This window comes from Lucilia cuprina, chromosome X (genome assembly GCF_022045245.1).
Source record: "Lucilia cuprina isolate Lc7/37 chromosome X, ASM2204524v1, whole genome shotgun sequence".
In the NCBI taxonomy this organism is placed as follows: domain Eukaryota; kingdom Metazoa; phylum Arthropoda; class Insecta; order Diptera; family Calliphoridae; genus Lucilia; species Lucilia cuprina.
Window position 1 is genome coordinate 7852501 of NC_060949.1, and position 72089 is coordinate 7924589.

At 31.5% G+C, this 72089-nt stretch overlaps 2 protein-coding genes and 2 long non-coding RNA genes across 5 annotated transcripts; 3 read left to right on the plus strand and 1 right to left on the minus strand.

Annotated features, from left to right (window-relative positions):
• Window positions 1-2084: 2084 nt before the first annotated feature.
• LOC124420309 lies at window positions 2085-4316 on the plus strand. The gene has a single exon (XM_046952685.1). The coding sequence runs from the start codon at window positions 2085-2087 to the stop codon at window positions 4314-4316; it is 2232 nt and encodes a 743-aa protein (XP_046808641.1).
• Window positions 4317-22831: 18515 nt separating this feature from the next.
• Window positions 22832-36118, minus strand: LOC111687538 (apolipophorins). The gene is made up of 9 exons (XM_023449978.2): window positions 35931-36118; window positions 35654-35759; window positions 33654-33683; window positions 32102-33213; window positions 26028-32021; window positions 25741-25958; window positions 23541-25644; window positions 23355-23475; window positions 22832-23288 (listed from the first exon to the last, which is right to left on the minus strand). The coding sequence occupies exons 2-9, from the start codon at window positions 35745-35747 to the stop codon at window positions 22969-22971; spliced, it is 9993 nt and encodes a 3330-aa protein (XP_023305746.2). The 5' UTR covers window positions 35748-35759; window positions 35931-36118; the 3' UTR covers window positions 22832-22968.
• LOC124420706 lies at window positions 35024-48166 on the plus strand. Its single transcript, XR_006941317.1, has 2 exons — window positions 35024-35231; window positions 47979-48166. It is a non-coding gene; the product is annotated as an uncharacterized LOC124420706 (long non-coding RNA).
• Window positions 40012-41436, plus strand: LOC124420700. 2 transcript variants are annotated; one of them, XR_006941309.1, is made up of 4 exons: window positions 40012-40026; window positions 40275-40297; window positions 40416-40792; window positions 40868-41436. It is a non-coding gene; the product is annotated as an uncharacterized LOC124420700 (long non-coding RNA). The 2 variants fall into 2 exon arrangements; XR_006941311.1 differs by having other exon boundaries at window positions 40416-41436.
• Window positions 48167-72089: the final 23923 nt, after the last annotated feature.

The following is a 72089-nucleotide window of genomic DNA, read 5'->3' on the forward strand; positions in this document are numbered from 1 at the left end:
ATTCCTCACAATTTCATCATCATTGAAATATATAACAATAGAAATATATAACAATAATTACATAAGAAAACCAAAAAATTCATATCAATTGCACTCTCTTAAAATAAAATGATCAGAAGGTATATAAAATATACATAAATTGTGTGTGCATTCTCTTAAAGAGGAAAAATAAAATAAAACTTAAGTGACGAGTATAACAGAAAATCTCTTGAGCAGTTGGTTATGTACTCTTTAGCAATTCTTTTTTGTTGCACTTAAACTCTCTTTAGTGGTGCGCAGTTTCAAACTCTATGCCTTTAACTAACATAAAAAATAAAAATTTTCTTATGTGCAAGTATACAAAGAAAAGTGCTCAAAACGCTCTTTGTGCGATTGCAAGTTTTAAGTTAGTGCTCACAAATAAAACAAATTAAAAGGTTGTTTGTGTTGAATTATATACGAAATTAAAAAAAAAAAAAAAAAAATTCCCATACAGTCCACTGCATTGAAAATAAAAACAAAATTATAAAGGTTAATAGCATTTTTTGCCAATTTAATTCCACTGAAATCTCCTTGAGTATTAAGAAAACCCACCCTTAAAATTAGTGAACAACAAAATAAATAAGAGTGTAAAATAAAGAAAATAACTCAAGAGAAAATTAATGCGTATCTTTTAATTGCAAATATGTTCGATGTTGTCTCAAATGATAAAGCGGTTTCAATGTTACACATAGTTTAAAGAAAGGCTGTTTATTTCTCAAAAGAAGTTTATTTGGAAAGTTATTTTAAATTTTGTTTGCAAATTATTGCACAAATAATTAAAGAAGATTAATTTTCCATAACAAAAAAATTAATTAAAATTCTTTTTCAATCAAATTAAAAATTTGTGTTTAATATGCATAATTATTATATATTATATTTGGCAGTTAGATTTAATTTAACTTGACAAATAACATAAAATTTTGCATTTACAACATTGTTACTAAACCTGTCGTTACGAAACCTCTCGTAAACGTTGAGTATTTGACATAAGGGTTACCGAAGTGCATAATTATGATATAGATTGAACACATAGAATATCTTACGAAAAATTTCTTAAAGCTACACACAATTGATAACAAATCAGAATAATTTACACAATTTAGTAAAAATTTTTTTACAATTACTCAACTTTAATCAATATTAAAAAAAAAAAACAAAAATTTAATGTCTCTGAAAATTGTTGGAACAATCCCTTGCTATAATATTATTTACGCGTGTTAGGGTTACCATCAAGCTTATTAACAGAATTCCCAATAATTTAAATTATTGATCGTGAAGAAAAGTATAATCATTCGAAAAATAAACTTTTATTAAAATAAACATTACTACTAACAATTGTAGTATAGAACATTTTTTTTTGTATAACTAACAAAATTTTCTTACGTAAATCAGACTAAAAGCTTATTAAACATTTATCTCTAACCCAAATTTTTAAAATAATTTCAAACATTTAAAGCCCAATTACTTGATTTTGAATTATTCCCTAATTCGATTAAGCAAATAACATTTAGTTACACATTTAATGATTAGAGTGTATAATCATTTCCCTAAACCCCTGATCGGCAAAGAGCTTTGTTAAGAGATTTCTTGTACTCTTAATTTCATACGTTTGCATGCTTACACATGTATAAAAAACGATAAAAACCAGTAAGAGAACTTATATTTTACTCTCTGCCGATGTATGCCCTAAACACTTAATCGACTAGCGTATATAGTCAATCTTCCCGATTTGTCATTAGTGAAAATTTTATACTCTTAAATGATTAGCGTGTATAATCAGTTCTCTCGAATCAGCAGTTTTCACAAAGTTAGATAAATTAAGTAGCGTCATATTGGAAATAAAGATTAGAAATTCTGTATTTTTTCTCTTTCTTTACTAGATCTTTAACGTCTAGTGCTATAACTCAATATAGCCTCTAACTCCACTCTCAGAATATAGAAATAATAATCCTTTATTCCATTCCAATACTCATTTTCGAAACTAAATTACAGAACATAGTAATTTGGTAACAAATCCCTTTCCATAGAATTCTCAGTATAGAAATTTATTGTTTAGCCCCAAAATGAATTCCACAACTCGCAAAGAAACCTCTCCTAAGGAACGGTTTGTGTTTGAATGCGACCATTTGCTTCAATTCTGCCAAAGATTCAACAGTACTGCAGTTGAAGATCAAACTGAGTCACTTTTAGAAGTCAAACTGAAGGACATAGATTCGAGATGGACAAAAGTAGAAGCCTCTTATGAAAATGTAATGTTGGCTCAAGAAGATTTGGTACCACCAGAATTTAAAGAACAGGCTAAAACTAACTTCGATGCATGCGTAGATGCATACTATACGTGCATCTCTCAAATGCTAGACTTACAAAAAGCATTTCGAATAGACGCAGCATCACACATTCAAGGCATCGAAGCAGTCACACGATATTCACTTCCCCCTCAAAATCTCGTTTCAGAAAACCCTAATAACTGCATTAAACTTCCCCCTTGCGATACAGAAGTTTTCAAAGGTAGTTACGAGCAATGGCCCTCATTTCGTGACATGTTCACGGCCGTGTACATTAATCACAGTAAGCTCTCTCCTGTCACAAAACTGTATCACTTGCGAAATAAAACTAAAGGGGAAGCAGGAGATATTGTAAAACGCTATCCCCTATCACATGAAAACTTTGAACTTGCGTGGAATGCACTAAAAACTCGATACGAAAACAAACGTGTTTTGGTTGATAACCAAATTAAAATACTATTTAATATTCCACCCGTAACCAGGGAAGATAGTAACTCGATAAGAAGGATTCAGTCGTCAGTTAATGATTCTTTAGCAACTCTCAGGACTCTTGGAATAGAAGTAGATAGTTGGGACCCTATCCTAATTCGATTAATTTCTACAAAGCTTCCAGATTTCACTCTTTCCCTTTGGGAACAATCTTTATCCTCTCCTCGAGAACTTCCAAAGTGGTCGCAAATGTCCCAATTTCTCGTCGATAGATATGAGGCTGTAGAACGCTTAACAAGTATAAGAACTTCAAAAGATAGTTTTAATATTACAGAAAATCCCCAACAAAATATACAAACATACACATCGCAAGAAAATCTCAACATACCCTTCTGCAAACTCTGCAGTGAAAATCACTCTTTGAGAATATGTCCTAAATTTCGAACTTTCGCGGTGCAACAAAGGGTAGATTATGTATTCAAAAATAAATTTTGCAATACTCAAACTCATCTCAAGGCAAAGTGCAAAAGTAAGAACACTTGCTTAATGTGCAAAAAATCCCACCACACTTTGCTGCACATGAAACAGAAATTCCAAAATGACTCTCAAAGAACTGAAAATTCCCAACCTCACGAAGCGTCAATCGAAAATGTTAGTTTCTCACGTCAATCTGCCTCAAATAAAATCAACTCGGAACAGAATAAAGCTCAAAATGAACTTCCGACAGTCTCGACTCAGGTTCAAGCTAATTTTTCCACTAGCAATGAGAATATTCTCTTACGCACTGCTTTAGTACAAATAGAATATCAAGGCCAACTGTATACTGTGAGAGCGTTAATTGATCCAGGTTCACAACGAACATTTTTAACGGAAAAGATTCGAAATCGCCTACAGCTTCCTTATAACAAATCTCACTTTGAAATCATTGGTATTGGTGGCCAGAAACAATCCGCAAGCAAAGAGTGTGAATTTGTATTATATGCCAAGAGATATAATTTAAGAGTTCCCATTAAAGCCATAATATTACCCAAAGTCACCAAATGGCTCCCTTCACATTCCTTTGAGATCGCAAACTCAAAAGAGCTTGCAGAATTAGATCTCGCAGATCCAACTTTTAATAAAACATCACAAGTGGATCTTATTCTAGGCAATGACTACGAGCATTTTCTTAACATTGAAGGAATTAAAAAGAACATTTGTGGTCAAGCATCCGCATACAACACCGTATTTGGATGGGTACTTAGTGGTCCAATGAAAACAAAGACTATTCAATCTTTTACTACTTCAGTTCTCATGCGTGAATCTTCAGAACTCAATGAAATATTGAAAAAATTTTGGGAGCAGGAAGAAATTCCTACCACTCGACCAGTCTCAGTAGAACATGACTTCTGCGAAAAGTATTATGTCCAAACAACCACTCGAAATGAAGAAGGTAGATACATCGTAAGATTACCTTTCAGAAAAGAGTTCCCCGAAAAAGTCTTCTTAGGTTCGTCCCGCTTTGTCGCCTTAGCTCAGTTTTCCTATCAAGAGACTCTGAACTTCAATCACAATACAAAGCAGTTCTTAATGAATACATAACCTTAGATCACATGGAAGAAACATCTCCCTATGAAATTGTATCCCAAGGTAAATACAGCTCATTTTATTTACCACACCACGCAGTTGTTCGCCCGGAACACAAAACGACAAAAGTAAGAGTCGTGTTCAATGCTTCAAGGAAGTCAAAATCGCAATTTTCGCTAAATGACATCCTTTACGCAGGTCCCACTTTACAGAACGATCTAATAACCATAATACTCAACTGGAGAATGTATCGATACGTATTTAGTGGCGATATACAAAAAATGTATCGTCAAATACTTGTACATCCTTTAGATAGACCCTTTCAAAGGATTTTATTCCAAACTCAAGTTGACAGTCCCGTTAAAGATTACCAATTGAAAACAGTAACTTTTGGAATAAATTGTGCCCCCTTTTTGGCAATTCGCACTCTTCTTCAGCTCGGTTTAGACTCCGAAACCACATACCCAAAAGCAGCCTCGATTCTTCGCTCAGAAACGTATGTAGATGACATTCTTTCTGGAGGTCACACAATTGAAGAAGCTATTTCTGCTCAAACTCAACTGATTAACACATTACAGTCAGCTGGATTTCCCTTAAAGAAAATAACAGCAAATGATCCAAGATTGCTATTTCATATACCCAAAGATGATCTGTACGATCTAGATTTTCTTCGGTTCCACGAATCAAGTAATACAAAAACACTTGGAATCAGTTGGAATGCACTTACGGATGCATTTACGTATACATTTACACCCATTAATCAAGCCTCAAAGATGACTAAACGTCAGATTCTCTCGTCAGTAGCAAAACTCTTTGACCCAGCTGGATGGTTAGCACCCATAGTTATCAGAGCAAAAATGTTTATGCAACAACTGTGGTTAGAAGGGTTAGGTTGGGATGAAGACATTTCATATGAATCCCTCCAAAGGTGGAATAATCTCGTTCATGATCTCTCCCAATTAGGTAAAATCTCGATTCCTCGTTGGCTACAATATACTCCTTCAGATATTATCCAAATCCATGGTTTCTCAGACGCTTCTAAGACTGCCTTTTGTGCAACTGTTTACATTACGTGCAAAACTCAAACCCACAATACTTTCTCTAATCTACTAGTAGCAAAATGTAAGGTTGCTCCTATTCAAACAGTCTGTCTTCCCCGATTAGAACTAAATGGAGCGGTACTGCTCGCAAATCTAATAAATTATGTTATGTCAGCCTTAAAATTCAATTCCAAAGAAATATATCTTTGGACCGATTCATCAATTGTGTTAGGTGACCCGTCACATTGGGAAACATATGTTGCGAATAGAATTGCGGAAATTCGTCGATTGACTCCAGACGCTATATGGAAACACGTCCCAACTCATGACAACCCAGCAGATCTTGGGACTCGTGGCTGTAAACCTCAAGATCTTATACACAATAACCTTTGGTGGCATGGACCATCATGGTTAAACAAACCTTCATCAGAATGGCCAAATAAAAATCCTCTAAAACCCTTAAAAAACCCAAAAATAACTCTTGCATTACATACAGAAGTTCAACAATGTGATATTTTGGACAGATTTTCTTCTTATACAAAAGCTCTTCGTGTCATATGTTACGTTTTCAGATTCTTTAAAAAATGTGTTAAGAATATAAGGCAAGATGTTCAGGTTTCCACTCATGAATATTTAACCCAAAAGGAAATGAAATTTGTCAAGAACAGACTCATAATCATTGCTCAAAAAAGCTATTATTTAGAAGAATATGAATGCTGTGCAAAATCCCAAAATATATCAAATAAAAGTGCTCTCAAATCACTAAATCCGCTAATCGACTCCAACTCAGTTCTGCGTGTAAATGGGCGATTAACTCAGTCTCATCTCCCTTATAATGAGCGTTATCCAATAATTCTTCCTGGTAACTCCAAATTTTGCAAACTTTACTTAAAACATTTACACGAATTTCTTTCTCATGCGGAATGTAGCCAAATGTGCCGAATGGTACAAACGGAATTTCATATCTTCAGACTCAAACCTAGAATAAAAAGCATTATACGAAAATGCAAGACATGTATAATCTACAGGCAACAGCCTTGTACCCAAATAATGGCTCCCTTACCACCTGAATGATGTACTCTGTCGGTACCCTTTCAAATAACAGGCATTGACTTTGCAGGTCCCTTTGATCTCAAAACATCTTCCCTACGAAAATCTGTCTCTATCAAAGGATACGTTAGTGTTGTTTGTTTCAGTACGAAAGCGATTCACTTAGAAGCATGTTCAGATCTGTCCTCTGCAGCATTCCAAGCCACATTTGCTCGTTTCGTTGGAAGGCGAGGACTCCCCCAGAGGGTAGTAACTGACAACGGTAGAAATTTTCTAGGCGCAAGTAGAGAACTTCTACGCGAATTCTCTATATTTATAAATACATCTTCCCAAGACATATCTCAAAAGTATATTACACAAGGGTTTGAATGGAAGTTTATTCCCCCACACACACCACACATGGGCGGCCTCTGGGAAGCCGCTGTAAAAAGCTTCAAGTATCATTTAAAACGAATAGCTGGTGCACAAAAGTTCAATTTTGAAGAATTTTCTACCATATTAGCCCGAATTGAAGGTGTTCTTAATTCTCGTCCTATATCAGCCCTCTCTGAAGACCCTTCAGATTTAACGGCATTAACTCCAGGACACTTCTTGAGAGGAGCACCCCTAATGGCTTTTCCCGAACAAACCGTTCAAAATATGTCCCTTATAAATAGGTGGGAAAAGTTAAAAGCAATTCACCATCAATTCGCTATCAGATGGAAAACCGATTATCTTAAGTCACTTCACAAACGTTACAAATGGAAGAATTCCAATCCTAATCTAAAAATTGGCGATCTCGTTGTAGTGATGGACGATCTCCAACCTCCATATGAATGGCGTTTAGGCAGAATTGAAAAGACGTATTTAGGGTCTGACAACAATGCACGCATTGCAGACATACGAATAAGCTCAGGTGTTATAAAAAGACCTATAGTCAAACTTTGTTATCTCCCATTCTTAAACGATGAAAATAATGATTAGACTATTCTACAATTTAGTTACTATCAAATAGTCTACTAACTAAATCTAGCTCTAATATTCGTACTCATCATTCATTCCATCATTCATTCTCATTCTCTTCATAATAACTATCTAATATTTATTCTCCTTTTCTCCACCAGGCCTAATAGAAGATTAACCGTAACTCGCCCACAGCAAGGTCGCAACAGAAACAGTGGTCAGCGTAGGAACAGAGATCCAAAAATATATAAGTGCGCACTGTGCCAGAAACATCACCCGTTAAGAATCTGCAAAAGGTTTCTCAACATGACAATTGGGAATCGATTGGAAATTGTTAAAAGGCACCGCTATTGCCTTAATTGTTTAGCACGTAGCCACAGCTTAAGATCGTGTTCGTCGATGGAGACGTGCAAAAAGTGCGACCACCTCCATCATACGTTGTTGCACCCGTCATCTCAAACGCAAAGTCAAGGAGACCAACAGCCGCCACGACTTCAGCGAAAACCATCGTTAGCCGCTACTGAAAACAAGCTTATTGTTGATGCCATCATTTCATTAGCACGGGTGCTTGGTGCTGCCGACAACAAATCTCAGGTTGCATAACTGCAAGGCGGGCGCCATGTCCAAACTAAGTTGGACACCTACTTTATTATGAATTTATTCTTTAATTTTGCACTAAAATTGTAATAGATTTATCTATATTTTTTCGATACTCTAAGTAAAATGAATTGTCAAATTGTTAAATTTAAGTTTATATAAGAAAAACCGAGGTTTCATGATAGCTAAAAGGGCTTAAAATGATCTTCTTGAATTTTGATCGCACAACGTGAAACATTAAGGTTTCTTCTACTATCTAACAAAAGAATACTTACTTTGAATTTTAAAATTGTCTTACAATAATATAATATAAACGGTGAGCTACACCAAACAATAAACATTGAAAAGAACATTTAAATTCCTTTCTTTTCTTCCTCTCATCAATAATTATAATTTACTTCTCCATAAGTAATTATAATTATAACCTGTGTTGTAGATTTGTGCCAGTTAACAAATAACCCCCTTCTCATCACTCAACTCAATAGAGTTTATAAAACAATTCAGCCAATTATTTTCACCGATGGTTCTTTTTAATATTTTTACGATATTGAACATAGATATTGCAAATTTAAATTGTAGGGATCTTAGCGAATGAGAGTCTACTGAAAGGGACTGTTAGCACTTTTTCATTCATCAAATTATATTTTTTGAATTGGATGATAATAAATGATAATCTATTAGAGGTATTTTATAGTACTTTTCTTCAAATATTACTTTCGAAATTTTCTATAATGTGGAAGCTAAATGAAACTAATAATGCAAGCAAAATCTGCAAAAGCTTAAATATTTTTACCACGACGAGCAAATGCTGACTAAGATATTATTAAAAGTAAACACTGTTATTTTTTATTAATAAAGCATTAAATTTGAACCATCAAGTCCTTTTGTGAAGGGGATTTTATTTCATTACAAAAATCAGTAGTCTTATTAAAGCTTATAAAATCGGCAAAACCTAGTTGTAGGTTTTGCCGATTGTTTCCTTTGCTAGATTTTTTTGTATTTTTATAAAATTTGAGAAACATATATTTTTTATTAATATTTTCCGTAATCTGACGTGATATTCCTAATAAATGTTCTACAACACACAGTGGGGCAGAATGGAAATTTTTTGAAATAAATCTGGCATTTCTAAACGGCTGATCGAGTTTAAGTTTTGAAGATGAACCCCGCAGAAGGGATGCCCAGGGACGGAGCTGTGGCGGCTTAAAGTAGGGTACCTACGACATGTAAAATTTTTAAACTCGTGCCATTTTTTGGTTTTTCACCCAAATACAAAGATACTACATACTACTTATCTCTTACAATACCCGAGTTATAGGCATTTAAAAATTTAGTGATACAAAATTTACCATACCTTGGTCCGCCTTTTTTTGAATACCGGGCGTAATTTTGGACCAAATGGTCTCAATTTTTTCTTGTTAGTTAGACAACAAAATTTCCAATAATATACAAAAAATTTTATATCAATATCATTTACAGATCCAAAAATATACGTTTTTTAATTTAAAAATTCAAAAAATTTTAGATTTTTGCCGTTTTTTTGCCCAAAATGTGTCTTAACTCTTTTATTAATAAAATAAAATTTTCTTTAACAACATATAACAATTTTATAGTTTTCTAAAAGGTATCTTTACGCAGAACGCTTTGGCGTAAAAAACTAGTCCTATTTTTTGAAAATGTTGCCAATGCGTCCTTCCGAATATGACCTATTTTTTATCAAAACTTCAACTTTGGGCGACATGTTCTAAAATCCCAAAGCTAGGATCAGAAAACTGAAAGCAGTTTTGGAAACCTCAATATGTTTTCTATTTACTCCAAAAGTATTTTCCCAGCCCTGAAAGAAATGTGGACCCTATGGGCAAAAATGTAAAAAATCCCATTTTTGGGATTTTCATTCCTATTTTTGGGAATTGCGGGATGCCCTTTGACCCTTTCAATTTTTTTTGCATTTTCTTATATGAAATGACAAATTTAACAAGCGTTGAAGATTTCATTGAGTTTCGTTCATAAATAAAGATTTTGTCATATATTACATATTTGTTAAATTTCTAAAACTATGATTTATATCAAAATTTTAAGAGGGTCGCAGATAGCTACAACAATTTAGTCTATATTTATCCCTTAATATCTTTTTTTAGTTAGATATGGAAATTCTCGACCCTTTACAAAAAATTTCAAGCCAATATCTCAATTACATTCAAAAATATGTTCATTTAAACCTGTGTCCTTTAATTTCATCTTTTTATATTTTAGTATTAAGTATGACAGAACATACATTTGGTGTTGAATAAAATACTTGGACAATTTTTAAAAATTATTTAGTTAATTATTTTATTAAAGACTATAACATTGTATATACAATAAAAAAATATAATTTTATTATGAGCCACGCACAACAACACCTAAATCACCCCACACAAACCACCTTTCCCGCCAACAGAAATATAAAACACAATTTAATACAATATCATCAGTTAGTATAATAGCTTTTTTATTTGAACTGTTTATCTTAAACATAATACAATTAATTCTTACAACCTACTTATATAGTTAATTCCTAACACTACTTATTTTCTATAAAATACTCTGTCACATAGGTATACATATCCAGAAGGTAATATAAGTCCTTTGAATCTTCCTCGTTTTGAGATGATAGAGTTTCATAACAAATCGATCTTTTTCGCATATTTGAAAGAACAGGATCAGAAGATAGAAGTAAACTATTAAAAAATCTTCATTCTGTGATTGCCTGGAGCATTTTCTTGAGCTGAAAAGTTGAACATGCTTAAAATCTCGATTCCTCGCTTCCTGGGCTTCTGTTAACTCTCCAAATGGAAGAATATTCAATTCAATTATTATTTGACCATGACACAATACTTTGTGTACTGTTGTTGTTAGTTCCCTCCATGGATACAGAGATACAAGTAATTTAGAAATTTCAGATGTATATTCCCCAAATCGATTTCCATTAATTTTATGTTTACTATGCAGTGCCATTAAAATAGTGTTAATTCTTCGAAGCAACTCCTTGTCGATTCCAGTTATTTTTGAAGTAATTTCAAAATCACGAAAAAACCTTGTCGCCATATTACCGTCGTTTGTACTACCGCATCTTGGAAGTGGTTTGTCGATGTTTAATCCCATCTGAACTTTAAATTCTTCTTGGATTCTGCTTTTTTCCGCAGCTCTCAGTTCTATCAATTCTTCATTATTGTTTGTTGATTTAGTAAGATTCTCTGGCACTAATGATGACATAAATACACTTTTGTAGTCTACTAATGTCCGACTTGTTTGTATTCTGAAGGTTCTGATAAACCGTCACATCCCCACTTACACATTAAGACAACATCACAGTTATGAATTTTCCTTAGTTGGTCTTCTGAAAATTCTGACACAATTCTTGATGCTGTGTTTTAGAGCAAAGATGATATATCAATACAAGCTTCTACATCATTAACAGCAATAGGTGATGGTCGGATAGTTTGTTTTTTTCCTGGATCGCCTTGTATGATGGTAATATATTGTGTCCTTTTTCATGCAGAGCTTTCCTTAATATTTGGTACTTATTTCGACTGAGACCCAGTTCCAACATAAGCGCTATTGCTTCCTCTTCAGTAAAATTTGATTGTGATGTTGGAGTTGGTATACTTTCCACAATTCGCTTAAGTCGTTTTGGTGAACATAAGTCTTCGTATGACTTGCAAGGCGCTCCTGCTGATGTGTTGTAAGTTGAGATTTCCGTAGTAGTTTCCATCCAACTACAAAATTTTAATCAAAATTTCTTTTGATTTCCATCCACAGACTTACTTTTTACATCAAAAAGTTTTAAAAAGTTTTCAATTTTTGATATGCCTGTTTTGTCTACTTTTCTACTATATGTAGTTTTTATATAATTTGAAATGTCTTCAATTCTTTCTGACCCTTTTGAAGATACACTCCATAAAACGGAACACAACTCTTCATACTTTAATGTAAACTTCATTGTAGATTTATTAAATATGGTACATAAAATCTGAGAATTCTACCAATTCTTGTCATTTCCGATACAGGTATTCCAAAGTAAAAAATTACGAACTGTCTACCTATTAACATTTAGGACTATATTACTATAACCTGTAATTCAGTCATTGATATTTCTTATTAATGAATGAATCGAAATTATCATTACCTGTATATTTTTACCTATATGATCATAAACGAAACAGAACGAAATGATCTGTCGAAAAAATTGAGGTAAAAAATAGTTATAAATTTCTGAAAATTTAATCATAATAGGACCTTTCAATTATAAGGATAAGCAAACAAATAGAAAATAGGTAAATATAAGATTTAAACATGTTCTGTCATATTTAATACTAAAATATGAAAAATATGAAATTAAAGGACACAGGTTTAAATGAACATATTTTTGAATGTAATTGAGATATTGGCTTGAAATTTTTTGTAAAGAGTCGAGAATTTCCATATCTAACTAAAAAAAAGATATTAAGGGTCAAATATGGACTAAATTGTTGTAGATATCTGCGACCCTATTAAAATTTTGATATAAATCATAGTTTTAGAAATTTAACAAATATGTAATATATGACAAAATCTTTATTTATGAACAAAACTCAATGAAATCTTCAACGCTTGTTAAATTTGTCAGCCCTGAAAGAAATGTGGACCCCATAGGGTCCACATTTCTTTCAGGGCTGGGAAAATACTTTTGGAGTAAATAGAAAACATATTGAGGTTTCCAAAACTGCTTTCAGTTTTCTGATCCCAGCTTTAGGATTTTAGAACATGTCGCCCAAAGTTGAAGTTTTGATAAAAAATAGGTCATATTCGGAAGGACGCAGTGGCAACATTTTAAAAAAATAGGACAAGTTTTTTACGCCAAAGCGTTCTGCGTAAAGATACCTTTTAGAAAACTATAAAATTGTTATATGTTGTTAAAGAAAATTTTATTTTATTAATAAAAGAGTTAAGACACATTTTGGGCAAAAAAACGGCAAAAATCTAAAATTTTTTGAATTTTTAAATTAAAAAACGTATATTTTTGGATCTGTAAATGATATTGATATAAAATTTTTTGTATATTATTGGAAATTTTGTTGTCTAACTAACAAGAAAAAATTGAGACCATTTGGTCCAAAATTACGCCCGGTATTCAAAAAAAGGCGGACCAAGGTATGGTAAATTTTGTATCACTAAATTTTTAAATGCCTATAACTCGGGTATTGTAAGAGATAAGTAGTATGTAGTATCTTTGTATTTGGGTGAAAAACCAAAAAATGGCACGAGTTTAAAAATTTTACATGTCGTAGGTACCCTACTTTAAGCCGCCACAGCTCCGTCCCTGGGGCATCCCTTCTGCGGGGTTCATCTTCAAAACTTAAACTCGATCAGCCGTTTAGAAATGCCAGATTTATTTCCAAAAAATTTCCATTCTGCCCCACTGTGTGTTGTAGAACATTTATTAGGAATATCACGTCAGATTACGGAAAATATTAATAAAAAATATATGTTTCTCAAATTTTATAAAAATACAAAAAAATCTAGCAAAGGAAACAATCGGCAAAACCTACAACTAGGTTTTGCCGATTTTATAAGCTTTAATAAGACTACTGATTTTTGTAATGAAATAAAATCCCCTTCACAAAAGGACTTGATGGTTCAAATTTAATGCTTTATTAATAAAAAATAACAGTGTTTACTTTTAATAATATCTTAGTCAGCATTTGCTCGTCGTGGTAAAAATATTTAAGCTTTTGCAGATTTTGCTTGCATTATTAGTTTCATTTAGCTTCCACATTATAGAAAATTTCGAAAGTAATATTTGAAGAAAAGTACTATAAAATACCTCTAATAGATTATCATTTATTATCATCCAATTCAAAAAATATAATTTGATGAATGAAAAAGTGCTAACAGTCCCTTTCAGTAGACTCTCATTCGCTAAGATCCCTACAATTTAAATTTGCAATATCTATGTTCAATATCGTAAAAATATTAAAAAGAACCATCGGTGAAAATAATTGGCTGAATTGTTTTATAAACTCTATTGAGTTGAGTGATGAGAAGGGGGTTATTTGTTAACTGGCACAAATCTACAACACAGGTTATAATTATAATTACTTATGGAGAAGTAAATTATAATTATTGATGAGAGGAAGAAAAGAAAGGAATTTAAATGTTCTTTTCAATGTTTATTGTTTGGTGTAGCTCACCGTTTATATTATATTATTGTAAGACAATTTTAAAATTCAAAGTAAGTATTCTTTTGTTAGATAGTAGAAGAAACCTTAATGTTTCACGTTGTGCGATCAAAATTCAAGAAGATCATTTTAAGCCCTTTTAGCTATCATGAAACCTCGGTTTTTCTTATAAAACTCTGTTTTAATTGTGTGGATCCTATGTATATTTTAGGTTTAGGTTCTTAACCAAGGTTCTTGCTCCGACTTATTTATCTTGTGAATAGAACTTATCCTCGGATTTCTACAACTAGATGGCGAATTCCATTCAGAAATTACCGGCTACCAATATATTTCTACTTAGACATACACGGTATTATCTTTCTGTATTACTATCTTTTTCTATAAAATTTGATTATTCTAGTTCCAATTGTGTGTCCTGTGAGATGATATGGCCGTGTATTCGCAGGCTTCTGGAGAATTATCCTAGCTGCTTGGCTTTCTATTTCAGTGGCACAAATTAATTTTTCTTTTATTCTATAAAATTTAAAATTTGTCTTATTATTTTTTAATAATCCAACGTTTTCTCGGTAGCAATTATTTGTTAACTCTCTTGCTTATGATTTTCGTAATCTTGATTTTTCCTTAAAAAGTTCACACAAGAAAAGTAACTGAATTTTTGTGTAAAAAACAAATACTATTAAAAAATAACGTATTTTCTACCAAAAAAAAAAAAAAAATATAATGTACATCAAGAGAGTTTCAGGTCAATGTACTCTCTGCGCAGCCTTGAAAAGTTGCCTTTTTTCTTTAGAGAATATCCTTCTCTTAATTTTTGCTTCTAATTGCGTAGTGATTTTGATTAATCTTGAATCACCCTGTTAGGTTTACATTCCACATTTTAACGTTTATGACAGATAAACAAAACCATGCACATTTAGACATTGAAAGACAAAACATAATGCCAGCCAATAAAAACAATGAACAACAAATCACAGACCATAAGAATTAAATAAAACTACATACAATCAACAAGAAAAAACAAACCTAAGTAAAACAGAAACAAATAAATAAACTGGAAACAAAAAATCTATGCAAGCAAAACAAAGCAAGGATCAACAAAAACGATAGTGCAAAACGAGCCACTACTGCTTGGAACATCCAGGAAGAACATGCCAACTCCCCGCTATCAGACCTGCAATCTCAACAATATTTAACATAATTAATTAATATTGAAACAGTTTCGTAAATGTTGCAATCGAGTTTAGGCAAAGGTTTTGTCATCATATTAGCCACTTGATTTTCTGTTGACACTTAAGAAACATTTAAATGACCGTCATTAACTTTTTCTCTAATGAAAAAATGCTTTAATAGCTTTTTTATTTGAACTGTTTATCTTAAACATAATACAATTAATTCTTACAACCTACTTATATAGTTAATTCCTAACACTACTTATTTTCTATAAAATACTCTGTCACATAGGTATACATATCCAGAAGGTAATATAAGTCCTTTGAATCTTCCTCGTTTTGAGATGATAGAGTTTCATAACAAATCGATCTTTTTCGCATATTTGAAAGAACAGGATCAGAAGATAGAAGTAAACTATTAAAAAATCTTCATTCTGTGATTGCCTGGAGCATTTTCTTGAGCTGAAAAGTTGAACATGCTTAAAATCTCGATTCCTCGCTTCCTGGGCTTCTGTTAACTCTCCAAATGGAAGAATATTCAATTCAATTATTATTTGACCATGACACAATACTTTGTGTACTGTTGTTGTTAGTTCCCTCCATGGATACAGAGATACAAGTAATTTAGAAATTTCAGATGTATATTCCCCAAATCGATTTCCATTAATTTTATGTTTACTATGCAGTGCCATTAAAATAGTGTTAATTCTTCGAAGCAACTCCTTGTCGATTCCAGTTATTTTTGAAGTAATTTCAAAATCACGAAAAAACCTTGTCGCCATATTACCGTCGTTTGTACTACCGCATCTTGGAAGTGGTTTGTCGATGTTTAATCCCATCTGAACTTTAAATTCTTCTTGGATTCTGCTTTTTTCCGCAGCTCTCAGTTCTATCAATTCTTCATTATTGTTTGTTGATTTAGTAAGATTCTCTGGCACTAATGATGACATAAATACACTTTTGTAGTCTACTAATGTCCGACTTGTTTGTATTCTGAAGGTTCTGATAAACCGTCACATCCCCACTTACACATTAAGACAACATCACAGTTATGAATTTTCCTTAGTTGGTCTTCTGAAAATTCTGACACAATTCTTGATGCTGTGTTTTAGAGCAAAGATGATATATCAATACAAGCTTCTACATCATTAACAGCAATAGGTGATGGTCGGATAGTTTGTTTTTTTCCTGGATCGCCTTGTATGATGGTAATATATTGTGTCCTTTTTCATGCAGAGCTTTCCTTAATATTTGGTACTTATTTCGACTGAGACCCAGTTCCAACATAAGCGCTATTGCTTCCTCTTCAGTAAAATTTGATTGTGATGTTGGAGTTGGTATACTTTCCACAATTCGCTTAAGTCGTTTTGGTGAACATAAGTCTTCGTATGACTTGCAAGGCGCTCCTGCTGATGTGTTGTAAGTTGAGATTTCCGTAGTAGTTTCCATCCAACTACAAAATTTTAATCAAAATTTCTTTTGATTTCCATCCACAGACTTACTTTTTACATCAAAAAGTTTTAAAAAGTTTTCAATTTTTGATATGCCTGTTTTGTCTACTTTTCTACTATATGTAGTTTTTATATAATTTGAAATGTCTTCAATTCTTTCTGACCCTTTTGAAGATACACTCCATAAAACGGAACACAACTCTTCATACTTTAATGTAAACTTCATTGTAGATTTATTAAATATGGTACATAAAATCTGAGAATTCTACCAATTCTTGTCATTTCCGATACAGGTATTCCAAAGTAAAAAATTACGAACTGTCTACCTATTAACATTTAGGACTATATTACTATAACCTGTAATTCAGTCATTGATATTTCTTATTAATGAATGAATCGAAATTATCATTACCTGTATATTTTTACCTATATGATCATAAACGAAACAGAACGAAATGATCTGTCGAAAAAATTGAGGTAAAAAATAGTTATAAATTTCTGAAAATTTAATCATAATAGGACCTTTCAATTATAAGGATAAGCAAACAAATAGAAAATAGGTAAATATAAGATTTAAACATGTTCTGTCATATTTAATACTAAAATATGAAAAATATGAAATTAAAGGACACAGGTTTAAATGAACATATTTTTGAATGTAATTGAGATATTGGCTTGAAATTTTTTGTAAAGAGTCGAGAATTTCCATATCTAACTAAAAAAAAGATATTAAGGGTCAAATATGGACTAAATTGTTGTAGATATCTGCGACCCTATTAAAATTTTGATATAATTCATAGTTTTAGAAATTTAACAAATATGTTATATATGACAAAATCTTTATTTATGAACAAAACTCAATGAAATCTTCAACGCTTGTTAAATTTGTCAGCCCTGAAAGAAATGTGGACCCCATAGGGTCCACATTTCTTTCAGGGCTGGGAAAATACTTTTGGAGTAAATAGAAAACATATTGAGGTTTCCAAAACTGCTTTCAGTTTTCTGATCCCAGCTTTAGGATTTTAGAACATGTCGCCCAAAGTTGAAGTATTGATTAAAAATAGGTCATATTTGGAAGGACGCAGTGTCAACATTTTAAAAAAATAGGACAAGTTTTTTTACGCCAAAGCGTTCTGCGTAAAGATACCTTTTAGAAAACTATAAAATTGTTATATGTCGTTAAAGAAAATTTTATTTTATTAAAAAAAGAGTTAAGACACATTTTGGGCAAAAAAGCGGCAAAAATCTAAAATTTTTTGAATTTTTAAATTAAAAAACGTATATTTTTGGATCTGTAAATGATACTGATATGAAATTTTTTGTATATTATTGAAAATTTTGTTGTCTAACTAACAAGATTTGAGTCCATTTGGTCCAAAATTACGCCCGTTATTCAAAAAAAGGCGGACCAAGGTATGATAAATTTCACTAAATTTTTAAATGCCTATAACTCGGATATTGTAAGAGATAAGTAGTATGTCCAAGCATGTTTTTTCAAGATTTTGTCAAGCGCTTTCAGAAAATATAAAAATCTTTGTATTTGGGTGAAAAACAAAAAAATGGCACGAGTTTAAAAATTTTACATGTCGTAAGTATCCTACTTTGAGCCGCCACAGCTCCGTCCCTGGGGCATCCCTTCTGCGGGGTTCATCTTCAAAACTTAAACTCGAATACTCCTTGGCTACGCTCACGCCAAATTTTATCCCGATCAGATCAGCCGTTTAGAAATGCCAGATTTATTTCCAAAAAATTTCCATTCTGCCCCACTGTGCAACATCGATTTCTGAAATGATACAAAATATATTATACAAAATACATAAATTTGAATATTTGTACCTATTATAAATATTGTTCAAATTCAATGAATTTTTTTTAGCTTTATAAGATCACAATAAAACTGCAAGGAGTTTCTTCATAAGGAAACCCTCAGCATTTTTTAAAATATAAATAAGTTTGGGAAACATAAGCAGATGTTTTGGTTTACTTTGACGGGAGAATATTTTTGGTACTGTATTGGTATCTTTATAAATATTGTTCAAAGTCAATGATTTTTTTTTAGCGTTATAAGATCACAATAAAATTGCAAGGAGTTTCTTCATAAGGAAACCTTCAAGGGAGAATACTTAATATGAAATCCCGTTCAACGCCGGGTACAAAAATCTTATAAAAACTTATATTAACACTGTGTTAATAGTTAACTTACCCTAAAATACTTAATACTAATACTTACCTTAATATTGCAAAAAACATAACCTCAGAATTGTGTTAAATATACCATATATACTTACCCTTTATATACTCCAAAAATTTGAATAAATAAAATATTACAACGTTTTTTCTTTTTATCCAATTTCTAATTCCCGCGTAAGTAAACTCATATATCCATCTCCCTCTAATCCCTAAATAAACAAAAGGGTGTGGATATTTGCATATTTATTTAAATTTTTAAATTTAAAAATTAGAATCTGAACTTAAGCGTTCATCACTCACTGAATTATTTAAAGCTAAAAAATTGTTCATAGTTTCATTTGTTGCAATATACTTCTTTATGTCGTTGTTACGGTATTTTTTGTTTATTATATCTCATATTTGTGACTACCGAATCCGGCGACAGTAATAAAACAAGTATGAATGTATAGTCGGGCGTAGCCGACCATATGATACCAGTATGTATGTTAAAAATGGGGATTATTTAAAAAAATAAAGCATTTGGTTTGTTTTTTTAACTTTATTTCGGAATATTTTTACTTTTTTTTGGCAAAAAAAGAGATTTTTTTAAGAGGGCTCAAAGGGGAGTAGGGCAAAATATGGCCCTATCCTTAAAAATGTTGGTAGGGGGAGTTAAGTCTTCTTCAATATTATTTATGTAGAATTTAAAAGTGTTATTAGTGTTTGTAAGTGAATTTTGACCTTTAAGTCATTTTCTGAAGAGAAGTTTGTATGGGAGATAGGGTCAAATGAAGCCCGATCATTACAAAAAACGGTAATGTCATTTAAAGTTCTATAAAACTAAGTTTTGTCGACTTTTGTTAACATAATAGATCATTTAAATTAATTATAAGCCAAAAGGCCCTATTTGGGGGTACGGTTGTATGGGGGCTAGTCGAAATAATGGACCGATTTTAACCATTTTCAATAGGCTTCGTCCTTGGGCCAAAAGAAGCATGTGTACCAATTATCTTGAAAATTGCGACCTGTACCTTGCGCATAAGGTTTACATGGACAGCCAGCCAGACGGACGGACGGACATAGCATAATCGACTGAGAAAATGATTCTAAGCCGATTGGTATACTTTAAGGTGGGTATAGGACGAATATTTTTGTATGTTACAAACATCAGCACAAACCCAATATACCCTCCCCACTAAAGTGGTGTAGGGTATAAAAATCATAAAGGCTTTATTTGGCAAAAATTATCACCTTTTGGGTTCTTTTCTGGAATTCATGGCTTTTACACAATTTTAACAATTTAAAATTGTCACTATTCAGTCCACAAATGTACATTGGAAAATCAGAGCATGAGCCTTAAGAAAAAGTTTCCGCGGCGAATTCTTTAACATTTTCGACGTTTATTCCAAACATAATTAAAACAAGTAACAGTGCTATATTCGGCTGTGCCGAATCTTATATACCCTTCACCATAGTGTATTTTAAACATCTTAGTTTTATAAATTTTAAATTTTTTCCCGACTACAATATTACACCAAAAGCTAAACAAAATGAACAACATAGTTTGATGTACTGATATATGTATATTAGAGTGCTCCTACAGGCCGTCCCCCCACTAGAATTATTCTATGGGTTATAAAAATAAGTCGTGAAAAAATTAGGTCAATAGGATTACGTTAACTGGTGCCGCAACGGCTCTGAAGTTTGAAAATGCATTTACATGGAGAAAATATGCAATTTTTTCAGTTTTCACAAAAGTTTTGTCATTAAACAATTTGTTTTGCATTTTATTGTCAAAGAATCGTAATGTACACAGAATTAGCGTTACAAAAAGATAAAAAACACAAAAATTGGTTGAAATATGTAAAAGTTAGTTTTCGAAACTTAGTTTTTTTGGAGCACTCTAATGTATAGTTTGTTTATGTATTAAATTCATCTAATAGGTACTCAAATGATTAACAGTCGATCGTTTAAGCGTTACAATTTAAGCGATTAATTGCTTGAACAAATAAAAATAAATAATTAATAATCTTTCTATAAAAAGTATTCGTACATTAATTTGTAATGGCTTTGAAAATATTCTCTGTGTATCATTTCATAAAGAGAGCCACTAAATTAAATTGTTTTTGTTTTATGTATAGTTTGTTTTGTTGGTGAGAATATTTGTATTGCATGTGTATAAGTGAGAATAACACATTGACCGCAAGGGCATGTTTGGCCGCCAATGATCTAAACCATATACCGGCGGATAGAGAGGCAGATAAAAAAATCACCACTACACACACACTATTGGCATTTTTTCATTGAAATTGCACTGAAAAAAATATTTGGTTATTTTTAATTTTGAAGATAAAATTGCATTACTGTAAAATGCGAATATTCCTAAGCAATGTGTAATCAATGTACTTAAGAATGATAATTTCTTCACATAGAAACAACATTTCTAATTAAAATGTACCAAAAGATGTATGAAACAAGATTAACTTATTTACTTCCATTGTTATGCATTCTAGAAAATTATTTAGAGTGTACGTTGTTTTTGTAAATTATGCTCTTGCAAGTTGCTTTTGTTTTTTCAAGATATGTTTGCAATTTCTTTAACAAAGCGACATCAACCTGCATTGTTGAATGCTGTCAAGCAACTAAATAAAATATTTGTATTTTTGATGCTCTTGTTTAGAGGTTCGTATGCGATCGTGTTGTGTACATGTAATTTGCCGAAAATCTTCGTTGTCAGAACAATACTAGCGCCGACGTCTGATCTAAACCAAATATACGTAACGAAAAACACAGAAAAAAAACAAAATAAACAACGCAATAAAACGAACCTACATCCAAATATACGAATAGAATTCACAAGAAAAAAATACATAACTCAATGACGCCAACAGCATTGAAACGTACAAAGCAAAATACACAGCTGAAAAACCAAATACATCTACACACACGTGTACATCTTTTTCCAATATACAGTGTTGTTGCTATTTTACAAAGCTTGAAAAATATGACATTTTTTGATGAAATTTTCAGATGTTGTCTCGTTTATTTACCGACCGATTTTACTGATTTTAAATAGCGTTCTTCTCGAAAGCATGTCTAACAGAATTATTGAAGATTCGGATCTCGCCGATATCTGGGGTCTTCTAAAAACTGATTTCAACAGACAGACAGACAGACGGACATGGCATAATCCTCTCCGCTATCTATAAGGATCCAGGATATATATATTTTATAGGGTCGGAAAATTACATTATAGAAATTACAAACGGAATGACAAGTAAGCGTGTTAAGTATGAATATGCCGAATCTTATAACTCCTATCAAACCATATGCCGTAAAATAAAACCTTCCTTAGGGAATTCTCATTCGCATTAAACTTGTTTATGTTGAATTAAATTGCTGCACTCACATGTTTAAGCCAGTAATAAGCGGTAAAATCTTTTTCCAGTAATGAGCATTTAAGTAATCTTCTGAAGGGGGCCTTATATGGGATTAAGAGGCAATTATTTGCAGAATTTTATGAAAAGGGTTTTCTATGAGGGGTAGGATCGATCATCATAAAATTTGTAAAGAGATTTTTGGTTATCATAAATTTAGTCTATGTTGAATTTCTAAAAAAATTATGACTGGTTTTAGGGGGACTACTTGTGGGGGCTATTCAAAAACGTGAACCGATACCTTCAATACCATATAAACCTTACCTATAGGGAATATCTGTTAAAATTTCAATTTCTATCTTATTTCGTTCGAGCCTTATCGACAGACATGACTAGATCATCTTAGAATTAAATAAAGGCCCATAATATATGTACTCAAACGGAATAACAAAATCATTATACCCCCATCTTTATGATGGTGAGTATAAAATTATTAATAGTAAAGAAAATGTTTTATATAAACAAGTGTTAATAATATTATTTAAAAAATATATTTATTTACAAAACTATATAGTTTTTCTTTCGTTCGTTATAAAAAAAATCATTAAATCAATTTAATAAATAAATTGTTTTGAATAATTGTATGGTCCATAAAAGTGAATGTTTATTGGATTAAGCTTTCACTTTTTTATTTGGCACAAAGTTTGACGATTTAATAACACACTTGTGTTGGGCATGGATACCGTGAACTGGCATGCAACGGCAATCAGTGACGATTTCAGTTTTGAAAAGTGTATCAGCTACGGAAGTGGTGATCTGGTTAAGGGCCTTCTTTTGTTCCTGGGGTTTCAGTTGCTCGAAGTTTTGAGTGGCAAATACCCAACCGCCATTGTTCAAAACAAAATCAATGCCCATATCGTTATGGAACTGTAGTTTGGCACGTTTCTTGGCATCTTTACCATCGAGAGTGGCAACCAAACGAGAGTTGAAACCTTATTAAATCACAAAATGAAACATTAATTATATTTTGGTATGTGTAAACGTTATCTATGTCATACCGATTAATTTTTCAGTGGGAACACCTTCCAACGACATATCCTTAACAGGACCAATTACATGCAATAAAGCTGCGTCAAACTGAGTTACAGCGCCTATTACATGAGCTCGCACAAATTTCATCTTTAAAATATAAATTTGTATTAATTAAGAATTGTATGACTAATATTTAATTCAATTTTACATACCATATTATCGTATTCCAAGTTGTTACTGCGCACAGCAACAATGCTCTTGGCAGCACCAGCACGGAAGGGATAATTCAATGCCATGCGGAATGCAAGTTCATCAGATTGTGGAACAATGCTCTTAACAATATCCTCTAATATCTCGAAGATATCAAGTACCTTCTTTTCGGTAATCATTTGCGAAACTGTAGACTCGAAAATTGGTTTTGGTCCATTCAGTTTGACATCGGCAAGATTTCCTTGATAGTTAAGTTTACCATTATCACTGGTCAATACAGCTGGGTAGCGTTGGTTGGCACTATAGGCAACGACACCGATTTGAACATCGGTAAATCCACGGCTCTTAAGAGTATCACGCACTTCGGTTACGACTGGAGCGATCAAATTGCGCATGACAATGGAAGTTACGTCAACATCAACCACAAATACAATATCGGCTTTGTTTGTGGGTACTTTAAGCGTGAATTCTTCTCCGAGTTCACGTTGGCCTGCTTGGCCCGAACATTTAAGGCATCGTTTTGGTAGGAATACGAAGATATCCTCTAATTTTAGGGCCGAAGCATAAGCAGTGGCTACAGAGCAAGCAACTGTTTCCTTATCCTTTTCGGCAGCAGTCAATACAGATTGATCGCAAGCATTGCGGTATGGCTTTGAGTCAATGAAAAGGTAGCCAAGAGCTAGAGGTGATTCATAGCCGAAGAGTTCATTACAAATTTCAGTACGTTGGATCTCTGTATGGGTGTCAACAGTAGCTGGATTACACTTGCCCAATCCATAACCATTTACGAATGTGGCTGCGTCGCCAGCAATACTGCCATCGATTTGAACAAAATCATCATAGGGTTCAGCATTACCATTACCCAACAAACCACGCATCTTGCTAGTATAGAAACCGTTAACGTCAACATGGCAAACCTTAAGATCATTGGTACACATTATTTGCACACCATATTCAGAAACCATGTAGACGGTGTAGTATAAACGCCAAGCATGCATGCCATTTTCATGTTGGGGATATTCAACTGGATTACCATTTAATTTTAAAACACCGTTGTCGTTAATTTCCATAAATTGGCCTTCGCGATCTGTTACGAATATAGATTTCATCTTTCCATTGTTGACCTGGGCGATAACGGTGAAGTTGTTATCGACAGAATCTTGAGCTAAAATGTATTTACAATTTCCAGTGAAGTAGAGATGTTGACCATCAAAAGTAAATACATGACGACCATCAGCAATATGACCTCTAAGGTCAAAGTCGTTGAAGATAAAGTCTTCCTTGGTGAACCAGTTCTCAAAATCTTCGTTAATAAGGAAGTTTATAACACTAGAACGGAATGTAATAAGTGCTGGCAGTTGACTGAAGAAATCAGTGGGTACTGGTGCAGACATGAACAAATCATTTAATGAGAAGCTAGTAATACTGGCACCAGTAGGAGCGGCCATTTCCAAACTAGCCCACACTGAACGCACAGCTTTAACGAATAACTTCACGAGTTCTTCAACCACCTTTTCATCGTCAACTTGTTGATGCTTCAACTTAGCGACAACGTATTCATGAACCTTCTGCAAGAATTCACTTGTTTCAGCTGTAAGTGGCAAAACGTGAAGCTGATCAAATACATTGTTAACAAATTCCAAAGATTTTTCACCCAATTGCAGAGCATGCATCTTATCCCTAAGTTCACTTTGAATGGCTTCAAAGGAAGGCAATTTAGACCAGTATTCGATCCATTCATTAACTAAGTCTTCAAGACCAGAAGCCAAAGCCTTGTATAATTCTTGAACAGCTTCATTAAATGGTTTTAAACCTTCGGCGATAGCTTTACCATAGTTTTTCAAAGCTGGTTCATATTGTTTGAACACATCTAACACCGACTTAAAGGATTTTGAATACATATTTACAATTTCCAATCGAAGTTCACGTACAATTTTACCAGTGTTAGTCAAAAATTCTTCCCAGGCTGGAACTAATGTCTCTTTAACTATTACTTGGAATTTCTCATGCAGGGCTACAAATGATTTGTGCAATTTTTCATAAGTTTCACTCCACAACTTTGTCAGTTCAGTAGATAATTTGGCGATCTTAGAATAGAGATTTTGTCTAAAAATAACAAATTAATAATTAAAAATTTGACACAAGTATGTGAGACAAAAACTAATTCGTTAGATGGTTCTTTAGAATATAAAAAATACTTACAGTGTCTCAGAAATTTGTTTCATGGCTGGATCGACTTCTAGCTCCTTAACAATTTCGTTAAGATTGTTTTGATAGCTATTTTTCAATTGGCGGAAATCTGGAGCAGAATCCTTCGATAGTTGTAGTTGACGATCGACCATTTCCTTAAGTTTTTCGAAACGTTGTTTTAGTTCAGTTGTAACTTCAGTTTCTTGTTTCATTTCATTTTCAAGAACATTCTACAAAAAATTCATAAGATTATGAAACATATTATTATTTTTTTAAAAGAAGGATCTTAATTAACATACCATAAATTCCTTGACATTTTCTTCATGGGCGTTGTAAGTGGTGCGCAAAAAGTTTCCAGAGTCCAAACCTACGCGGCCATTTATTAATTCTTTGTTGGCGCCTTCCACTGCGAATTTAAGCTCTTTTCCTAATTTAATTTCACCTTGAGCATTTAATAGACCTTCACGGACCACATTAATCTTGGCCATTGTTGGTAAGAGTTCGGCATTTATTTCAACTGGTTTTCTACCTAAAGCTTGTAGTTTAGCATTTAATTTGGTCTGCTTCTTCTGCTTGTTATAATCGGCAACCATTTTGACTACTTCTTCGTTAAGAGAATATATTAAAACTTCAGCGTGTTCCTTGTTGCCAAAGACAAAGGCAGAAGCCTTCAAGTCTGAACTGCCCAAGCTGAGGTCAGCACCAGAGCTGAATTCGTATTTTTCAGTGTTTAAGCCAGCATGAGCGTTAAGTGTATATTCAAAACCCAAGCCAGAGGAACGTACAACTTCGGTAGATGTTATGTTAAATCCATTATTCGACTTAATGTTCTGTACATGTGTGGTGGCCACTATTTGTTGTTCTGGTAATTTGAAGATGTCAAATATAACTTCGGCATTAATGGTATGGTGCTCACGATTGGCATCTAATTTGCCAGATACGATAAGGGGACGGATGGTGGGATGTTCCAATTTCAAAAGACCCTTAGCATTAATTGCAACGCGTTCTTTTCCGGAAAGGTCAGCTTGGGCTAAGAATCTGGTAACATCATGCGGCTTATTGGTTTTATCAATAAAGAATGCTAAAGAATTTTCATAATGACCAAATATTTGACCATTTACAGGATATTTCTGATGAGCTTCCAATAAGATTTCACGAGAAGGCAGTTTAAGTTGAACTTTGGCATTAGTGGGTTGAACATTTGCTAACAAATTGTATTTCAGGTTATTGTTTGAGTTGATGCTTGAGTCCAACATGTATTGGAATTTGAAACCTTCACGGACATTCTTTGATTGCAATTCGAATTCATAAGGGAAACCAATTTCACGTAAATCGAACAACACCAATAGTGAATGAATAGATGTTTCATCTTGGGTTAAATCATTCGAAGCCAATACTTGAACATTGGTGCATTGTTTCTTTTCTTCACAAATGGAAAGTTTAATATTAAAGTCTTTGTTGGTTATTTTAAGAGTGGAAACTCCATTTTTAGGTCCGAAGTTACCATTAAAGTTGAAGGAGAAACCAACTTCCTTGTCGGTGGTCATTTCATAGATTTGTCTAGTCAAACGGAAGTTTGTATTTTGAGTAGTACCCTTGAATCTTATTTGACCTTGTCCTTCGAGTATGCTCTTATTGTTTTCCTTCTTGAGAGCGCAAGTAGCTGTTCCCGAAAATATTTCACCTTGTGCATTTTTTAACATCAAGGACAGTGATTTACCTTGGGTACGAACATCCAAATCATAGTTGTCTAATTTTAATTTGACAGAATTCCATTGAGCAACAATATAAAAATCGTCAACAGCATTATAAGAGGCTTCGCCATTAAATTTAAGATCTAAATCAAAAACATTAGATAATTCGGTAGTTACTTTAGATTTACGGCGACCCATAACTTCAAATATAGCAACTATACTGATAGGTTGTCCATTAGGTAAGGATGCAGAGATTTGTACTCCCTTTTTATGATTACCACGATACATTACTGTATCTAGGCTGTATGAATGTTCATTATGATTACCAACCACGTTCAAGTTATAGGAATCGGCATCTAACAATTTACCTCTAATTTCCACATCAAGATTTCTAGCTCCTTCAAAACTACTCGTTACTGTTAAACGGTTATGCAAAGTTTCCTTTCCATTATAAGACAAATCATTTGAAGATTTTACAAATTTATCGCCATGTTTGAAATTGAAGTCATACTTGACGGAGCCACTCGCATTATCCTCTTTAAATGATCCTTGGTGTTCACGTTGGTATGAACCATCAATTTCCAAAGGTGCCTGCATATTCTGTGTACTCAAATTGATATTGAAAGCGCCATTTTTTTCCGAACTCTTAACGTTGGTGGTTAGCTTAACAAATTGTTCGCTACCGGCTTTTTCATCAACAAACAATTCGAAAATATAGTTTCCACCTTCAGTTTGTGGCTCCATAAACTGACCTTTAGTATGCAATTCATAGGTCTTGAATGACGTGTGCGGTAATTCTATGTTGGAGTTCAGTTCATATTTCAAAGCCGATCCTCGTTCACCCATATCGTAGTTTCCGTTAATTTTGACATTAACTGCATCGCCGTATTTAGCACCAATATTAAAAATGGCATGACGGACAGAATATTCATCAACAATAAATGTAACATCGATGGGAGACTTAACTAATGGACCATTGACAGTAGTTCCAAAATCAATCATTTTATTTTGGCCTTTAGGTAGTTTTTTGAGATGACAATTAACATCTAATGTTTGACTCTCAAAGTTAGTATACACAAGTTGGGTAGTGGCAGAAAATTCTTTAGATTTAACGTTGAATTTCTCCAATTTGCCATTGAGAGCCAGTGATCGCTTATTACCATCACTTGGCAACTGGTCTACTAATTGTACATCCATATGTCCTTGTGAAATACCAGTTTTACCATTTGTGTTTATCTTACGCTTGAGGGAACCTGAAAGTACACGACCTTCGGGACAAGTAAATGTAAATGAACCTTGAATTTCACCATTCATTCGCCAGTCGCCTTTAATCGAGCCGTTAGCATCGAATGAAACCTTTTTCTGGGATACATCAACCATATTCTTAGTATTAAACTTGAGTTTGTCTACAATATTTTCGGTTTTAATAAAGACCTTTTGTTCTCCATCCAGGATGACATTAGCTTCAATGTCATACTTGGGATGTTGCACATGGAATTTCGAGCTCAATTCTAGTTTGTGCTTGGGGTCTGTTTTAAGAGTTTCAATGACGGCTGCAACTTCTCCCTTGCCATTTTTAGCCAACTTAAAATCACCCTTAGCAGTTACAACGTTTTTGACAATCAAATTCACTTTACCAGATGTTATTTTATCTTGTGGATGTTGAGTGTCAGCTACTACCTTTATAATTTCAGCATTATCACGAGAAACTTTGAATTCGGAGTTGGTTTTTTCAGGGGCACCAATAACTTTCAAAATCCATTGGGTAGGTTTATCTTTGCCACTGACCTGAGCTGTACCCTGCAAGTCCATGTAAATATCTTGGGGAGTATAACGTTGGCCTAACTCACCCTTTAATGTTAAGGCAGATCCCCAGCTAGTGGTAAGAACATTATCCAAAACAAAATGATTACCTACAATATCACACTTGGAAACAACATCTACAAAGTGTTGGTTAAGTTTAGCATTAACAGATAATTGGTAATCATTTTGGGCCTTCTGATTAGCAGCATATTTGACTGCGACAGCAGCTACTTTTTTGCCACTGGCAGCATCAACAATTACTTCAAATTTATCTTGACCTTCAGTTAGACCTTGCACCTTCAAAGATCCTACATTATGTTGTTTATGCTTAACACTTACTGAAGATGTAAATTTGCTGGAAGCGATAGGATTGGGTCCTTCTTGTTTACTGTACTCGACTTCATTGGTAGAAGTGGCCTCCCATTTGGCAAACTTGCTGACAACATCTACACTAACCGATTGTTCTCCAACTTTAACATTAGCAGAGGCTCCATAGACGTTTTCAGGTTTCTTTTCATCATTTACGAATAGACCTGCAGCATATTCTCCAGCAGCAACTTTAAGGTTGCTCTTTATATAAATTGTGTCTTCATTTGATGTTAAATGTAACTCGCTGGACATTGAAGCTGGTCCCAAATCAGCAAAACCATTAAGAAGAACACGCTCCTCCTTGTTAGATACCATAAGGTTTTCAAAGTTTAATCTACTTTGATCACCAGATTTTTGCACTAAAACGCGGCCATCTACACGATATCCATTAATTTCGTTACTAACTCCACCATTGGCATCTTGAATTTCAATTACAGGTCTGTATTCATTTCCACTCTTAATGAAACCTAATTTGCTCTTTCTAACATCCTTATCTTGTTCATACTGAGCATACCAGACTAATTCTCTATCGTCATTGTTTAAGCCGGCTTCTACAGCAAAATGATAGCGGGAATTATCTAATGAAGCACGACCGTAAGCACGTGGTTTGGTTCCCAATTCCATAGTCAATGAAGTATCATGAGATTCCTTAGACCCAGGTGTACTATAGTCCAACTTCCATTGGTCAACACCAGCTTGTTGGCCATTGTGGTAGCCCTTTAAGTTGAAATGGCGTTCGGTCATAACATACACAGCAAAATCAAATGCTTCTGTTAAACCGTCTTCTTTCAAATCACCAAAACTGCCAACAACACAGGGTGTAAATCCTAAACTTTCAAATTGGTTATAACAGCTTTCAATAGATGGACCATTGGCATCAGATTTTGAAGTTTTTAAGGGTACTGATTTGACTGATTTATCTTGTTCGGCAACATAGAAATCGTTTTGCATCTTCATGTCGATAAGTTCAATCTTCTCACGAGGTAACTCAACATTCATATCAAATCCCGCACCTTCATGAGTAATAGCCACATCAATTGAGCTTCCAGTTGCGGAGTGCATAGTAAAAACGCTGCGTAAGCCAGATGACAAAACGAGTGCATTAAATCCAATTTTAAGGTTCACGTTTGCATCAATGCTGGGAACGAATTTGATTTTGTATTTCGAATTTTCCCATTTAGATTGCAACAGATTATCTACATCCACGCTAACTCCAAAGTCCATTTTGTTGGCCATGAATCCATCAGAAGTTAATTCCAAAGGTATACCAACACCAGTTGGGTACACAATTTCAGTGTCCATAAAGAAGTTGTGGGAGGTGAATTCCTTGTTATAGTTGTTCAATTCATTCTTAATTTTTTCAAAGGCTTCAGTAAATTCCTTAGTAATATCATCGAAAGTGCTTGGTATGTTATCTCCCAAACTGAGGAACAAAATTTCAGAACCAAATACTTTAAGTGAAAGATCCAAATTCAAGTCATTTGCATTTTTAGCGCCATAAGTTTTATATTTCTTGGCTACTTTGGAAGTATCATCAGCAATGGAACGGCGAGAACGGGAATTGTGCTTATCAGATTCTTTTCCCATCATTTCGTCCAAATCCTTATTTACAAATCCCTTGGGTCCAAAGAAGTATTCTAATACATTTTCCAAATTTTCTTGACGAACGCTAGCATCCAAAATATTCATGTTAATGCCAAACTCTTCAGCTTTAACATTTAGACGTGCTGAGCGGGGCAAAAAACCACTTTGAGAATATATCAGCTTATAGTCAGCACTGGCACTCAAACCTAGGGCGTCCATCTTGTAAGATATCTCATCGTTATAGCTGTATCTTCTGAAATCCATGGGGAATTTTTTGGTAACACGAATGTTGCCCAAATAACGACGTTGATTTTCTTTTTCTTCGTCAGTGGAGTCACGAATAGCTCTGAGACTTGATGTAATAAAGCCACCGACTTGATTAACTGTTTCATTGTTGACAACTTCAGCAATTTCATTTGCCAACTCTCCTGAAGGACATTTAATAGCGGCCAAATAAGCTTCAATACGTAACTCGGAATCTTCATTGCGATCAACCAAAAGTTCCATTGCCTTCTTTTGCAAGTTGGCGTCGCAGCTGGCAGCTGAAAAGGCTTGCAAAGCAGCAACGCGCATGCGATTAGAACGGCCTTGCTGAACACATTCAGTTAATGACGAAGCAACACTGCTAGCCAAATGGTGAGTGTTTCCAATGCCCTTTAATATGTACAGAACGCGTTCTTCATCCTTTTTGGTATTTGCTTTGCAGTGTTTGAGCGATTCAGTAAATTTTTTGGAAATAGCATCAACCTCACCATTATTACAACCATTACGTTCACAATATTTCGAAACCAAACTACCAACAGCTAGGTAAACCTCTTTAATAGCATTTGGATTCAATAGTGTCTATGAAAAAGGAAGAAGACAAAAACATATTTTTAAATTATTTTCTTCAAATAATATGAGAGATTTTAAATATTACTCACAGCTGCTTGATTCAAGGTATCTTTATCAACAGTTTGAACTAGATTTAAAGACATCATAGCGATAGTTTTCTCTTTTTCGCTCATTTTGTTAAACTGCTTAAGAATAGCACGAGCTGATTCTGAAGTAGCCGTACGGAATAAAGCATCCAAATATACTTGGCGAGCCAATACCTTATTTGGAAGAGGAAAGGCCGCCAATTCCAACAAAGTTTCTGTATCAGAATTACGCATAAGACGGATCAATTCTACAAAGCCCTTGGCACTATCTTTCTTTACATAACCTTCTAAAAGTTGAACCAACTCCGTTAAGCTACTTTTAAGAGCTGCAATATTCTTTGATGAATAGGTTTCAGGTTGTTGGAACATTATTGAAACTGAACGGGCACCAGTTTGAGGAGCAGCAGCAGGAGCGCCTGATGGATTCCTTAATTTCAAATTGGTCACAACTTTTGCTCTCAAGCCAACATCTGATTTAGGAACTGCGACGTATTTATATTCTTCCACGAGTTGAACGTTATTAACAACACCTTTTTCAATCTTGGATTCTTTTGTGTAATCAGCCTTAAGTACAGAGGCACTTTCTAAACCAGGTTTCGTTTGAAGGGCGTTTGTTAAAATTCCACTGTTAATTATCTTACGATAACCACATGCATTCAAGTTTCGCACTTTGTTTACAATTTCAGCGTTTCCAATTTTTGATACAGTAGTGTGAGTGGGGCACTGACCGAATACATCAACTTCTTGCACAGCATCGGGTTTTGATTGCAACATAGATATAACGGCACGCTTGATGTTCAAAGCGTATGCATTGTCACCTTGATCGGCACATAACTCAGGTTCAACTTTTCCACCAACCATGGTAAAATGTACAGGTTTTTGTATACTTTGCATAATTTTCTTTTCTACATTTTCCTTGGTGGCTGTGACTTTAACGGCTCCCAATTGTAAAGTGTATCCGCAATTACCCTCAGCGAATAATTTCGCATTACCAGTTATTTTAAGGCTAGTGTCATCTGAATTTCCAGCTCCGCTGTTGATGCCAACAGTCATAATGCTGTCAAAGTTATATTCGTAAACATTACCAGGCGTATAAGATAAGTAGCCATTATCCGCTAAAACAACATGATAAAATTAATATTAACAAGTAAGAAAATATAGTCGGGCATGGCCGACCATATGAAACAATATACAAGTTATGAATAATTTATGTGATTTATTTCTTATAATAAAACATTATTAGATAGTACTGATTTATTTAAGCAATTTATTGACAAAAACTGATTTTCCGAAAGTTGCTTAATTTGTATAGGTGCGATCCAAGTTTAGTATTTTTTTTAATGCGACCTGTACTTTTATAACAACGTTAACATTGACACATGGACCTTCCGACATATGTCGTTTAATCGACTCAGGAAGTGATTCTGAATCTATCGATATATTTTTATGTATGTAAATTACTTATATATTTGTACATTACAAACATCAGCACAATCACATAATACCCTTCCCACTATAGGGAAGGGTATAAAAATGTATTATCAGCTTTACTTACATTCAGGACAACCACGATTGCAGCTTGATTCTGGAATAAAAATTAGAAAAAAATAATAGATTATTTGTGGATGCCAGTAATTAATTCGACTTGTTTTTACTATAAGACTGGCTAATAAAAAATTTGGGGTTTTTGAACTGAGGGCTACAAAATATGCATCATACTAAAGTCTTTCATATAGATGTACCAAATATGTCAATATAATTTACGAAGTATTAAAACAATTTTTCTCGGATTACGGCACTCTTGTAGTAAATGAGCGATATGAATGGAGTTTGTAATAACTTTATTTACTACTTTGTTATACCCAATGTGCTTTGCTACCCTAAAAGCAATATAAATAAAAACCCACTTTACGATTTTGAACATTCTAATTACAATATATTTCGAGACTTACAATATGTTACATATAAAAGATGCCACGCAAATTACTTCAAGTGCGCCACCTTTTTTAGTAGTATTATAATTGTATTTGCTACATTATGAAAGAAATCTTTAATGTTTTAAAATAATTAGGTCTCTAACGTATAAGCTAATAAAATTACATATATATAAATTTTATCACCGGTATTCATAAACGATTAATATTGCTAATAAAGTAGTTTATCCATGCAGAATAACTGTTCCAAATTTTTTAACTATAAAAATTACTGGTGAATATCGGAGTATAACTTTAAGAAGTGCTGAAATGTCTGTACTTTGTTAATTTTTAATTACTGACATTTTCACCAGCATACTTTTGTAAATCCACAGCAATTACTAAGAAAAATAATAATAAAATTAATTTTTTAAATAAATAATTAGAATATTATTTTTTATTAAGCATAAATACATTATTTGAATCACTTTATTCAGTATTCTTTAGTTTACAGCACCATTTCCATAAGTAAGGATTTGCCCATAAATTCAATATTTTAAAAAAATTTAAGATTTTAGCAAAATAAAATAATGCCAATAAGTCATTTCGACAGATAATTGAGTATTATTAAAAGAGGTTCGAAAATCTAGATGAAAATCATCGTACGGTTTTCCTTACTTTATTTTTTTTTTTGCCTGTATTAATATTTGCCATAACTGTACTTAACATCCAAAAATATTGCCTGGTTTGCGACTTAGATAGAAAAGATAGCCAGATGATAACAAGTTGACTAAATTAAGCTTTGATGATAAGACGGTTTACTGAAACTGTATTACCCATAATAATTCTGCATTTTCTTTTTCCTTTGACAATTTTTTAACGGTTGTTGTTGTTAAATGCACTGATTTATTTATAAAATTAAATTGCACATAAAATAAAGCAATTTATATTAAAATCAAAAAAAATATATATACAATAATGTTTGAGACGTGAAAAAAGTTTTTGCTTTTTAATTATTAGAATTGTCGTGGATTGGTTACAAAATCTTTAGGATATGTATCCAAATTGTCAATAGAAAAATTATGTAAAAGTTGCTAATATACTGTTATGTTTTTTTATAATAAGAATTAAAAATATTCTTTTATGTTAACATAAAAAAATTAAAACACCCTAACATACTTATTGTCAATGTAGCAAACAAATATTTGTGCACAAAAAATGTGGGTAAAATGAATTATGTTGTTATTATTTTTATTTTATGAATTAAGTGAGTTTATTATATCCCAATTAAACTTTTATCGAAGCAAGTTTATAAAATTGATATACACTCAAAGAACTTATAATCAACATGAGTTATGCGTTTAATTTTATGAATTGCTTTATACAGATTAAGTAATAATATATATCAAATGATAGTTAAAGTTTTTTTATATTATAAAACGTATATCCTTTTATAAACGTGGCGTACGGTATTCAATGTGATCCCAGGATCAAAAAAAATTATTTAAAGCTAAACCACAACAAATTCTCAGTACTCGTCAAAATGTAACTAAAACTTCCTAGTACATAAATGGAATTTAATTTTTACTTATTTACTACTTATTCCTTTTTTAGTTTAGTTTAATTTTTTATTATCACTTACCTGCATTTGTTCCACTTGAAATTAAGATACACAGCAGTACTACTCCCTGCACTGCTAGACGCAGCCGTAAAGGACAATGATTTTGCGCCCTCATGGTGCGATAATTCTGAACACAATACATTAACAAATATATTTATTATTTTTGGTTAATGCCAAATAAGTAATTAAGAAATTCACAATTTATATTATATATCATTGATTTATTTTCAATGTTTATTTTAAAAATTTAATATTTTAAACACTTGTTTCATTTAATTTCAATATACTTCATCCATACCTGCTCAATATCACAAATTTTTTTTATTTTTTACTCAATAATATTTCTGCCTTTTACAATAAATAAATTTATTTATAAGAATTTTTTAAGTTTATTAAACACCAACTCGATAATTTCGTTTGTTAAATAGATTTTGGGAGGACGACGAAAATTCCCGGCCGCATTCGAAGAATGCAACGATAAATCTAAGTCTAAGTATGAAAGATGTTGAAACCTTTTATAGAATTATTAAGTGGAAATTTTGAGCATATAAGCGCAGATTTATGTTGTTTTATTTTTGTGTTGATGTGTACGTGTATGTTTTTCTTGCATGCGGTGAGAGTTAAGAGACAAATGAGCGCTCTCTTTCTTACACTCTATCTCTCTCGTTATCTGTGTAGGATCTCTGCAAACTAAATTAACTATCACAGATGGATTAATACAGTGTGTGGATAAATTTTTTGTACGTTTTTTATTTAAGAATATTTTAGGTGTCATAATAACAATACGTAAAACAAAAAATGAAATAAGAAACATGTACAGAAAAACAGCCTGACTCCTTAACATGTTCCAGTTCCACTTTTAAAAGAACTTGAAAATATGGATGTTGCAACACACCAAAAATAAAACCAAGTACTTCCCAAAAAACTAAATTTATCACCACATCAAAAGTAGCACTAAAAAAATTCGAATTCGAATTTTTATTATCTTTCACGATAATAAAAATTCGAATTTCTTTGCCACCATTACATTGCAAACCCAAGGAAACTTTTATTTATAAAATATGTCATGCCATCTGATTCACAACTACAAAATTCACAAAACATTTACAATTTCATTATCAACCATATTATTTTATTTATCTGAATATGTTATAGTCTAATTGTTTAGCACGTCTATTAAACATACAAGAGGTTGGTGTTTGATTCCAATTCTATTTTTGTTATTACAACTAAAAATTTAATTTTAAATTTATAAATAGTTATGTATCATATATTTTTGTGCTAATTCAAAAATATTGAATTAGTTGTAGTGTAAATTTGTACCACAATTGTGCAAATTTTTAACAGTTACTTTTGTTTTTAAATTCTTTTACTATTGAATGTTAGTATTAATTAATTTAATAAATAATATAAAAAAAGAGTACAAATTAATTAAATATAAAGATAAGTATTAGAGTGAACATTAGTGAATGATTATATTTTCCAATATCCGGTTAGTGGGGAAAAAATTTGCACTAAGCTGTAAAAAAGGGTTTTCACTATCACTAAATTATTTTAGTGAAAAAATTTCTTGTACCATTTCTAGTTGGAATGGTATATTTGGCTGAGCCTTTTTATGAACATGTAGAAAAAAAAAATCAAAGGAAAAATAAACAAACATATATTGAGGATTTTGGGTAAAAATTATTTAATCATTTGAAAAAGTAGTTTTAAAAATATTTTTATATCAAGAGTCCGAACTTAAAGGTTTATTTTTGGAGATTTGTTTATATAGTACAAATATACATACATATACATATTTACATAAACAGGTATAGCATATATAGTCAAAATTTTAAATCGCAAATTTATTACAAGTCCGTTTTTACTCCCTTTCGGTACTTTTCCCTGCCTATTAATGAAATAAAAATCGTATTCCAATAAGTTGAAACAATGTAGCGGGTCCCGTTTTTATGTGTTTAGCGTACATGTATAAGTTAATAAATCAAAAACAATGTTGTATGAAAAACAAGTAAGAGTGCTATATTCGGCTTATATACCCTTCATCATAGTGTATTTTAAACATATTAGTTTTATAAATATTAAATTCTTCCCGACTACATTATTATTACACCAAAAGCAAAACGAAATGAATAACAACAACTCTAAACGAAATAAAAAACTAAATACACAAGGCAATTAAATTAAAAATACGCAACCAATTAAACCTAAACATACATAACGAAAAATACAGAAAAACAAAATAAACAACAATAAAACCTACCTACATCCAAATATACGAGCAGAATTCACAAAAAGAAAACAAAAACAAAATACATAACTCAATGAAGCTAACAGCATCCAAACATACAAAACAAAATACACAGCAGAATAAAACCACAAACATGTACACACATGTACATCTTTTTCCAATTCACAGCAGAATAAAACCACAAACATGTACATACATGTACATCTTTTTCCAATTCATAGTGTTGTTGTTGCTTTTTTAACAAAACATGGAAAATATATCTCTGTTTTTGATAAAATTTTTAGAGGTCTCGGGTTTTGCTCATATCTCCGTTATTTATAGACCGATTTTGCTGATTTTGATAAATAGCGATCTTCTCAAAAGCATGTCTAACAGAATTATTAAAGTTTTGGATCTCGCCGATATCTGGGGTCCTCTAAAAACTGATTTCAACAGACAGACAGACGGACATGGCTTAATCGACTCCGCTATCTATAAGGATCCAGAATATATACTTTATAGGGTCGGAAAATTATATTAAAGAAATTACAAACGGCCCCTTTTATAGCTTTTTACATAATCTGGGGCGTACCTGTTTACTTCAAATTTCAAATTATAATGCAGAAGCGGCCAACAGATGGAGTTATTTAAAAAATTAATGTTACAATTAGAATTTTCCATACAAATTTTAGCAATTTGTTGAACAAGGTGTTATTTGCACTGAAATAACATGAAGTGCAACATTTAAGTTACATCACTTTTGTTTATTTTTCCATTTCTACACATTTTAAAAATATTTGTCATCTATTGGTGAATAGCAAAATGAAACAAATTTATTTCCTTTAAAATTATTTTGGTTTTGTTCTATGAATACAAAGCATTGCCATATTGAAATTAGCTCATAGCTACTCTGCACTGAAATTAATTTTGTATTTTCAGATAATGATGATCAAAGCTAAATTCTGCATCCAAAGATAGTATTTTCTTAAAATAAATGAAATCCAGTGATTAAAAAATAGTAAATGAGCGATATATACAGATACATATATTTTTTGTCAAAAGACTAACTGAACACACTGTAGGTACATCCAGTACAGTGAGATTAACTAGTGCAGAGGGTGTAATAATGATGATATTTGTATTAATCTCGGCATGTGTTTGAATTTTCCATTTCAGTGGGGGACACATAATGGTACAGAGAAGTCAGTGAGTGCATGTGTTTTGCTACTAAACAATCCATAGATGATTACGATAATTGTATCTTAAACCAATGTTAAATATTTTTCAATCTTAAGAGGGTGAAATTTCGAAGAATGTTGACTGACCTGACCCCCTTGAACAAATATGTTTGACATATGGATGACATAAGTACATATGTACATACATATAACAATTATTAAAATCTTTAAATGTATTCATTATTTGCCTTAAACGAACAGGTATAAATTGTTGGTACACAATTGTAAGAAATATGTGATACACACATTGTTAGTAGCAGACTTTTGTAATTTTATTTTCGTTGCAAATCTTTTTCATTATCACATAAAAACACTAATTTTAAAATTTTAAACGAATAACAACAAATAAACATTAAGGTATAATATATATATATATATATATATATATATATATATATATATATATATATATATATATATATATATATATATATATATATATATATATATATATATAGAAAAAATTACAGTTGATTTTTAATATATTTATATATATATATATATATATATATATATATATATATATATATATATATTATATATATATATATATATATATATATATATATATATATATAAATATATTAAAAATCAACTGTAATTTTTTCTGCTCAATGTTTTTATTTCTTATCAAACGACAATTTGCTATTTTGGAAAAACAACAACATGGAAAACAAATAGAAAATTGTTTATATCAAAAATAAGTCTTATCAAACATTAAAATAATTTCATGATTTCATTAAATGCCCCGGCAATTATAGACATCCGAGAGTGTATTAGTAATATTCATCTTCCAAACAAACTTTTTAACTTTTTAACAGCACTTCAATCTAAAAAAATGTTTTATTATTATGTATATATTTTAAATATTTTATTTAAATTGCCAACTTTAATATATTATTCAGAAGCTGTGTTTTACTAGCTAGGTATTCAGAATTGTAGTAATCAATTAATTGATTTATAATTAATGTAATCGAATACATTTAATCAAATTCAATCCTTCATCGTTAAATTTATATATATATTATATATATATATATATATATATATATATATATATATATATTATATATATATATATATATATATATATATATATATATATATATATATATATATATATATATATATATATATATGCAAATTTTTTTTACATCACTAACAATAATTGCAGAATAAATGGCTCGTAAAATTTTGGTAAGATAATAATTTAACGATGAAATTGAGAAAGCAGTTACAGATGAATTACTAACATTTATTTCTTTCAAATCAAAAATATTTTTTCTTGGTTGCGATGGAATTCGACATTTATAAGTATTATATAAGCAAACTTCTCTACAAAATTTTATGGGATTGGTGGTCTTCAACCCCAATTGCTGGCTTACAAATACGAGTTTCGAGCTGAAATTCGAAAGCAAAGATCTATCTACAGAATTTTATCACGACCGTTCCATACTTAACCCTGAGGTCTCCCTCAGCTCACTACTGAATTTAAAATAAAAGAATAGCGCTGAAATTCGACACTAGTAAGTTTCTTATTAGCACTAATCAGTCTACCGAATTTTATGAGGATGGATTTTATGATGAAGTCCATTATTTACCCTACCCCCACATAAATCCCCCTTCAGAAATTGACTTAAACGCACATTAAAAATGCGAGTATAAAAAAGCTATGAAATTCGATACACAGAAGTAAGTTTCTTATAAACCAAAATCTAATAATAATAATAATAATAATAATAATAATATTACCCCAATGGTTATAAGAGTGAAACTGCTTGAGTCCTCAAATTTTTAATGGAAAAAGTGAGCGGCCTATGAGAGAGTTATAACCCTTAAATCTTGGACGAACAACTTTCGCATCCATATCAACATTTGGATAATAAATTGGCGGACCAGCGATAGTGGTCATAAGACCTCCCTTGTACATAAATTATGCACAGCAATTTGTCTGGGAATCTTTTACAGCTACAATCTTACATTTTTAAAATCACACATGGAACATGACAATTCATTTATCTGGAAAGATATTTGAGCAAAATCTCTAAAGGTATACAGGAACAATTCCTGGGTAATAAATTGTCGATTTGAAAAAAATGGCGAGTTTGCAATAGTTGGTCTCCTTCGATATGAAGTAAATAATAAAATATAAAGGAAACATTTTTGCTATTTCCACGGGGGGAAGGGGTATACCATTCACGTGTGAGGTCCCACTTTTAAAAAATTGAACTTCATCACTATTTTAGTTACTGAAAAGATTTATATGTTTATGACAATTATAAATTTGAGAATGATTCTATGAAAAATAATTATTTTACAACAAATAAATAATGATAATTATGTAAACATATATATTATTTAGAACCATTTAAACTATCAAATAACCATTAAATGGTAGGATTTTACACGTATATCCATATAATGTTTAAGATATAAATGAAATACATTTACTATTAAAAATAGTTTGGTATCGCCATTTTTATATCAGTTGTATGTATGGTTTATCCGTACTAGATCGGATTAAATAAATTGTTAAACAAACGCAGTGTTAAAATAATTGTGAAAAATAAATAATATCTAAAAATATAATAGGGTACATAAAAAATTAATCATTAAAAAAATTATATTGTGTTTATATTGGCTTGAAAGTGTGAATATATATTTTTTATGGGAATATCAGTGCTTGGAAGTTTTGTGATAGTTTAAAAGAAAATTAACAAATAATTACATTTCACGCCGAGCACATTAGATTAACCATATTATGTTTAATATGTAAACATAATATGGTTACTTGAAGACATGTGACTACTTGTACCATAACATGGTTACTTGAAACAATAATATGATTACTTGAAGCCATTATATGATTACATGAAACCATAATGCGGTTGCTTGAAACTACTATATGATACTACAACATCACATTAGGATTAATAAAACTATATTATGATGAAATATTCGGACTATATTTAATTATAATATGATATGTTATTATACTAATAATGGTCATAAAATGAAATTTTTTGATAGTAAAAATGATCATAATATGTTTTAACTTTAACCATAATTCTAACCATAATATGTTGCTCTTAGATTATGGTTACCACAACTATATTTTTTCTCTGCGTGTATATGGCAGGTCTTATGCCACCTGCAATATACAATTTATTACCCAAATGCTGACATGGATGCAAAAGTGGTTCGTCCAAGACTTAAGGATTATGACTCTAAAAGTTTCTCAGATTTATGTACTGTTAAAATTTTATAAAAATCGGTCCAGCGATTTAGCCATCTATAGATTTTAAATCCGTATATTTGAGATAATATAACAGTTAGAGCCATCAAATTTTGTCTGATTCACTTTAGTGTCTATTAGATTATTTAGAATTAAAGTGGGCGGACTAGCATAAGGGGCGTGGCACTTCCCATATCTTGGAAATTATTACAGTTAGAATCTTAAAATTTTGCACGAACAACTTTAAAATTCATGTAAACATTTTGGAATAAACTGGCGGACTACTCATGAGGGGCCGGTCATTCCCATATTATTTAAATACAAAAATTCGTTTTGGAGGGAAAAGGGTGGACTTTCATCTGAATTTTCAAGTCCCTAGCGGACTTCAATAGGGACCCATATGAATAAAGAACAAAATATTCTTTTTTTAGGAAAATAATAGAACTACACGCATAGAAAAAATATAGTTGTGATATCATATTATGATTAAATATAGTATGAATATCTCATCATTGTATAGTTTTATTAATCATAATGTGATGTTGTAGCATCATATTGTAGTTTCAAGTAATCATATTTTGGTTTCATGTAATCATATAATGGCTTCAAGTTATCATATTATTGTCTTAAGTAACCATATTTTGGTTTCAAGAAATCACATGGCCTCAAGTAACTATATTATGGTTATACATTAAACATAATGTGGTTAATCTTATGTGCTTTGCGTAAATTGTAATTACTTTTTAGTTTTCTTTTAAAAAAAAGACAAAACTTCCAAGCACTGGTATTTCTATAAAAAATATATACATATTTACACTTTCATGTCAATATAAACATAATTCAATTTTTTTATTATTAATTTCTTATGTATTTTATAATCCTATTGAATTTTATATTGTTTATTATTATATTTGTAGATATTATTTATTTTTCAAAATAACTTTAATACTGCGTTTGTTTAACATTTTATTTAATCCGATCTAGTACGGATAAACCATACAACTTATATAAAAATGGTGCTTCAAAATATTTTTAATAGTAAATATATGTAACTTATATCTTACACATTATATGGGCAATCATGTAAAAACCTACCATTTAATAGTTATTTGTAAAAATGTGTATATCTAAGAAATTATTAGATCTAGAATCTTCAAATTTTAAATGAAGAGCCTTTACATTCATGTAAACATTTACATAATATCGGGCACCACATACATTATTAAATGCTAGTGTTGTCAATTGTTCGGTTAAAAATCATTCGAATAAAAATGTATAATATTTTTTTATTCGAATATGCGACAAAATTATTCGATTATTAGAACGAATAACGAATAAAAGTTTTTGTTCGAATAATTTAAAAACAATATAAATAAAACTTGCCAAACACTTCCAACACTACACTTATAAGTCAGTAACTTAGTTGAATCTCAACCTCTTTGAGTTTAAAAGTAGAAGCTGAGGCTTTGATAATGATATTGATAATGATATTTTTACAATGTTTAAATTAAGTAGGGTAGAAAGGGGATCATATGCTATAGGGTCACATCTTCCAATAGCGAATAAATTGAAAACTGAGTAATCGATTATCTATCATCCCTGAAAATTTAAAACATTAACTTTACATATGATGGGAGGCAGACATGATTAATTGTTTTTCCAAGGGCAGTGAAAATATTTCACTGTGTGAACTTTTTGTGCTATTTTTATACCCTACACCACTATAGTGGGGAGGGTATTATACGTTTGTGCTGATGTTTGTAACATACAAAAATATTGGTCCAATACCCACCTTTGAGTCGATTAAGACATGTCCGTCCGTCTGTCTGGCTGGCTGTCTTGTGCGCAAGGTACAAGCCGCAATTTTCAAGATAATTTGATGAAATTTGGACCAAGCTTGTTTTTTGGCAAAGGGACGAAGCCTATTGAAAATGGTTGAAATCGGTCCATTATTTCACCTAGCCCCCATACAACCGTACCTCCCGGTTTGAACTTTTTATGCCATAATTACGTCAAATATTCTGCTATCTCTTTAAAAATTGGCACTAATAAGTTTTATATAAGTATAAATGACACTGCAGATTTTCGTAAGGATCGGCTTATATTTGACCCTTGCCCCCATACAAACCCCCCTTAAAAAATGAGTTAAACGTCTAAAATTGACTTGTAACCATTTGTATCGCAATGAAACTCAACAAAACTAACTGTTATTTAGAAATATATCCTGTTCCCAAATTAACCGAGTATCGGTCCATATTTGACCTATATAAAGCCTCATTAAGAAATTTTAGTTTTTTATCAATAAATTGCTTAAATATTTTGGAATTATTGGTAATATTCAACATAAAACTTTCTTTATAAAAAATAAAAATTTTATAAAAAGTAAAAATTTTAAAAATATACTCATGGTGTAGGGTATTATATGGTCGGCCATGCCCGACTATACTTTCCTACTTGTTTTTAGGTTTGGCGCATTTACCATGGATGGGGCGGTATCGCCGTTTTTGGTCAGTGGGGAAAAGTTAAAAAAATATGTACATGAGGATGACCTAGGAAAGATTGAAAGGAATAAAACTAAAGCCAACATATGACTTAGGAAAGATTGAAAGGAATAAAACTAAAGCCAACATATCTAAGTATCCGAACCAAGAAAAAAATTAAGAATATGTATTGTGGTTTTAATTTGATGCTGCCTCAAAAAAAGTGGCTATGGTCCCCCTTCTACCCTAGATTAAAATGTGTGCATCAGCTTCTCTACATGTTTTATACTTACCATAAAAGAAGATGGGGCTGTATTGTATTTGTCATTCCGTTTCTTATACATTATTCGATTCTAAGTCGATCTAGGCGTCCTATCTGAAAGCTAAAATTCTGCTGAATTCGATTTAAGGTTTGAAATGTAAAAATTTTTTAGGAACTAATATTGTTTTCTTAAAATATTATTTAAAATATTATATTGGTCGATAATTAATCCTACCTCCCATATAAATATCCATTATATGGGAGGTAGGATTAAAAAATAGTTTCTACTGTCGTAAGTAGGGAACTTTTTTTGCAAAAAAAGATTGCTAAGTCATAAGGAACTATCCGTTTATTGTAAACATTGAAAACTTATTTTTAGCATTAAAAATATAAATTTTTATAAACTGCAATAAGTAGTAAAAGATTTGTTTCAATATTTGCTTTAAATATTATTCTTTGTAAGTTTGTTTACTTGCTTTTTTGTTTGTGAGCCAATCACGCCTAAACGGATGAACCGAATTTCTTCAACTTTTCGAAAATTGGACTAGAAAGGGTAAAAAAATCGGTGAAAACGACGAAAAACGGGAGAAGTCAGTACTATTGTGCATAAAAACTTATTTTTGGCTATTTAATGCGAAACTATTTTCCATTTAGCATTCTAAAATATGAGACATAAGTATTAGCAAAGTTGCGTTGCGAAAGTTGGAACAAAACGGGAATCAAAAATTAGGAAACGGGCGAAAAACTGGGAAAATCTGTACATTTGTGCTTGAAAACTGATCTTTGTATACTCTAATGCGAAATTATTTTCGATTTAGCTATATAAAGTGTGAAAATAGTTATTAGCAAAGTTCCGTTGCGAAGGTTTTGTCAAAATGGATCAAAAATGGGGAAAATGATGAAAATTGGGCAAAATTACTGTTTTTGTCCTTAAAAAGTTTTTGTCTGTTCTAAAGCTTAATACTTTCAATTTAGCTTTTAAAGAGACAGAAATGTGGGCGCTGCGAATTGTGGCCCCAGGTAAAATGACCCCAAAACATAAAACGAAATATGGCCTCAACAAAGATACAGGAAACAAAAACAAAACTTTTTCTCCTTTGGGGCTAATTTTCATTCTTAAATTTTGTAAAATAAGTGAATATTAAAATATTAAAAAGGGACCTAAAAAACCATATAATAATTAGGGTTGATCCTTCATTATTACTATTTTTTAATATTTTATAAAAAATCAGATTATTATCGCGCGATATTTTTTACATAAAATACAACAGCTAATATTATATAAAATATATTTTTATTAAATCGCGCGATTTAAAAAAAAATATTTTATGTAATAATATTTGTTGTATTTTCATAAAATTATTAAATATGAAATTTTATAAATATATTAGCATATATTTGCGGTGGGGTGTCATAATGTCCATTGACGTTATGACACACCAAAAAGTTTCATAGTGTCCATGGACGTTATGACAATTTTTAAAAGTGTTTTAATGTCCATTGACAATGTATCACTTTTGAAACAGAACTGTATTTGAAAATTTGTAAAGAATTTAAGAAAGGGACACTCTTACTTCCAAAGGAATTTATCCTAAATTTGGAGTTGTATTTTAGTTGCCATATAAAAAGTGTTTCGGATAGCCGGCCTTCGGCCGGGCGCAGGGATTTTAAACTCTGGGGTATTTCGAATACCGGCTTCGCTAAATTAAGCCTTTTTTGGTACATGGACTCTGTGAAATCCATGGACTTTATATTGCTTATATGCATTGTGACACTTTTGAAATTGTTATAATGTCCCTGTACACTAAACTCAATTTAATGAGTCATAACGCCCATGGAAAATATGACACTGGACTATATATGAATTAAAATTAAATGGGGTGAAATTTCATTTACGTTTTTGAGGTAATTGTTCATTACGAAAAATTAACCCAATATTTGGGGCCACTTTTCATTTCAAGGGTATAAACGGATAATTATTAATTATATTAAAATATTAATATTTTAATAAACTAAAAATTTACAGATAAAAGGAACGAATTCAGTTTTGAATTTTTAAAAATGATATAAATATAAATATTTTTGACAAATTAAACTGCAAAGGAAATATTTGTATTTTTGCCACATTTTGTGACAAACACTGACCGAAATTTATGAAATTTGAACCACACACTTCCAGACTGTTTTAGAAAGCTTTAATAGGCAATTTTTTCTCTAAATCAATGAATATTATTTATTCTAAAGCCCCTTCACCTTCATACATTGAGGAAAATTTGACATTTGTATGGCTCTCTTTGCCGCATTAGATCAGGGATGTATTTTTATGCAAACTCAAAAAAGTGAAACAGCTGTTTCTATCGTATTTTGTTTTTGTTTTATACCAATTGTATAAACACAAAAAGTATAAATCATGCTGTTAAGAAGAAAATTATTAAAAACTCGAAATATTAAGCATTAATATTTTTATTCCTTTATCCTAAAGAGTTTTGAAAAGGGAGAAAATATATGGTTTTGGTAAATTTTGTGATTTTTTAGATTTAAATTTCGACATATTAATTTGAGGTGTAAAAAGCAAAGTGAATATCAAGTTGCATGCAATGATTCATAGATTTAATATTATAACCCATTTATAATCCCAACAACACCGGGTACAAAATGCTTGTAGAAAATAAAAAAATATACATATATACAATTCAGGTATTGATTTGATCTTAAAGTGAGTAGTGCTGACGTAAAAATTTAAGTGTTGTGAAGAGTACCTAACTGTACTGTACTTTGTAATAAATTTTGAAAAAAATATGTGGGTGTGGGCCGAAATTATTATAGATATTTGATATACATATTTACCTACTTGCTATATTTGTATTTACACAAAATCACAAAATGTTTTTTTATTTTCAGCAATTTAAAAAAGAAAATGAGATAGAGCTGAGTGATATGAAGGAAGAAATCACAGAGGAGATGCTAAAAACGCTATGGTGAAAGGTATACAAAATTCGATATAGCCGAGTATAGCGCTCCTACTTGTTTTTTTGTCCTTAAAACATATTATATTTAAAACATATTAGTTTTATAAAATATAGCAAACGCAAAATAAAAAAATAACAACAACCCTAAACGAAATAAAATTCACAGAAAAACACACAAACCAACAAAACGAAAAACACAAAAAATTAAATAAACAACGTTGAACCCCAATGAGCTAAAAAAAATAAACAGCGCAATGAAACCAACAGACATCTAAGACCTCTTTCACACTGGGAAACTTTTCTTGGGAAACATTTCATTTTGCGTGCGAGAGAGATGGTTAATATTTCTTTATCTTTCTCTCATACATAGAAATCAAAAGTTTCCTAGTGTGAACCAGGTCCAACCATACAAAACTAAATACACTGCGTAACAAAACCAAATACATCCACACACATACATATGCACATAATTTTTCAAATTTACAGGGTTGTTGTTGCTTATACATAATAAAATTATTTATGGACCGATTTCCCTTATTTTAAATAGCATGTCTAACAGAATTATTAAAGATTCGGAACTCGCCGATATTTGGGGTCCTCTAAAAACTGATTTCAACAGACAGACAGACAGACAGACGGACATGACTTAATCGACTCCGCTATCTATAAAGATCCAGAATATATATACTTTATATGGTCGGAAAATAATATTACAGAAATTACAAACAGAATGACAAACATATATATGTATAACCTTCTCACGATGATGAAGGTTATACATAGGTTATACAACATTCTGAAATTAATTATCAAGAAACTTCTTGCGAAGACATTAAAAGGAATGAATTATTTTAAGAAGAGAGGTACAAGTATTAGAGGAAATTTTAACGGAACTAAAAATGTAAGAGAGTGCTATTCGGCTGTGACGAATCTTTTATACCCTTCACCATGATGTGGTAAAAAAAACAGCCAGTACCAGTTTATCACTTTCTTTGGGCCCTACATGCTTAATGTCATAATTCTAGATACAAATTTATAGAAAATTAAAAAGTAAAATGGAAAAAGTACCAAAAAGTTGCTTTTTTGGTACTTTTCAAATACTGAATCCAATACCCTTTTATGTATTCTCGTCTAATCTGAGTAATACATACTTATAGGTTCAATATTATAGAAAATTCAAAAAGTACCTTTTGTAGAACGAAAATGTATCAAAAGTCCCCTTTTATGTGTTCTCTTAATTTTATATGGTGGCCTCCGGTGGGTTAGTGGTTAGAGTTCTAGTCTGGTAGACCGGAGGTCGTGAGATCGATTCCCACCTGAGGCACGTTAAGGAGCGCACAACAGACCCAATAGAGGCCTAGGTGTATTTCTTCAGATTTGATCTATATATGTACATCCTCCTTTCAAACTAAATAACTAACTAATTTTATATTTCTAGGTTCAATATTATAGAAAACTCAAAAAGTACCTTTTGAAATACAAAAAAGTACCAAACAGTCCCCTTTTAGCGTTCTAACTTAAACCAGCTTCCACATACTTAATTTCATGTTTCTAGCCACTAACAACACATTAGAGCTGCTCTTGCTCTGCTTTGTTTTAATAAAGGACTCTTCACACGATCACACTTTACGTACGTAAAGTCTAATGGAAAAGTAAAATGAAATTCCATCCGTAAAACAAAAAGAGAATAAAAGTCGTATGATTTATATTTATTGTGTTTACACGATTGTTTTATACCAACACTGGTATAAAACAATAACAAATGAAACAGCTGTTTCACTTTCACTTTGTATGTGTTTACATAAAAATACATCCCTGATCTAATGCGACCTGCTTGTTTTTTGAATCATTTCTAAAAACATGAATCGAGCCATACGACTGTCAAATTTTCCATCCGTATTCTCTCTCAATGTGTGATGGTTTCCTTACATATTGCGTTTAGACGATATATAATAACCAGCAATTGGCGTTAAAGTCATTTCTCTGGGGGACCATACATAAGGGGAAGGGTCAATTATGAATCACTGCTCATAAAATTTGGTAGAATAAATTTGGCTCATATAAAACTTATTTCTGTCTATTTATTTTAATTTCTGTTTATTTTCTGCTGTTTTTCGGGAGGTCACTTGAATGGGGGCTATACGAAAATGTGAATCGGTATTGTTCATGGCCAAATAGTCTTAGAATTTAAAAAGGACCCAGAATATATATACTTTTGTAGGTCTATGATCAATATTTCGATGTGATATTTTTTCAAATTCAAGCACTTTAGGGAATAAAGGGGTAAAAACTGTATTTTGGTGCTTTTTTCCACCCCATGTATCTTTTGAACCAAAGAACATACAAAAAATATTTTTGACTCCTATATAACTTAACGAAAAAACAAGTCAGATTTTTATATTCGGCTGTGCCGAATCTTATATACCCTTCATCAAGTATGTTTTAAATAACAGTTTTTATTTATTTTGTATCTCTACACACATGTCACACATAACATACACACAAACAAATATAAACTGTAGCAGAAAGAAATATTAACCGTTGTACTGTACTACCACCGTTAAACTGTATTACCACCCTCAAACAAATATGTGCTGTATTACAACATATTACTGCTTTATCTCCTTGTTGTTGTTTTTATGCTTTTATTTATAATTTGTTGAGGAAATTTTCAGAGGTAGAGTCAGATTTTACCCATATCTCAGTTACTTTTAGACCGATTTTACTGATTTTCAATAGGAAACTTCTCGAAAGCATGTCTGACAGAATAATTGAAGATTTGGATCTCGAATATATCTGGAGTCTTCAGAAAATTGATTTCAACAGACAGACAGACATACATGGCTTAATCGACTCCGCTATCTATAAGGATCCAGAATATATATACTTTATAGGATCGGAAAATTTTATTATAGAAATTAAAAACGGAATGACAAACTTATATATACCCTTCTCACGAAGGTAAAGGGTATAATAAAAATAAGAAAGCAGTACTTTTTGGATATTCGGACGCTTAAGGGGTGAAAATTTTAACTACTTTTGGTACTTTTTGCATTGTTTTTGGCTTATTAGCTTATACACTAGAGTACATAAAGGGAGCTCCACTTCCCAAATTTCCAATTTTAATATTTTTTAATATTATACGTGGCATCACTTAAACTTATAAAAATATTAAAAAATACTCTCCTCTCTTCTTTCTAGAAGATGTGTTCTTTACTTTTTATGTGTGACTTTTGTTTCTATGTTTTAGTAACAACTTTCAAACCAAAAGGGGGTACAACTAGAATCTTGGAAATACTTAAGGTACGTTCACACCTATCAAATATTTGACGTTTTTTATCAAATATTTGTTGGCTGTAATGTGAACACAAAATATTTTTGAAAAGGAAGCAAAATATCAGCTGTTTTTCGTGAAACATTTTTATTTTTCAACCTACAAATATTTTCTTAGTGTGAACACAATGTGAACACCAAACATGAAACATTTTTGTTAAACGTTAAAGAAACTATTTAATAATATTTTTTACGATTTCATAGAAATTTCTGCCCAAAAACAAAAAATTAAATACATTATTAAAAAATGAGTATTTATATTTTGACGTTTTGTTTGAAGAAACAAAGCCAAACACAATTCAATACAAATAGTAAAAGTTTGTTTGCCCGGTGTTCACATTACAACAAATAATTTCGTAAAGCAATTGACGGATAAAACAGTAAAAAACAAGATTTTGTTTGCAGGCAAGGAGGAACATAACAAGAACTGCTAATGCGCAACCAAACCAAAAGCCAAAAATATATGTGTTTATATTTACTAAAAAGCTATATCATTGAATACTAACTTCTATATATTCTAAAATTTCATTTAATATTTTTTTTCATCAAAATTTTACAACAAAAAAATACAAATTACATTTCAATACCTTGTGCAAGTGGAAAAGAGATAGATAGACTTGCACAATGTATTGAAATTACATTTCAATACCTTGTGCAAGTGGAAAAGAGATAGATGGTGGATCTTTACTGTCATGTTGTTGCTATTTAGTATAGTCAATGTAGCGAAAAACCTTGGTTATTTGGAACGGTTTATAGCGATTTCAAAAAAATCGCTATAAGCCAGGAAATAACCAAATTATAAATAATTTTCATTAAATTACATATCTATAAAATTTAAAATTATAGAGAATTGTTTAATATTAATATATTTTTATATCCATTAATATAATAAATAATTGTTTAAATAAATTGAGTAATAAATTATTAATATAATTTCTCAATTAATTACTAAACTAAAGACTAGATTATAACCTATAGACTAGACTATAAACAATACTATAAACTAGAGTATAGGCAAGACTATAGACTAAACTATAGCTTGACTATAGACTAGACCAGCGGTTCTCCCGGTTTTTACTTCGTGGACCCCCATGCATATTTTGACATCTTATCTTTCACGTTCATTTTTCTTTAAGGTAACGAAAAGGTTTCTTGCAGACGGGTAATCTGAGTATGTTAGCTAATTTTTCGGGAAAATAATATAAGAAAGTTGAACTTCTTCGATATTGTTGCGGAATGCGTTTATCCGCATAATATATGACTTGAACTCTTTGCGAAAGTACTGTGAATTTTACTGCATGGTTTTTGACTATTTATGCATTTTCTGATGTTAATTTAATAATATTGGTCGACAAAATCAAGTTAAAATCTGTGTATCACGTCGGAATGGAATATTTATATTTAAAATTACCTGGATTAACGTATTGAAGACGAATAAAGAGTCACCTCTGTTTCGGAAATATATTATTTCAGTCCTTCCAAACAAGAACACTTTTGTTTACAATTTGACAAATTTAAATCTGCGATAAGCTTTTCCTTGAATTATGAAATGTGGCCTAACTTCATACTCCGAGATAACAGTATCTCTTATTTAATTGTAATTTGGGAACCGTTGAACTAGACTGCAAACTAGACTATAGATGCATATATTATGTAGTATAACTATATATAGTATGTTGTTACCAACCAATAAATAACAAAACAAACAACAAAAATAATAATTATCATTAATTTACGCAATTGCTTGAATTTCAATTAAATGTCACAACTTTGTCTCAGATTTATATTTTATAAAAAATAAAATAAAACCAGTCATATAAGCGACTATTTACATTTTTGTATGAGGTGATAACACTCTTTTTCAGAAAATAAACAAAGAACAGCTGTCATTGACGCTGTTTGATCTTACATTTGGTTTGTAAGATCAAATAATTATTTTACCAAAATGACGTAAATTATTTGACTTTTGGTGTTCACATTGATAAAACAATGAGAAAATATTTATTTGCCAGCAAATCAATTTGTTTTATGAAAATCATCCGCATTGCTGTTTGTTAACATGAAATATTTTATGTTCAGATTCGACAAACAAAGTTTTTTCAATCGTGTTATAGATTAATATTATACACTTTTATTATAAAAATTTAATTTTAAACCTAATAAAAATAGTTAAAATTAAAACAAATTGCCAAATTGTTTTTTTCTTGCATGATAATGTACGATATACTGTGGCTGCAAAACATGTGTGTGTTTGAACCAAATTATTTTTGCACTGTTTGACAAAACAATACCATCAAATATTTATTCAAGTCTGAACATGAAATAAATATTGCATTTGTTTGACACAACTTTATAAATATTTTATAACAAATATTTGGACCAAATATTTTACAGGTCTGAACGTAGCTTTAGTATTTTTATTATTTCTTATTTATTTTTGGAATATACTTGAAATCAATAATCGCTCGTTATACTCTAACCCCCTTATTCAAAAACAAAATTTTTATTTATAAAAGGTATATAAAACTAAATTTACATACAAAATCTAACTTATAAACCATTTATAAAGTAAAAAAAGATGAATGTTAAAATTCTTCAAGTAAAATTTAAAGATTTTAACTCTAATACATTCTCAGACATACTAATTTTTCTATTTTATTTGTATAGGGGCTCCAAGCTCTCATGGATGTTAATGTTATTAAACGAATTTTTGTATTTAATTTATATGAGAGGTACCACGCCCCCTAACGCTAGCCCTCCCACATTATATTCTAAATAATCATATTGACACTAAAGTGGCCCGACAAAATTTGAAGACTCTAATTGATATGTTATCCCAAGATAAACAATTTTTTTATTTAATTAATATGGGACGTGCCGCTCCTCGCATGAGTAAAAGTAAAAGTTTTCAAGATAAACGAATTTTTGTATTTAATTAATATGGGAGGTGCCGCTCTTCTCATGAATAGTCCACCAATTTATTACCCAAAGATTCTAACTGTAATAGAGTCGACGGCAAACGAATTTTTGTATTTGATGTATATGGGAGGTGCCAAGCCCCCTAACTGTAGTTCGCCCACTTTTTATCCCATATTATCATATTGTCACTAAAGTGGAAAATATACGAATTATATATATACGAATTATATATATATATATATATATAATATATATATATATATAATATATATATATATATATATAATATTATATATAATAATATAATATATAATATATATATATATATATATATATATATATACAGATTCCAACTGTAATAGAGTCGAACATAAACGAATTTTTGTATTTGATGTATATGGGAGGTGCCACCCCCTAACTCTAGTCCGCCCACTTTTTATCCCATATTATCATATTGTCACTCTATATATTATATATATATATATATATATATATATATATATATATATATATATATATTATATATTATATATAATATATTATATATATTATATATATTATATATACATATATATATATATATATATATATATATATATATATATATATATATATATATAATATATATATATATATATATATATATATATAATATATATATATATATATATATATATATATATATATAATATATATATTATATATATATATAAAAAGTTCACAAAATTAAAATTTTTGGAAAATTAAGAATGTCGTACGTTAACTACTGTTTTGTAATTTATACTATTTCATTTCTCCACAAAGATTAAATTTTAAATTAAAAAAATATTGTTTTTATGTAATTTTTATTATTATGCATTTCTGAAAAGTTTTTGGAGGGTACGAGTTTTTTGAAAATGTTTTTCTTGTTTGCAAATGATGTTGTTTTTACAAATTTTGTTTACAATTTCTGAAACAAAGCGACATTAACCTACTTTGTTGAATGGTTTCAAGCAACTAAAGATAATTTTTGTAATTTTTACGCTCTTGCTATGAGTTTTATTTACGATTGGGTTGTGCACATGTAAATTCGTTATTAGAACAATATGAACGCGCAACGCTGCTATGTACATATATCACAACACAAAAAAAAACATGTAAGAAATTATAGTCGGCCGAGGCCGACCATATAAAACCCTACACTCAGAAAATGATTCTGAGCCGATTGGTATGCTTTAAGGTGGGTATAGGACAGCGTTGCGCATTCATATTGTTCTGATTACTAAGATTTTCGGCAATTCACACGTACATAACCCGATCGTAAATAAAACTCATTGCAAGAGCGTAAAAATTACAAAAATTATCTTTAGTTGCTTGACAGCATTCAACAAAGTAGGTTGATGTCGCTTTGATTCAGAAATTGCAAACAAAACGTGTAAAAACAACAACACCACTTGCAAACTAGAGAGCAACTTGCAAAAAACTCATACACTCCAAAAACTTTTTAGGAATGCATAATAATAAAAATACATTAAAACGATATTTTTAATACTTTTTTTAAACATTTTATATTCAAAAATCTAAATTTTGTGAAGAAATAACTATTTTTCTTTTCTTTGGATATGTGTTATTTGTAAAATTTACCATTTTACTTGTTATAAAACTTGATCATAACAAGCGTAATTAGGAAATATTTTTTCTAAGTGTTTTTTTAGTATTTTCTCACCACTACAATAACAGTTTCTCTTTCTGCGCTTGGCTGGTATAGGACCAATATTATTGAGCGTTACAAGCATCAGGTGTAGGGTATAAAAAACAAAATATACAATTTTATCTCGGGGGAGTTTTCCCGTTTTTCCGTTTTTCCTCTAAGCTATCTCAGCTTTTAAATATAGGTGAGGGTTCCGACTCTGAATCCTCAGAATATAATAACAACACCATTATAGCAAATCCCAAAAATGATGAAGTAGGGCAAATGGTGAAACAGGTGAGTGATAGCATAGCTAAACTACCTATTACTAAGAAAAGACTATCTGGAGCACAGAGGAGGAAGCTGAAAAAGATGCTTCAGGAAATCATAGTTAGTCAATCCAACGACACTCCAAAGAAAAAATCGGACCCTCTCACAAGATCTGAGGCAAAGAGGATCAGGTCTCCCGAAGAGTTAACAACTGAGAATAGACCTAAGAAGAAAAAGAGCTTCCCGTCTTCTAATACACAGTCGAAGCCAAGCCATACTTCACTCAAAGGAACCTCAAGTCAGAACCCTGAGAGTAAGGGTGACAACGCCAAGATAGATATCCCGAAGACGACCATGTCGGCGAAATCAACCTCGAAGGTAAGGATATCTCAAAAGAAACCCCGAAAAGCGAGGAAAGATAGGCTGACAGTGGAAAAGGAAGAAGACACCGGGACGATCTCTGTTATGCAGTTTACGATGCCGGTAATCTGACAGGCAAAATTCCAATAGACAAACAGAGTAAGGTAGAAGACCTGGTGAACAATAAGATAGTGGACCACAACGCAATCGCTTCAAGGGCCAACAACCAATAGAGAGCGTGAGCTGCATATGGGAATGATGTTGATGAGGTTGGCATCTCACCAATATCTGAGCACTCTAAAGAACTTTGGTGGAAAGTATCCCTCCTCCCTGGACGGCGCTAAGCTGGGACGGCAAAGAAGAGTGAGCTTCCGGTGCTATTAAAGTCCACTGTCTACATAAAGGATGGGCAGTAAACTGGAAATTCTTGGTGGTCAAAATGCTGAGCTGGACGTGGAAAAATGGGACGTCTTTTACAGGAAGGAATAATCTGAGGGAACTTTATTTGTAATAGGTATCGACCAGAAATCTATGGCTAGTCTTGCCAAGAATAAAGGTAGGGCTTACTTCACCTCTAAAGCTGTCATATTCAAAATTGGGAAGGTGCCGATTGGAAGGGCTGTTACAACAAGCCTCGAAAAGGACACTAAAATACCTAAGACCACAACATCAGTAGCAACTACTGATAACGTTAAGTTGTCACATCCTAAAAGCGAGAAAGATACCACTAACTCACCAAAAGAAGGTGCAGCTGCCCTTTCCAAAATTGGGGTGGTGCCGATTGAAAGGGATGTCAAAACCGGCCTCGATAAGGACACCAAACACCTAAGACGGTACCCAAAGCATCATTAGCAAGTACTGGTAATTTTGAGGAGTCAAATCCTAAAAGCGAGGAGGAAATCCCTCATTCGCCAGAAGACAGAACAGCAGTGCTGTCCAAAATTGGGAAAGTGTCGATTAAAAAAGACAGCTCTTCCTATGCCTGATAAGAACACCGCAGTGCCATCAATGGTACCCACTGCATCAATAGCCACTTCAGGTTACCCGGAGGAGTCAAATCCAACGAGCGGGGATGTGATCACTGGCTCGCTGGAAGACAGTTTAAATGGATAACAATAATTGAGGTTATCCAAATAAACCTCCATCGGAGCGAGGCAGCTACCAACGCTCTGATGGCTAAAATTAACACAGGTAAGATACATATAGCTTTAATCCAGGAACCTTGGACGATTCGCAACAAGGTTTCTGGATTAAATCACGTAAATTTCCAACATTTCTACGCTGCTACTGGGTCTCGACCGAGAACATGTATCGCAAGAATTTATGTTTTCTCCTCTCAACTGGATTATCCACATCGGATGCAACGATACTGAAGCAAGGTCGTGGCAACATATACCTTGAATCTGTTTACCTGCCTTTCGATTCTTCGACACTACCACCAACGTCGAAGCTGATGAAACTGATCGAAGAGGCACAAAGGCAAAATTAGAAAATTGTAATAGGTTGTGATGCCAACTCCCACAATGTAGCTTGGGGTAGTACAAAGACCAATCGCAGGGGACAAGCCCTTATGGATTTCCTTAATACTAAAGACTTGATCACATCTAACTTAGGTAATAAAGCTACCTTCGTCAATAGAATCAGAGAAGAAATTTTAGATATAACTATATGTTCAGAAGAGCTTATAAACGAAAATCAGGATTGGAGAGTTTCGGACGAGCACTCCTTTTCTGACCATCGGTACATAAGATTCAAAATACTACGGCCATATGCAGATGCACCAAAGCCGATAAAGTTTCGGAATAAGTCTAAAACTAATTGGACAATGTTCTGTTCCTTACTAAAGACCATAAATACCCTACACCCGTATACGAATAAAATGTTATTTAGTGTTCATTATAAAGCATTTAAGTTTAATTGTACATTGCCTTAGATATACTAAAGATATTTATTGTTGAATGAAACTGTGCATATTTAAGTAAAATTTTGATGAGGGCTTTTTTAGGGCCTAGGGTCAAATGAGGCCATATAATTATAAAGTTCATCAGGATCATCAGGGCTAATATAGAACTTGGTTTTGCAGCTTTTTGTCGAGACAAGAGTATATTAAACATAATTATGAACTTAAAAGCCCTATTTGGCGGGTTCAGTTGTATGGGTCCTAGGTGAAATAATGGACCGATGTTAACTATTTTCAATAGGCTTCGTTCACAGTACCATAAAAGATCATGTGCCAAATTTCCTTAAATTTTCTCCAAAATTGTCACCTATAGTTTGATTACAAATTTTGCAAGCTCTATTCGGGGGTTCAGTTGTATGGGGGCTAGGTGAAATAATGAACCGATGTTATCAATTTTAATAGGCTTTATCTACGGTACAATAGAAGATCATGTGCCATATTTTATTGAATTATCTTCGGAATTGCGACCTGTAGTTTTATTGCAGTGTTTACATGCTCTATTCGGGGGACAGTTATATAGTCCTTTTATAAGGACATAAAAATCGGAGTACGCAATTCTATAAGTGGAATCTATTTTCACATGCTAATCAACTTTTTCATGTGTGAATGCTTTTTTCGAAGTTGTTACATACAGGGTGTAATATGAAGAAAATTATTGTAAAAAGCAATAGTAACATCTAGTTTCCTTTTATTCGAATAACCGAATAACTTTTAATTATCCGATTATTAACCGGCTAATGTAAAACCTCATATAATTATTTGTCGAATAAACGGTACAATAGAAGATCATTAAACTATCTCCAAAATTGCGACCTGTAGTTTGGCCAGGTAAAATAATGGATCCAGGGTTCGTCTCTGGGGCAATAGAATATTATGTACCAAATTTTATTGAATTATCTTCAAAATTGCGACCTGTAGTTTGATTACAAGGTTTATATGCTATAGCTAAATCGACTCAGAAAATACAACTACATTCTGAGTAAGGATGCCAATCGGGACTGATTTTTAAAAATCCCCGGATTCGGGATTTTTTAATGAGTCCCGGAATCCTGATATCGGTATCCCGGGATTTTCGGGATTTCTAAATCCCGAAAAATATAAATAAATTTTTAAAAAAATTGTAATAATTTACAGTCAAAAATAACATTTTCTATATCGTATTACAAAATGAATACATTAAGTATGTCTTTACTAATACAGAAATCTTTCCACAGTAATTTCCCATAAGTATTTTGTGAAATTTTTAAAAAACAAATTAATTTAAAGTACTAAAAATAATAATATAATCATTTAAATACCGTTTTAAGCTGAATATCGGATGTATGGTTTTTAATGGCCGCTAGGAAAACACTACAAATTTGGTCTATATCAAGTAAAGCCATCGTAGTTCCAGCTTTTGCCAAGCTATCAGCAATATTATTTCCAATTATATATCGTGTCCTCTTACGCAAATAAGAGAATTATCATCTCGCCATCTTATTAACCGGTTGACTGCCAGTATAGATTCTGATATACCCATATCCGATAGTACCAATGCCTATTTATTGTCCTTGTTATACCCTACACCACTTTAGTGGTAATTTATTATTTATTTATATTTAACATTTCGCAAAGAAGATATACCCAGCAGTTCGACAAAGAGTCAATGCATACGAAAAAGACAGTAATTTCCACTAATGATCGTAATTCGTATGTTTTGGGTCATTCGTCACGAATGTACCCTTTGTAATCGAGAATGAAGACAGTCGTCACTTTAGTGTCCCCTTTGTAAGCGGGAGCGGAGACAGTCGTCTCTTTACTGTCCTCAAGTAACCTAGAGATTATACTCTTAAAAGTTGTTTTTTTGTTGTACTTCCGAAAGTAGTTATTTTACCCATCTTTTGGAGAAATGATTATTACTTTCTACTAATATGCCACCATCTGGTTGACTGAAATTTATAACTTTTGGATCAATAGTCACTTTATTGTCCCATAGCATTCTGGAGAGTAGACACTTGAAATTTTTAAATTTTAGTTCCATTAATATCTTACCACCTGGCTGACTCCAATTCGCATGTTTTTGGTCTTTCGTCACAATCGAGAATGGAAACAGTCGTCACTTTAGTGTCCCCTTTGTAAGCTAGAGCGGAGGCAATCGTCTCTTTACTGTCTCTTTGTAGGGTGTAGAGTGACGATTGACTTCCTCGTAGGACAAGCCCATGTTAAAATGGTTGGTCACCTAGGTAGTCAGGTGGCTAGGGGCCAATACAAGTGGTAGTTTAAGTGGTCAGTTCGAGACTGTCCCGTCGAACTGCTGGGTAAGTATGGTAATTGAACAAAACAACTACATTGCTTACTTCAAACCTGTTGTATTTGAAAAAAATGTATGGATATACGACAGAAAGGAAAAGACAGTAATTTGCACTAATAGTTAACCACCTGGATGATCGCAATTCGTATGTTTTGGGAATGAACACAGTCGTCACTTTAGTGTCCTGTACCACCGAATAGGGCTTGTAAACATTGTAATCGAACTACAAGTCGAATTTTTGGAGATAATTTAATGAAATTTGACACATGGTCTTCTATTATACCGTAGGCAAAGCCTAGTGAAAATGATTAATATCGGCCCATTATTTCACCTAGCCCCCATACAATGTTTACAAGCCCTATTCGGGGGGTATGTTGTATGGGGGCTAGGTGAAATAATGAACCGATGTTAATCATTGTCACTGGGCTTTGCCTACGGTATAATAGAAGACCATGTGCCAAATTTCATTAAATTATCTCCAAAAATTCGACTTGTAGTTCGATTACAATGTTTACAAGCTCTATTCGGGGGTACAGTTGTATGGGGGCTAGGTGAAATAATGGAAAGATCTTCACCATTTTCAATAGGGTTCGTCCCTGGGACAATAGAAGATCATGTACCAAATTTCATTGAATTATCTTCAAAATTGCGACCTGTAGTTTGATTACAATGTTTACATTGACGGATAGACTGACGGACATAATCGACTCAGAAAATGATTCTGAGCCGATTGGTATACTTTAAGGTGGGTATAGGACCAATATTATTGTGCGTACATCTAAACATACACAATGAAAAACACAGAAAAACAAAATAAACAACGCAATAAAGCCAACCTACATCCAAATATACGAACAGAATTCACAAAAGCAAAACAAAAACAAAATACATAACTCAATGAAGCTAACAGCATCCAAACATACAAAACAAAATACACAGCAGAATAAAACCATAAACATGTACACACATGTACATCTTTTTCCAATTCATAGTGTTGTTGTTGCTTTTTTAACAAAGCATGAAAAAATATCTCTGTTTTTGATAAAATTTTCAGAGGTTGTCTCGGGTTTTTGCTCATATCTCCGTTATTTATAGACCGATTTTAGCGATCTTCTCGAAAGCATGTCTAACTGAATTATAGAAGATTCGGATCTCGCCGATATCTGGGGTCCTCTAAAAACTGATTTCAACAGACAGACGGGCATGGCTTAATCGACTCCGCTATCTATAAAGATCCAGAATATATATACTATATAGGGTCGGAAAATTATATTATAGAAATTACAAACGGAATGACAAACTTATATATAACCTTTTCACGAAGGTGAAGGGTATAAAAAATAAGAAAAGAAAAGGTGAAGGGTATAAAAAACAGGGTAGGTAAAAATATCGCTCCCGATCGCTATTTTATTTATATCGCTCGTTTTAAAATTAAAAATCGCGAGTTTTATTTTTGAACACGCTAGTACAATTTTAATTAGAGTTTTATGTGTTTTGTATTCGCTTCTTAAGCGATATTTACATGTTTTTGTTTTTTCAACTCGCTTACGAGCGAGTGGAAAACGAATGAATTCGAGTTAAATTCGAGCCGAAAAATCAGCAAAATGTGTGTGCAAGAAACAGGTTCTGTTGTGGTAGTAAAAAATAACCAATAATATAGGAAATAATTATGTATGTGTGATTGTGTAGCCGAAGGTTTTAAGACGGTCTGACAAAGCAAAAGAGGGAAAGTATAAGAAATATATTGTCTACCTTTTTATTTAAATGTGTATGTTTTTTATCTTTAGTTATGTATGTACATATGTATATTGATGGACATGCAAGTGATCTTTAACATTTTTTTATTTATCATTTTTCTCTAAATGCGAAAGAACATTTTCTTTCTTACAAATATATTGAAAACAACAAAAAAATTAAAATTTTGTTTTTGTTTTCAATATATTTATAAGAAAGAAAATGTTGTTTCGGTATTGTGAAATAGGCAGTTAGATTATTGATTGTGAATCAAATGGTTTGGAAAATTTTATTATGAAGATAATAAAACACGTGTTGAATGATGTATGTATGCATGCATGCATGCATGTATGTATATATGTATGTATGTATGTATGTATGTATGTATGTATGTATGTATGTATGTACGTATGCATGTATGTATTTATGTATGTATGTATGTATGTATGTATGTATGTATGTATGTATGTATGTATGTATGTATGTATGTATGTATGTACGAAGTGTCTACTACTTTGCAGCAAATAATGTACGTACATATGTATGTATTCGCGTACATAATTTTAATGGGATACTTATTTGGTTATGTCATATTTATATATAAATTGATTATGCCTTAAAAATTTTAATTTATTCCATTTACAAAATTAAAAAACTCGCGATTAACTCGTTTTGACTCGAATCGCGAGCGAGTTCTATTTTACGCTCTTTAAATTTTCAACTCTTATCGCGAGTTTAAAAATTAAACTCGCGAGTCGAATAGATTTATTCGCCGGAAAATTAATTATTTAAATCGCTCGAATTAAACTCGCTCGCGAGCGAATTGAATTCTATCGCTATCTGTACCCTGATAAAAAATAAGAAAAGGGGTACAAATATAATTGAAGAAAATTCATTGTATTCTGGAATGCGGTTTCATTCATTTTTTGGAAATTAAAAAAAAATAACTAAATGATACTTATATAAAAAAATATATTTAATTATACGCGTAATGAAAGGTAATTACTTTTATGTATAAACAAATTTATCTGTGATACTTATTTTTTAAAAATTTGCAAACATTTGAACTTGATAATTTTAATGATAGCAATTTCATATGAATAGTGAATAATAAAGATTTCGAAAAAAAGTTATAAGTTTCATTGCGCTTCGAATAACCGAATAATTTTTAATTATCCGATTATTAACCGGCTAACGTAAAAGCTCAAATAATTATTTGTCGAATAAACCGAATAATTGAATACCCTAGTTACAAACTTCAGCACCTTACTAAAGCGCTGTAGGATATAAATATATCGATGTGAACTTTGTATTTCTGCTATATTTTAAGTAAAAGTTAAAAATAAATACAAAAGTAGCAATTTCGATCTAGTGTTTATAAAAAATTTATTTTTGAGGAACCGGTTTTTCGATAACCCGAAAATTGGAAGAGGACATTTTGCGAAATATTATATTTGTATGTTTAAACGTTATAGACTGCACTAAGAGAAAATTCGTGCATTTATTCGTGCTAATGAATCGTATTCATCAGATGTTCTTCATCGAATAAATGAAGTATTTTATTTGCATAATGAGCACTTTCTGGAGCGCAATGAAACTAATAACTTTTTTTCGAAATCTTCATTATTCACTATTCATATGAAATTGCTATCATTAAAATTAACAAGTTCAAATGTTTGAAAATTTTGAAAAAATAAGTATCACAGATAAATTTGTTTATACATAAAAGTAATTACCTTTCATTACGCGTATAATTAAATATATATTTTTTATATAAGTATCATTTAGTTATTTTTTTAAATTTCCAAAAAATGAATGAAACCGCATTCCAGAATACAATGAATTTTCTTCAATTATATTTGTACCCCCTTTCTTATTTTTTATACCGTTCACCTTCGTGAAAAGGTTATATATAAGTTTGTCATTCCGTTTGTAATTTCTATAATATAATTTTCCGACCCTATAAAGTATATATATTCTGGATCTTTATAGATAGCGGAGTCGATTAAGCCATGCCCGTCTGTCTGTTGAAATCAGTTTTTGGAGGACCCCAGATATCGGCGAGATCCGAATTGGAAAAAGATGTACATGTGTGTACATGTTTATTCTGCTGTGTATTTGGTTTTGTATGTTTGGATGCTGTTAGCTTCATTGAGTTATGTATTTTGTTTTTGTTTTGCTTTTGTGAATTCTGTTCGTATATTTGGATGTAGGTTGGCTTTATTGCGTTGTTTATTTTGTTTTTGTTTTTCTGTGTTTTTCGTTGTGTATGTTTAGATGTCTATTGGTTTAGATGGCTTGTGTATTTTGTTTTATATTTCGTTTAGCGTTGTTGTTGTTCATTATACCCTACACCACTTTAGTGGGTAGGGTATATTGGGTTTGTGCTGATGTTTGTAACGCACAATAATATTGCTCCTATACCCACCTTAAAGTATACCAATCGGCTCATAATCATTTTCTGAGTCGATTACGTCCGTCAGTCTATCCGTCCATGTAAACATTGTAATCAAACTACAGGTCGCAATTTTGAAGATAATTCAATGAAATTTGGTACATGATCTTCTATTGTCCCGGGGACGAACTCTATTGAAAATGGCGAAGATCTTTCCATTATTTCACCTAGCCCTCATACAACTGTACCCCCGAATAGGGCTTGTAAACATTGTAATCGAACTACAAGTCGAATTTTTGGAGATAATTTAATGAAATTTGGCACATGGTCTTCTATTATACCGTAGGCAAAGCCCAGTGAAAATGATTAACATCGGTTCATTATTTCACCTAGCCCCCATACAACTGTACCCCGAATAGGGCTTGTAAACATTTAATCCCGGGATACCGATTAAATCCGGGGATTTTTAAAAATCAGTCCCGATTGGCATCCCTACTCAGAATGTAGTTGTATTTTCAGTCGATTTAGATATATCCGTCCGTCTGTCCGTCCGTCCATGTAAACCTTGTAATCAAACTACAGGTCGCAATTTTGAAAATAATTCAATAAAATTTGGTACATGATATTCTATTGCCCCAGGGACGAACCCTGGATCCATTATTTTGCCTGGCCCAAATACAACTGTACCCCCGAATAGGGCTTGTAAACATTGTAATCAAACTACAGGTCGCAAATGGCTTATGTATATCTGAGGCAAGGTCAACATAAATGCTTTATTATGAAAACTAAATTACATACATTGCAAATATTCATACACAGGTGTAGGTTATTATATGGTCGGCCTCGCCCGACTATAACTTCTTACTTGTTTTCTTTAGAATTTGTTCGGTATTTTCCAGTTTATTAAATATTAATATAAAATGTTTAAAAGGTTTATTTACAATACTTAAATTTTGCTTCCGTTGAAATTTGCCAAATATGTTGAAGAAAATTATGGTTAAAGCAAACCGTTAACTTCAGAATATATTTTCACTAATTTTTATCTTGTATTTGAATTATTGGAAAATACATCATAACTGTAATAATTTACCTGATTTATACATATATTGGTGTCAAATGATAAAGTTCAGAATGTTATTTATTACTTCTGTGAATTGTAAACGTTTACTATAAGATTTTTTACAATTATTATTTAAAAATAAATAAAAAATTCACTTACATATATACCTGTGCTTTTTGATCAAGTTTAAAGCAAAATATTACCTCTACTTAATTTTAACATTTTTATTAAAAATCTGCCTTTCTATTTAAGTGCATAAAACTATTCGGAAACATATCACCTACCTATTTCCACATTTTTATTGAATTGTAAGAATTTGTGAATATTTTATTGCTTCTTTAATTTTTAGCACTACTTTTTTAATTTTAAGTAAAACTGAATGAAAAGTTTTTTACCTTTTACTTTTTGTATTATATTTGTCATTCATAATTTCTTGCTATTTCTAAATAATTTGATTTTTTGGAAAAAACGACCGTATTAAATTTCAAATTCTTAGAACTTACATTCTATTTATCACATGGTTAATAGAAATGCACCACGTGTTAACTTTCCTACCAAAGAACATGCTCATTATATTGCCTTTTATAGTTATTTGTGTAATTTTTTATTTACTCACGTTTGAAGTTTAAAGTAAATAAAGTAAAGCATAATATCCTCAATACTCTTGTTTTCGGTATTTTGTTTGAATGTTTGAATAAAAGAAATTCCCAACATACATACACTGAAAATAACCCATGCTCAAATTTACGAAAAAATTTCGTAACTTCTATTTTCTTAATATTTACAAAAATTTCGTGTATAATACGAAATATTATTTAATAAAACCCTTTTCTATTTTTACGAAAGTACGAAAACCTTTCGTAATATTTTTTCTTAAATTTTAGCGAAATTAAACATAATGATATTAATTATGTTATTAAAGAAAGAAAGAAAGGTGCAAAACAACGAACAATTCGTACAATGTACGACATTTTTCGTATATATTAGGCATGGATTTTTTCAGTGTATATATATTCTTTGTTTTTATTCATTTGAGATCAAACATACCAGCTAGCTATGCTTTTGAATAGTGAATAGTCCATACATGTTTGATACGCGTATGGAATATACGTAATTATATTTCATTGCGATTACGTACATGAAGATACTCAAAACAAAACTTGTGTGGACGTACATTGTATTCAAAAATTTTGAGTAAGTGGTCGCATTACTTGTTTCATACATACACTGAAAAAATCCATGCCTAATATCGTTGTTTCGCACCACGAAATTCTTTCGTAATATATACGAAATTGTACGAAATATTTTAATATAATGCAAAATATTCTTGAATAAATTAATTTATATAAATTGAAAAAAGTGAATTTTGAATAAATATGGTAAAATTTACGAAATATTAATTTATTCAAACATTTTTGTTCATTTTAAAATAAAGTTTTTAATTTTTTTATGAAAATAATTTGTGAATAATATTATTATAGTTTTATTTAATCATAATATAATTAATATCATTATGCTTAATTTCGCTAAAATTTAAAAAAATATTACTAAAGGTTTTCGTATTTTCGTAAAAATAGAAAATTGTTTTATTATTAAGTAATATTTCGTATTATACATGAAATTTTTGTAAATATTACGAAAATAGAAATTACGATTTTTTTTTCGTAAAGTTGAGCATAGATTATTTTCAGTGTACTCATCGTCAATCTCTGATATTTAGTATCATTTGAAAGGTTTTTTGGAACACAAGCCTTATGGTGCTCAAAATTTAAAAAAAAATTTGCGCATCATAAGAATCTTGTATACCCTTCACCATAGTGTATTTTAAACATATTAGTTTTATAAATTTTAAATTTTTCCCGTCTACATTATTATTACACCAAAAGAAAAGCAAAATGAACAACAACAACGCTAAACGAAAAACCAAAATTCACAAGGCATCTAAAACAAAAACACAGAAAAAGAAAATAAACAACGCAATAAAACCAACCGACTTCCAAATATACGAACAGAATTTACAATCGTAGATTCCGAGATGTTTTTGCTATCATTATGATGTTTTTGCAAAATTGTGTCAAACATTACACAACTCTTAACGAGCGAGACGATAAATGTTTCTATGTATTAAGCAATTTGTGTGAGAATATAATGGTATACGCACAATTGTGACGAACGACGAATTTCGTATAGCACGACGAACTAGTCGACAACAATTCGTTGCGTAAATTCGTCAAATGGAACACAATCAAATTATTCGTACTGCGAATCACTTCTGGAAGACAGTTTGAAGAGTGTTCACATTAATGTTGTATTTTATTCATCTGGAAGTGTGGATTGTAGTCACTTCTGTACAATTGTCAGACGAGAGCACACACATACTTCCGTCTGGAAGTATACTTTTAGGTTACTTCCGGATGATAGTAAGAAGAGTACAAAAACAAAAAAATATAAATACTCCATTTTTTAGCGTCAAAAAAATAAAAATAAATAATGCAGAAATTTTGCTAAGTTCAGTGATGTTTTGTGTTTTGTTCAGTCATGTTCAGTTTTAATTATTCATCGTAAAACTTAAATGAGTTATTGAATTTAATGTTCATAGAAAAATAGTGTAATTAAAATATTGTGAATCTTAAGTAATAAAAAACAATATGACAGTGTTGTGTTAAAAATCAACTGTTAATAAACATTTAAGAAGGTTATCTTAATTGGCGAAGTGTATTAAATATATACCAAAAAGTATAAGGATGAATTATATAAATAAAATTAAAAAGTAAGTTGTCATATTAAAATACTATTTTAGGAATATGTTAACAACTCTTAACGGCTTCCATTTCCATTATTTTTAAAAAAGTCTAATATATTTAATTAAAAATGTTTTTATATTAAATTTCGACTCTCTCTTAATTCGTTTAGGAGGTATAAGCATTTAAAGACTTTTTCAAGTTGTACGTTTCGACTTTCATTTGATGAACATTGCATTTTTAACATATTTAGATTTATTTGAGTTAAATCTTAACTTTCAATATTATTAAAACTATTTGCGCGTTTAGGTCTGGAATAATTATATTGAAATTAATACTACTGTTTTATACATAAATTATTTTTTGACTTGGGTCACTCGACATGAAATTGCCCATATAAGATATTTAATATTGATATCAGATAGTTTTAAACCCACCTTTTTTAAATAAATACAATTTTATTATTTTTTATATAGCTTTGGATTTAATTATTCTAATTATAGGTACTTTTTATACCCTACACCACCTTAGTGGGGGGGGTATATTGGGTTTGTGCTGATGTTTGTAACATACAAAAATATTCGTGAAAGTATACCAATCGGCTTAGAATCATTTTCTGAGTCGATTAAGCTATGTCCGTCCGTCTGGCTGGCTGGCTGGCTGTCCATGTAAACCTTGTGCGCAAGGTACAGGTCGCAATTTTCAAGATAATTGGATGAAATTTGGCACACACGCTTCTTTTGGCCCAAGGACGAAGCCTATTGAAAATGGTTAAAATCGGTTTATTATTTCGACTATCCCCCATACAAGCGTACCCCCCAAATATGGCCTTTTGGCTTATAATTAATTTAAATGATCTATTATGTTAACAAAAGTCGACAAAACTTAGTTTTATAGAACTTTAAATGACATTACAGATTTTTGTAATGATCGGGCTTCATTTGACCCTATCCCCCATACAAACTCCCCTTCAGAAAATGACTTAAAGGTCAAAATTCACTTACAAACACTAATAACACTTTTAAATTCTACATAAATAATATTGAAGAAGTTTTTACTCCCCCTACCAACATTTTTAAGGATAGGGCCATATTTTGCCCTACTCCTCTTTGAGCCCTCTTAGAAAAATCTTTTTTTTGCCAAAAAAAGTAAAAATATTCCGAAATAAAGTTAAAAAAACAAACCAAATGCTTTATTTTTTATTATTTAACATACATACTGACTGGTGTAGGGTATGATATGGTCGGCTACGCCCGACTATACATTCATACTTGTTTTGTTACTAACACAAGGTCTTTCTATGACCTATCATATGATACTAATATTCTTAATATTTAGCATGCCGTTCCCAAGATATTGAACCTAAGTATTAGAAGAGAGCAAACAAAAAATAGTATTGCAATATTAGTGTCAAAAGCAATATCCCGTTTAGGGTCGTTAAGGTGTTTCTATCGTTAGTGACTATAAATAATTTAAAAAATAATCCATGACTTTGTAATTTCAGATCTTTATAGACGGTTTAATTCCAAGTTATTGAAAAAATGTTCATGAAAGGTAATGTTTTTATTGATTCAAAACAATTTTTAATTATTTTATTTTTTAGAAAGCAGTAGCTAATATTGTACCCCCTATTAAAATATTTCTAACCGAATTGAAATATAAACAAGTAAGAGTGTTATATTCGGCTATGCCGAATCTTTTATACCCACCATCAAATCACTTTTATATAAATGAACTTTGATATTTTGAATATTTTATTATTATATATCGATATCAATGAGAACATCAGGGTAATATTTGAAAGAGGTCCATTAATGGGGGTTTTACTATTGACATTGCTAATTTTTACAGCGAGTAGGGGTATTTATACATACATACATACATACATACATACATACATACATACAAACATACATACATACATACATACATACATACATACATACATACATACATACATACAAACATACATACATACATACATACATACATACATACATACATATATGGACCAATTCTGATAAAAGTCTGTAGGAAGATTTCAGTTCGTTATTTGTTTAAAATTTCATCGATCTACTTGTATTTTGAAGCCATTAAGGAGCATTAGTAATAAAATATGGTAGTGAGATTTTAAATCAAAATTGTTTTATGTCGAGTTGCATTGTGGTATTCGTATTTTTCGCGTCATTTCTGGGGCGGAATTTATATGGGGGACTGATTCTCATAAAAATTGATAGAGAGATTTCGGTTCCTATAAAAGGGATAGAGATATTAGCTTACACGAAACTAGTTTATGTCGAATTTCATAAATCTACTAGTATTTTTAAGCCAGTACTGAGCTATATAGACATTTCCTGAAGGGGCCTTATATGGGGGTAGCGTCAATTATAGACCGATCTCCGTAAAATTTTGTAGAACGATCTTAGTTCCTACAGGTTTATATCGAATTTCATCGATTTATTCGTTTTTATACCCACCATCAAAAAAGATGGGGGGTATATTGATTTTGTCATTCTGTGTGTAACACATCGAAATATTGGTTTAAGACCCCATAAAGTATATATATTCTGGGATCTCGTAAGATTCTAAGACGATCTAGCCATGTCCGTCCGTCTGTCCGTCTGTCTGTTGTTGGCACGATAGCGTCCACAAAATAAGAGATATTGAAATGAAATTTTCCCAAAATATATTTTATTGATCAGAAATGTTTGGCATTGAAAATGGGCAAAATCGGTCAACGATTTCACATAGTCCCCATACAACTGTACCCCCCGGAATATTGTATAAATAGCTTCAAATATTCACAAATTCGTTGTTTATGAAGCAAATACCATAAAATTTCGCATAGATCAGTTTTTTGACGTCTGAAAATTATTTCTGCATTATGGCGGGCATAGGACCATAATTGGCCCTACCCCCCATATAAGGTCCCCTTTAGAAAATGACTAAATAGCTGATTACTGGCTTAAAAATGGGAATATAGCGATGAAATTTGACACACATAAGTTTCATGCAAGTCAATATCTCTCAACCAAATTTTATGTATATCGGTCCATAATTGACCCTACCCCCCATATAACGTCCCCTTCAGAAATTGACTTTAACGCTCATTACTCTCTTAAAAATACAAGTATAGCGATGAAATTTGGCATAAGTAAGTTTTTTACTAGCCAAAACCTCTCTATGAAATTTTATGTGGATCGGTCCATATTTGACCCTACCCCCCATATAAGGTCCCCTTCAGAAAATGACTTTAACGCTAATTATTGGATTAAAAATGGGAATATAGCGATGAAATTCGACACACATAAG

Bases quoted from the DNA above. Each gene is read 5' to 3' on its own strand.
- LOC111687538 (XM_023449978.2), bottom strand. From the start codon at position 35,747: ATGAGGGCGCAAAATCATTGTCCTTTACGGCTGCGTCTAGCAGTGCAG. The intron at 25,959-26,027 runs GTATGTTAATTA...AATTTTTTGTAG, and splicing joins AAAATGTCAAGGAATTTATG to AATGTTCTTGAAAATGAAAT. The intron at 23,476-23,540 runs GTATGTAAAATT...TATATTTTAAAG, and splicing joins ACTTGGAATACGATAATATG to ATGAAATTTGTGCGAGCTCA.
- LOC124420309 (XM_046952685.1), top strand. From the start codon at position 2,085: ATGAATTCCACAACTCGCAAAGAAACCTCTCCTAAGGAACGGTTTGTG.